This window comes from Equus quagga, chromosome 10 (genome assembly GCF_021613505.1).
Source record: "Equus quagga isolate Etosha38 chromosome 10, UCLA_HA_Equagga_1.0, whole genome shotgun sequence".
NCBI lineage: Eukaryota > Metazoa > Chordata > Mammalia > Perissodactyla > Equidae > Equus > Equus quagga.
In genome coordinates this window covers 40,427,835-40,495,271 of record NC_060276.1, presented here as the reverse complement: position 1 = coordinate 40,495,271, position 67,437 = coordinate 40,427,835, and the positions used below count along the sequence as shown (strand labels likewise).

At 43.1% G+C, this 67,437-nt stretch overlaps 1 protein-coding gene across 3 annotated transcripts; it reads left to right on the top strand.

Annotated features, from left to right (window-relative positions):
- The first annotated feature begins 7,941 nt into the window (after positions 1 to 7,941).
- On the top strand, positions 7,942 to 43,493 carry PLP1 (proteolipid protein 1). 3 transcript variants are annotated; one of them, XM_046672552.1, is made up of 8 exons: positions 7,942 to 7,982; positions 28,461 to 28,607; positions 36,375 to 36,561; positions 37,348 to 37,609; positions 38,681 to 38,849; positions 39,324 to 39,397; positions 40,201 to 40,266; positions 41,397 to 43,493. In XM_046672552.1, the coding sequence occupies exons 2-8, from the start codon at positions 28,604 to 28,606 to the stop codon at positions 41,466 to 41,468; spliced, it is 834 nt and encodes a 277-aa protein (XP_046528508.1). In that variant the 5' UTR covers positions 7,942 to 7,982; positions 28,461 to 28,603; the 3' UTR covers positions 41,469 to 43,493. The 3 variants fall into 3 exon arrangements, with proteins under 3 accessions (XP_046528508.1, XP_046528507.1, XP_046528509.1); XM_046672551.1 differs by lacking the exon at positions 7,942 to 7,982 and adding an exon at positions 24,496 to 24,692; XM_046672553.1 differs by lacking the exon at positions 7,942 to 7,982 and adding an exon at positions 24,504 to 24,692 and having other exon boundaries at positions 37,348 to 37,504.
- Positions 43,494 to 67,437: the final 23,944 nt, after the last annotated feature.

Sequence of the window (67,437 nt, the reverse complement as noted above, 5' to 3'; positions counted from 1 at the left end):
TTAAGGATATTAAGCCTTTGTCAGATATATGACTTGCAAATATTTTTTCCCAGTTAGTGGGTTGTTTTTTTGTTTCAATCCTGTTTTCATTGAAGGCAGAGGTTCTTTAGTGGGAATTAGCACATAATGCAAACCAAGGTTGCCAATGCTTTATATGCCAAGGACCCAGGGGCTTATGCTCTGGGGTTTTCAAACCAGAAAAGAGTGGATTCTAGCCCCAGCTCTACCTTTTCTTGGCTGTGTGACCTTAGGCAATTTGCATTATCTCCTTGAGCCTCAGTTTCCTTATCTGTAAAGTGAGTAACAGTAACAGAACTCCCTCTTATGATTGCTGGGAAGACCATGGGAGAGATAAAAGTGTTCTGTAAACTGTACAACATTGTACCTGTGTAAGGGATATTGCTAAATAGAAAGGCACACTTAGCAATTCACACTCTCTCACCTGGGCCTCTTCGAACAAACTGATTTGCCAGTGTTGGGAATAAAGTATGTAGCCAAGGAATTGCCTCTGTGAAAGGCTAGCTGGCATTTTGGGGAGCCAAGATAGTGACCTCCATCTCAATAGCTCTTCCTTAACACCAGATGTATAGGGAGGCAGGCTTTGGAGGCCACGGGACCTGAGTTTGGTATCAGGCTCTGCCATTTATTAACCATGTGAGTTTGGAAAAATTAACCAACGTCCCTGAGCCTTGTTATTTTCATCTCTGGAATGGAATTAAACAATAGTTTCTACCCCTCCATGTTCTCATAAGCATTATATTAGAGCATGCATATGAAGTACTTAACACAGGTGCTGGCACATAGTAATTGTTCAATAAAGGGTGGCTTTAGATGCCACTGTTATCTTAAGTGATCAACAAACTCAGATTATATACAAAGTAGGCTTCATTCAAAAAAAATCTTCGCAGAATATCTACTGCATAGTAAGCAGGCACTGGAGACACAATGGTGAGCAAAATCAGACACGGCACCTGCCCGCATGGACTTTATTTTAGAGACTGTCAATAAATGTTTGGTATGTGAGTGAGTGTGAAAGCAAGACTCCACCCTGGCTCAGAAACTAATTACTGTAAGTTATTAAGATCTTGGAGGTTGGGGCTGAAGGGGAGATGGTTATTTTTCCAGACTCGGGACTCAGCTGCTCACTAAGGGAATGGGAAGAGTGTGTGGATGGTATCAGACACAAGGGGACATACTGAGGAAGGAAGATAGTGTTTTTAAGGAGTAAGGAGTGTCTAGTTCCCTTTGCAATAGGTGAAACCAAACCCACGAAGAACAAATTGAGCAAGAAACTCTTCACTAGCTGTGGACGTGAGCCAAACTCCGAAGGGCCTTCCCTGAGTCCTTCTTCCCCAACTTACTGCCTGCCCTTTCCTTGTCAAAGCATGCATTTGGTAAGGGATCTAAGAATTTATTCACACTGCTATCGATCGTGCAGAGCCAGTGTGAGCTGCCTGGGGACTAGCCTTGGGACTGATTTTCGAGTCAAGACCCAGCTCATTATGTGGGTCAGTGAATCTGCTCCAGCCCCATACCCATCTCCAGCCTCAGTTTCTTAGGAAAGACAGTTGCCAAAGCAGTTGCCAGCGGGAGTTATAGAGCCTCTGATATGATGTGAAGGGCTGTCCACCTTGGCAGTTGACTGTCCATCCCTGATGGTCAGTGCCCTTTAGCAGACAGATCGAACCAAATGAGGGCTGTGGAAATGGTGCCTTTGGGAGGCCTGGCGAGGCAGAGCTGGAGGTCAGAGGAGCTGAGTTGCCAGGAACCTTTCCTGAGGAGTGCACCTCTTATTTCTTTGGAGAGTTATACTCTTACCAATGACCAGCTACCTCCCGGGCGAGGTGAAAGTGGGTACTCTGCTGACTTTTACTTTCTATCTCTTCTTTCTGCTTTTGGCCAAAGAAGGAACAAATCACTTCAGGCCACAAAGAGCTGACTGGCATCCACACACACTGAAGGATCCCTCAGACTGCAGAGGCTTGCCTGAGGGGAATGGGGAAGAGAGTGAGGAGGGCTGGCCTTCACCAGGACCTTTGAGGGTTAATCCAGGCCTGCATTGGAGGTCCTCTCCATCTTCCCAAGAGACTTCCTGAGAGATGCTACCTAATGGAAACCTGCCTTTCCCTACCTCAGTGTTCCCTTTCTTCTCTCAGCCGCTTCCTCCTCTTTCAACTTCCACATCTCCCCAGCACCAGTTTAATTTGCCCAGTATTGAAATCATCCCAGGCAAAACAGCCAGCCGCTGCTCTTCACTAACAACTGGATGAGGACTGAGGAGGCCTGGAGGCTTACTGGTTGCCATGGTGAGGAGTAGGCCCTGAGAGGATTAAGGAGCTGGAAGCTTGTGCTTTTTTGTTTGTTGGTTTTGATGAGTTCTGTTTGCTTTTCTTCCCCCACCCTACTTCCTCTCTGTTCCCCTCCCTCCTACCGCTCCAAAATCTCAAATCACTAAAGCAGAAGGAGATTACCAGGAGCAAAATCAGCTCCTGATGCAGGCTACACTAAATACAGGCTGACCTGCTGAGGATAATTGGTGTGTACTTTGCGATGCAGACTCCAGGGAGGGCCAAGTTTGGAATGCAAGATGTTACACCTTTGTGGCAGGTGCAGCTTCCTGAGGCAGAGGGGGACTGGTGGGGGAGGAGGGTTCCCTGAAGCTCTCTGAAGCCTCTATGGTTTTGTTCTTCCTAGCCACAGAACAGGAAAGGCATAGGCAAACTAAAAGCCAGGAGTTTGGGCTGAGGGAGGCCTCTGGGAAAAGGGAGGCAGCTCAGTTCTGGCAGTCATGGAACTCCTGTCTAGTGTCTTCCACATCCCAAGGTCCTTTTTGACTGGAGTTCAGGCACCCAGTCCACCAAATCTTCTTCCATCAGCTGCCTCCCTTCCCACTGGTGACGAAGGTAGAGCACATTTGTGAAGAAAATGTGGGCTCCAGAATGGCTGTGAGGGTATTATATTCTTCTTCTTCTTTTATAAATAGTTACCTTCAATTCACTCAATTGCTCTGAGATGGGAGACAGCTAATTCAGGGAAATTTTGTGGACTGGGTGCCTGGGATCTAGTCAAAAATGACCTTGCTTCCTTCTTAATTGGTACCCTGGGGCTGAGGAGCTACAGGAGGGGAGAAGGGCATGGCAAGGAAACCCTGAGGGCACCAGCAAGGCCAGATGATAGCAAATGGTGAAGTGTCAGTGGCTCCTATCTCCTCTTTCATTCTGTGGCAGCTACATAAACCTAGCTTGATTGGATGAGCATCTCAGAGCAAAGGTATCAAACGGTGTCCCTGCACCCCTCCCAAACATTTTATCCATCCTCGCTTGCGAATAGAGCCCCTGCTCCCTCTTTAACCCTTCACACTTGCATTCTCAGCTCCTAAGGTCTTTACTTATCCTTCCCTAGGTGTTGCTTTTTGTATACTCTCAAGTCCTTCTGTCCTTGTTTTATTCTCCCGGCTAGATGGCACGTTTCCTGAAGGTAGGCTCCGTAACATAAAGTCCACTAGACTCCATTTTCAGGGCTTTGAAACACAATAGAAGCTCAGTAAATAGATCTTGACTTACTGCTCAAGAACCGAGGGCCACAGGAAAGGTCCATGCTATGTAAAATCGGCATAGTGCAGCAATAGAGGGATAGTGGGGAAAGTTGGCTTATTATATAGAAAAATAAGATTAAGAGCTTATCTAGTGCCCTATACAAAATCAACTCTAAGGGTGCTGAAGGCTTAAACATAAAAGGCAAAACTATACAACCCTTAGTGGAAAATGTAGGAGAATATCTTTGCAGGATTATGGTAGAATGGCTTTCTTAAGGTGTGGAGAGCACAAATCATAAAGGCAAAAGTAGGCAGATTTGATTAAAGTCCATTAACAGTAAAGATTTCTTTTCTACAGAGAACACAATGGGCAAATTGAACAGAGAGGTGACAGACTTGGAGAAAATATTTGTAATGTACATGAGCAAAAAAGATTAATATCCAGAATATGTAGGGCAAGAAAGAGACAGGAAATCTGATAAAGTTAACAGCAAATATACCAATAGGCAACTTGCAGAAGGGGACGCTCAAATAAGTGGATTATAATCATCTGAGGAAATGTTCAACCTCATTATAATTAGGGAAAGTCAAATTAAAATAGCAGCAGGATACTCTTTTATACTCATTAGACTGGCAATACAGTTAAAAAGAATAAGCTAATAACAAGTGTTGGTTACAATGTAGAGAGACGGGGATCCTCATACATTGCTAAGAATTACGTAAATGGATATAGTCATTTTAGAGAGGGATTTGGAAATATTTAGAAAATTTAAGTTTTTATATACCCTGTGACAGAGCAATTCTACTTCTGGGTATATATCCTCCAAGAACTGCTTTCACTGGTACACTAAGTGGCTGGTAAAATGTTTATTGCAATATTGCAATAGAAGGGAATAGGAAACAACCTAAACGTCCATCAACGGGGGAATGGATGAATAAAATGCAAAACATGCAAACCATGGAATACTATGCAGTAGTCAAAATGAGCACACTAGATCCATAGATATCAACACAATTAGCTCTGTATAATTGTGATGTTGCATGAAACAAAGAAGCAGAAAAAGATGTACAGGATTATATCACTTATGTAAATCAAACATAAGAGTGAGTGTTCATCAGGAAAGGACATGAGATTGGGAAGGGAAATAAAGAGGGAAAGACATAAAGTAAGATGAATAAAAAATAGAAATATAATAAAACAAAGTGGGCCACGCATGAATTAATAATAGTTTGACTCTAACAGAATTTCGATCAATGCAATTTTTTACATCCGAGGCACAACATTCCCCCCACCAAAAAAAGAAAAGAAAATAGAAAGAAAGAAATGGGAGGATATATAGGAAAGTGCCCAAGACAGTGTCTGGCAACCAATACTTGCTCAGCAAATGTGAGTTTCCTTTTTCCTGATTCATCTTTTTCTTCTTTGAGAGGGAAGCAGTAGTGAGTAGGGAGTACTAAGAGCCCAGGAACCAAACACCTGGGCATTTGGATCTGTCCATGGATGCCAATTGGTTCACCTGGAGGAGGTGCTGGAGGACACCAAAGTGAAACGAGGGCACATGGTTAGAGACCAACAGGAGGCCTCCACATCCTGAATGTTTCTCACTGGGATGTGAGCTCCCTTTGCTCTTCCTGTCCCCAATCCCACCATCTTTGTACTGAGAACATGACCCAAGGAGCCCATCAGTAGGGCTGCCAGCCTGGCAGTCCTGGAGCCAGTGAGACTAGCCTTCCTGTTCGCTCAAGGGTGGAGAGAAGGTTTACCTCTTCTCTTGTCTGAGCCAACGCTATACCTGCCCAGAGATCCCTTTGGCTGCTCTGAGAAATGGGCTCTGTAGCGCAGGAATCCTGGGGGCCAAGATACCTGGCAGCTGGTTTAAGGAAATTGCCGTCCCTGTATAGGGACACAGGAAATGAACTCAAAGGACGTGATACTGTGGCAGAGACTTAGCCCACACGCTGAGCTGAAAGGGCCCTAACAGGGAGGTGCTTGAGAAGCCCGCTTTTCACTAGTCTCAGCCTTGATTTCTGCTGGGGGCCAATTAGTTTAGCCCAGCCTGGCTCAGCATGAACAGGGCCAGTTCTGGAGATAGTAGCCTTCAGGGACCTGCTACCAAAGATGAGAAGCCAGAAAAGCAATAGGAAAAGCCTTGCTCCCACGGGCATGGTTAAGGAAGAGCAGTCTATGAGACTTGAGTCGTGACAATGGAGGCAACTAGACAGCAATGCCTCAAGTCTCCAGTCTGGCTTTGACCTATTTTGTAGCTGAGGAATAGCAGTCCCTTGTAGAGGTCCCAAGACAAAACCAGGCCAGTGGCCTAAGAACCAGGCAAACGGTATAGATGGGAAAGGAAGAAACAAGTACACATCGGGGCATAAAGGGGAAGGGCTTCTGGAAAGAGCAAATGTTTATTGTTTACTTCCCTGCTCTTTTGAACCAAGCCCCCGCTTGCTGAGATTGTCATTGGGCCAGTGTCAGGACTTCAAATTGACCTTGGTTTGGGTGGTGCTAAGGGAGATGGGGGCCCGGTCCTTACTAGGCCACAAAGCTGTTTGGCTGTCTGTCCAGGGGGAAAAGAGACTCAGCCACATGGTGAACATTCATATTTATGCACGCTTTTCTCCTCGCCTTCGTTTTATCTTTACCTCCACCTCCTCCCCCACCCTCAAGCTGTGGAGCCCTCAGTCCTCTTGGCTCATTCCTCTGCATCTGTTGTCTGACTGTCTCTTTGCTTCCAAGGTCAGGCAATTGGGATTTGCTGATTTATTTATTTTTTTAATTTGTATTTAAAGAATTTGCAGGCTGCCTGCCCAGGAACACAAATGGCATGGGGAGTGCCAGTCTGCTCCGAATACTCTTTTGTCCAGCGTCCTTGGTGAGATGAGGGAGGGAGGAGGGGCAGGGGCCAGGTGATAGGGGAGCACTGCTGGTCATCTGTTCCAAAACTCACTTTCTCAGCTTTTGTTATCAACCGTCCCTCCCCTGAATCCCAATGGACTCCTTCTGAAGAGAGAGGTACTGCGGCTCGGGGGAGGGTGCAGAGAGAAAGGAAGAATTACTAAGAGTTATGGAGCACTTACTATATGCCTCTGACCTCAGCACTATTATCATTCCCTAGTTCATAGTTGAGAAAACTGAGGTCCAAAGAAGCTAGATAACTTCCCCCAAGGTTTCAGGGACAGCGATCTGTGGAGCTGAGATTCAAAGCCAGGCTTGTCTGACTCCAGTTGTGGTGCCCTTAACCACTCAGTTGACCTATCAGGAGCAGTAGGTTATGCTCCTGGCCATGTCCCCAATATTTGTGGCTATTAATGCAAAAAGGTCTCTGGGCCTCAGTTTTCTCTGATGTAAAATGGGTATGAGGAAGCTGGAATATATATGAGTTATAATCTCATATATAAATATGAGATTTATACAATGTTACAAACCAACATGACCTCAATAAAATAATTTTTAAAAATGGGAATGACCAGCCTTTGTCCTGTCCGATTCCTGGCATTGCCATGAAGATCAAATGGGATAGGGGATATGAAAGAATAAAGAACCGTTCCCCCTGGTGGGAGGATGGGGAATAGAATGAACACTAGTCTGAGTTGGGCTGCCTGGATTCCAGTCATGGCTGTGACCTTCTCTGGTTTTGTGACCTTGGGTAAATGAATTCAGGTTTCTGGGCCTTAACTGTAAAATGAAGGAGGTGGCCTTGAAGGTCTCATCCAGGTCTATGGGTCTGTGATCATTTTCTCTCCCCTGAGTCTTAGGCCATCTGCCTGCTGAGAGAGTCAAATGGCCCCACTGAGCTGCCTTCCTTCACTGCCCTCACATTGACTGGGTCTGAAACAGTTAGGAACGAACACAGAACCAAAGCCCAAACAGTCTCCATGTCTCCTACTGTCCCCCTTTCACTCTCTACCACCACACTTGGTTCCTGGTATTGCCCCCCCCCCCCCAATTCCTTGTCATTAATGGGAAGAGAGACACTGCCTTGACCCAATCTCTTTACAGCCCAGCACAGCCCTACTCCCACTGGACCCCTCTGAAGAAAAATGAGTGACATTGGCTTCACTTGGTGTCACCTGATCCTGCTGTTGAGGACACAGGAAGGGCTTGGTCCCAGGCTTAGGCTGTGAAGCAGCTCATGGTAACAGGGGCTTGACTGTTATTTGCAGTCCTAAAATGCTATGCTCCCAGTCATATCTTGAATTTATGAAGCACCATTTTATTAGGTATTTACTCTGTGCAAAACATTCAGCTGGGCACTAGGAAGGCAACAATCAGGTTGATGAGAAGCTCACAGGCTGGTGGTGAGACGAACGCACCTCCTATCACACGCAGCACTCTGTGTACTTTACGAGAGCACTCTGAACTTTGTCTCATCAGATTCTCAAAACTTCTGGGAGATCTGCAGGGCAGTGTCATCTCCATTTTACAGCTGAATAAACTAGTCGGGTAAGTACGTGTGAAACCGTGCCTGTAGAAGTGGAAGGGTAAGAAGAGAAGAGCAGGTGGCAACTGCAGAGATGTGTGATGACGTGAGGTGGACAGGTTCTAACGACACAGGATGGGGAGCCATTGGGAGAACACTGTGGGAAGGCTTTGCTTTCTGTTTAGCAAGCTTATTGTCGGGGAACCGAGGCCTCAGTCACCAGGACTGTACTTTTATGCTGAGGAGTCAGAGCCTAGGGAACTGGAAAGCCTAGGGAAAGCTAGGGCTCTGTCCTCAGGTAGCCCACTGGTTGGGAAGATGCAGAGGGTCCTGCAGGATAAGCAACCTCAAGAGGGAATGAGGCTTCCTCTGAATAGCCCTGTTATGTCTGCCTTAGGAAGATTCCAGAATGGAATCTTAGGACTTAATTGAGAGTCGAGGAGGCTATCCACAAAGCTTTGCTTACAGAGACTTGAATAAGCCAGTCCTGTAGGACAGCCAAGTGTCTTCTCAGCATCTGCCCTCGGTAGGAGTTGCCCTCACATCTCCTGAACCCCAGGAGTTGGACATGTCTCCCAGCCCCCAATGCTCTGGCCTCTTTCAAAAGCAGAGCCGGAGGGCATGTTTGCCAAGCTCCCTCACTAACGAGCAGTCTCTTCTCTGGCAGCCTTGCTCTGCCCTTCTGTTGGAATAATTGAGCACAGAAATATGTGTGTGTGAGCGTGTGCATGCGTGTTGGGAGGGAGGGTTGGGAGAGCAGTTGTATTGCCTGGGGAGGGGAGGGGATTCTCTCTCTGCTTCCAGTTACTTCACTGGCTGCCTCCTTCTGCAGACATGTGATTTAGCTACCCTTCCTCCTTTCCTTTCCTGGCCCTCCTCAGATTCTTAGGAGAGGCTTTCTGGTCTGTGCCTTAAGACCACACTGGCCCAGGGCCTTACTATGGCAAAACACTGGGATTTTCTCTGAGATTGGTGAAGACCCCAGGGATAGGGAACCAGGTCCTGAGTGGAGAGGAACTAAATCAGGAGGTAGAAGGCAGGGGAAGGGGCTTATCTCCACACAGGCGCGTTAGCCAGGCGCTGTGCATAGTGGTTAGGAGCCCGGGGTTTGGAGACAGACTGTCTAGGTCCAAACCTTGGTTCTTATCCCACCAGCTGTGTGACCTCTCTGTGCCCCAGTTTCTTTGCCTCTAAAATGGGGGTAATAATAATTTCTTCCTTATAGGGGTGTTTTATGGATTCAGTGCTTTATTATTGACAAATGGTTAGAACAGTGCTGAACATATGCTGAGCACTCAATAACTGTTAGCTATAATTATTATTTTCCCTCCCCCATCCTCCACCACAGTCAAGGCAGGATGATGTGGATCATGGACCATCCCTCTGCCAGTCATGCCCTTCCTAGGCTGGAGCTTGTCTGCCCTTTGGGAATGTGTTGTCCCCTCCCCCAATTGCTATTGATGTCATTTTAGTCTGCCTTTTAGGGGATAGGAGGATTTGTTCCCAACTCCCAAGCTGCTAGGAGTTCCTATTAGATGACTGGCCTGAAGAGGGGCCATGGCACTTTCTAAAGATTTCTCTCCAGGGATCCGTGGCTCAGCCTCAGCTCAGTATAATCAGCCCCAAGCTTGAAGACCTCCAGAAGTGCTGCCCGTGTTAGCTCCATCATTGTCATTCCTTGAGGGCTTAAAGCCCAGTTCTCTACTTCACGCAGAGGACAGAATGGTCTAGATTGAGGGTGGGGGTGGTGCCATGAGCTTTCTAGTCAAGAACAGCAGGGAATGCCAGAGGGAGCTGGTGAGAAGTTCACGGCCTGCAGGGGCTGAGGGAAGGCCCTCCATGTCCCCCGCAAGAGCATGCTCCCCACTGATACCCACCAATGCAACCCTCCAAAGAGGTTACCTCTGGAGGTGGATCAGCCTAAGGGAATAAGGGAGTCTCAAATCAATGAAGACTCCAGCATAGAGGCAAGAGGAACAACAGTTGAAAGATCCAGGCCAACTCTGAAGAAGCAGAGAATTAAAAATAGCTGAGCTTTTCATTTTTTTTCCTTTGGAGGGGGAGAGGGAATTAGGAGGGTGCTGGAGTTGGACAGGATACAAGAAAGATTTGTTCTGCTTGTTCCAGGAAAAGGCAAGTGGGTGTGAATTCAATTTTCTGGATCACTGCCTGGAGTGGTCACATATCACCACAGATCAAGGATTCTCTTGCCACCAGAATTCTCTTTGCAGTAGGCACTCCCCCTCCCAGCCCTCTGTCCGCAGCTGTTACAACTCTGGTCTTCCCAGGGCCTGGACATGCCCCTTTGCAGGATTCAGTGGCACCACGTTGGCTGACACTTGAGGAATTCACCTTTGGTCCCTACGTGCTGAAGGTAGCATTAGATTGGACACTGGGACTGGAGGGCAGCAGCATAACCCCGGCCCATCCCAGTCATCAGAGTCAGCTTGGAGGACTCCAGAGGAGGTTGGAGCTGAGCGCTTGAATCTGGAAGAGGGACACTATTCAGCCCACGAAACCCTTTAAAGAGGCAAGTCCTCAGTAGTTTCACTTGGGGCTTTGGCTTTTGTCTGGGACAGGATGAGGATGGAGCATGGAACAGCTCCTGAGGCTGAGGCAAAGGACGGTCTGCCAAGAAGACACTGGTCAGGAGGGAACAGGGAGGGTAGAAATCCAGACAAGGTGTTGGCCAAGTGAAGCCAGCTCTTAGGCTATGGGGTTGTGGGAAGGAATTACAGAGAAGGAACTACTATTTATGAGGTCATTATTATTATGTGGTAGGCAGAGTGCCAGGGCTTTCCTGTAATGATAATAGCTAACTTTTAATGAGCACCTACTGTGTGTCAGGCACTTTCAGTACTCAATCTCACTTAATCCTCACAACTACTCTCTGAGTTTGACATTATTATCTTCACTTTTACATTAGGCAACAGAAGCTCAGAAAAGTTAAGCGACTTGCCCAAAGTTGCACAGCTGGTGCAGAACTGAGATTTGAATCTAGTTCTTACTGGCTTATTATACTACACAACCATTCCTCAGTGCAAACTCCTCAGAATCTTTGTCTCAGGAAATACTCTAGGAAAAAAGAATTTCTTTATTGTATTAGTTAGGACAGGATAGGATAAATATTGTAACAAACAGCCCCCAAATCTCAGTGGTTTAATGCAACCAACAATTTCTCTTTTTATCCACGTCACAATCCAGTGCTGCTTGGAAAGAGTGAGGTTGGGCTGGGCTTGTGGGCTCTGATCTACACAGTCATCCAGGGACCCAAGCTTATTTCGTAGTGTAGCTTGGCTATCTTTCTGTCCCCGGAGTCTTTTACTGAATGTTCTGCATTCCACCAACAGGTGAGAGAAAAGAGAAAAGGTGGAGGAGGCATACCCATTCTTATCTGCCTCAGCCTGGAGGGGACACACAGCACTTCTGCTCACATTCCACAGCTAAGGGCTGATCACCTCATTGTAAGGGAGCCTGGGAGATCTAATTTGGTGGTGGGCCCTGTAAGAAGAGGAAATACCTTCAGTGAGCATCTGTACAGCCCCTGCCAGACTGATCCCATACTCTATCTTGCAATCCCCTGAAGTGTCAGCTCTGCTGATTATAGCGTGTGACCTTGGATGGGTTACTTAGCCTCTGTGCCTCTATTTTCTCATCACTAGAATGAACAGTTGCTTTTATCTTATGCGATAAGGATTACAAGAGGACTAATACATGTAAAGCACTTAACTCTGAGCCTAGCACACAGTCAGTGCTTGATAAATGGCATCTAGCCACAAACTCTATTCTCTCCATTTTTTGAAAGCCATAATGCATATTAGCATATTGGAGGTTCTGAGAAGTCTCAAAGTAAAAAGACTTCTTATTTTTAAGTTTTGGTTAACCCAGCCTTTCCCAAATATATTTGCCTGTAGAACCCTCTTTTTTCACATTACACCTCTCAACATCCAGTGGAAAGGACATTCTCTGAAACATGCTTTGGGAAACTCCACTTTTCTTCAGTGAAGGGCTCTAATCAACTGTTCAGTGCTTTGGAGATGTTTTCATTTGATATTATTGATACTTTCTTTCCTATTCATTATCTCCTATTTGGAGGGCGGATGGAGGGAGGTTCTTTTTTAAAAATGCCAGCCTGTGTCAGCTGGGCTGCTGAGGACAGGGAAAAGGCACTGTGTCTTTGTTGGGGCTGGGGCTTTCTAAGAGGAGGAGCAGAAACTGGGCTGGTGGCTCTCGTGGCTGTGGGATAAACAAGAAGATGGAAGTCCAGAGGGACCAAGTCAGCCCTCTACTCTAACCTTCCAGTTCAAAGCTTGGAGGATAAAATCTCAAGAATGCTATGGATCATTCCACTGATTCTATTCTCCTCTTAAATCTATGAGTGGAGATGGGAAAATGTTCTCTTATTATCTGAGAAAGGCCAGCAATGAACAAGGCACCATACTAGGCTGGGGCTACCTGGTCCTCATACTCCTTACACATGGGCTATATGTAGCACATCCTCTGCCAGCCACAGTGCCCTGAATGTAGACTCGGTCAGTTCATAAACAGCCACTGTCTCAGCTGATTCTCAGGAAGGAGCCATTGCTGTATCTGAATAGTTTGCTGCCTGCCGACCCTTTCTCAAGACTCCAGACCCATCTCTCTGACTTCCTCTGTTGCCTGCCTGGCCCAGGGAAAGAGCCCCTCTCACCTCACCAGAAAGCAGGGGTGGCTGAGAGCAGCTGTAGCTCTACTCTTACTGCTGCAGGCTGCCACCTGCTCACCAGGCCTCCCCAAATGAAAGTGTAATCCAAATAAGGTACCTTTAAGCAGAAGCAGGCTCCAGGCCAACTCCCCCGCTCCCTTAACACACATTCCAGATCGCTGTCCCAAAACCCCTGCTGCATAAAAATGGCTGGAACTTTGTTCCTTGTCTCCCTCCCTTTTTCCCTCCTCATCACCCTTTGAGACTTTCTTGACTGGTAATTATCCTAGAGCAGACAAACCTAGGTCAATGAATGCTCATGCTTCTTCATCTAAGGGCTCTCACCGGCTGTGCCTCATGCCCACATGGGCCAGCACATCTGCCCCTACCCCCAAGATTGCTTCCTTTAGCATCTCAGTGCAAGGCACCAGGTGGGAGGGAGAGAAGAGGAAGCAGGAGGCAGTCTCATTGCGGGAAGCTAAGGTAAGCTCCCCATGGCAAAAGCCATATCTTATACCCCTTCTCAACTCCCTCTTCCAGCCCTTGTGCCCAGCACAACGTGGGCAGGAGGCTGACAGCAGTAAGAATTCACTTCATGTTTGCTGGGTGACTGACAGCCAATTCTCTGCTGTCAGCACTAAATAGAAGCTCTGCAGTGGCAGCTCTGGCTCCTCCCTTCACACTGCCTCGCTACCCCTGCGCTGCGCAAGCAGCCTCGTCAGGCAGGCTCACCTGCCACCGGCCTGTGAGCTCCTCAGCAGCTCAGCTTGGAAGGAGTCTGAAGAAAGAGGTTTGCTTGGTTTTGTTCTGTGCGGATATGGTTGGGTGATTCTAGCAACCAGGTGCAGGCCCCAGGACAAATCTTCAGGACACATCAACATAGGTTACAACCCACTCACCCACAACACACACATATTCACACACACACACACACACACACACACACACACACACTTAATGAGCAACTACTGTGTGTAACGTTAATGAGAGCATTAAAAGTGGCCGAGAATAATCACGGAGGGGACGATACGCCAATATGTCAACTAAGAGTAAGATGCAGCCTACTGGAAAATGGAATTTTCTTTAGAGAAATTGCCAGAGACCCAATAGAATCTCTCTTTAAGTACTCTTCTAAAAGCAGCATGACATACTGTAAAGAACAAGTCCTGGGTTTTTGTGTGAGCTTCTCTGCTTACTAGCTGGGTAGTTTGGAGAAAGTTATTTAAATTTTCAGAGTCTCAGTTTCATTATCTGCAAAATGGTGATGATAATGACTTCCTTGTGGGATAAAAGTGAGGTAATGTATGTATTACTCACTGCAGGGAGCGAGAATGCATACAACGGAGAATCATGGGGTGCTTCAGGATTGGGACTTAAGTGATTTCGGGGAGGATTTAAGGAAGTGGGGCTTTGCTCTGGACTGGATGCTATCAGGAAGCAGGAGTAATTCTCTAATTGGGTATCTTAATAATTCTTATCTAAAAAGAGGGAATATTAGAGCAAAGATAAAGATATAATTAATGAAGCAGCAGTCACTCATATTAGCCAGAAAACGGGGAAGTTTGGTCATTTCTATGGTTTAGATATTGTTCATGTTTTCCATGTTCAAATCTGATTACACAGTGGTCTTTTCAGTCAAATGCTCTCCCAACTGAGTTATTTCAGCCTCCACAGTGGTCTTTTTTGATCTTGATCCATTAAGATCACAACTTGGCCTTATTTGATGACGATGTTCTGTGAAATTGTTTAGCGGGAAAACAGCAAGGCTCAACTGATAGTACGAGATCAGGTCCTAGCTGTCAGGGGCTGCTTAGTGCCTCTCTTTTAGCCAAGGGCAGATGAAGTCAGGCTACAAGACATTAATCAATGGTATCTAGACTTTCAGCATTGCCACGATTGTGCTGATCAGGAGGTTGCTTAGAGAAGGTAGTCTGTAGTAGGATTAGAGTTCGTCTGTTCTGCTTGTTATGCTGCAAGATGAGTTGTTGAATCCTCTGACGTGACAGTGGTTGTATAATATCATTTGAAACTCTAGACAGGATACATCAACCAACTGTAACGCTAACAACGATCAGAAACAAAAGGACGATGAGGCCAGGAAACAAGTGGCTTTTTTTCCAGCTATTTCACTTATCTTATAGTATATAGGCATAGCAAGAAGTATTTGCTATGACATAAAGTCCCCCTTGACTAGTTAAGAGAAAACCAAGGGTAACGTGATTGTCCATAACAGCCCTGGCTACTAAATTTAGGCTAGTTTGTTGGGCTTTTGGAGTAGATGTTATATCATTTAAGAATTTTTCTGGGGTCAGAAACAAGTTTTGGACCATCTTTACCAGTTGTATTATTGCTAATGTGGGAATCATCTTGAATAGTATCCATGAAGAGGCAATCAGTTATCCTTTCTGAGATACTGGCTTGTGTGTGCCTCATTTTGGAGGTAATTGGGTAATTTTGGGGTAATTTAAAAATTATTTCTAGAAAACATGATCCTCTGGAGGAGAGGTAATTTCAAATATCTGAAAGTCTCTAAAAATTGCCCTGAATACACAGGATAAGTTAGTGTGATGTCTCATGTCCACTTAGTACCCTAGTGGGGCACAGACTGTACTGGCAGCGAAAGTACCACTTATGACAATAGCAGTGAGCCCATTTTGTGTCTTTCTAAGTTAACATTTTTTTGAGTTAACAGTTCTTGCAAAGCAGTCTGGAGTATCTCTGAAGTCTTTGCCTACACAGATGTGGAGAATTCCCTGACAGAAGTAAGCAAGTGTGGGTTTTTCTTTCTTCAAGTAAATGAAAAAGCCTGCCTGGGTTTCGAGTGTCACAGTAACCGACAATGTGAAAAGGAAAGCAATATTTCCTAGGAGGTTAGGCAACTAGCTGGAAAGTGGTAAGCATTTTTTGTCAATGAAAGAGTTTGCACAGCATGGGGAACCATTACGTTTAGTGGAGATCTAGAACTAAGCTAATTGAAGTTTTTACATGTTTTGCTATTGCTGTTATAGCTCTTCGACAAGGTGCTATGTCTTAGCTACTGGATCTAATGAAAGACTGAAATAAGCAATATACCTCAGACAACTCCCATGTGATTAAGTTAGTGCCCCTACTGCCGATCCAGAAACTCTGTGAACAAACAGAGAAAAAGGGTTTGAGAATCTAGAATCCTAGAAAAATGCTTTGCTAGACAGGTATTGTATCAGTCTTTGTGCTTAACTATGAGTATGCTTCTTTTAACTTGAAAGTTATTGGAGATAGATATCTATATTTGCATATTTTACTTATGCCCAAAAGATAACCTCTGTCTTTTACTATGTCAGGTTCTTTTTTTTTTTTTTTTGAGGAAGATTAGCCCTGAACTAACTGCTGCCAATCCTCTTCTTTTTGCTGAGGAAGACTGGCCCTGAGCTAACATCCATGCCCATCTTCCTCTCCTTTATACATGGGATGCCTACCACAGCATGGCTTGCCAAGTGGTGCCATGTCCGCACCTGGGATCCGAACCGGCAAACCCCAGGCCAGTGAAGCGGAACATGCGAAATTAACTGCTGCACCACCGGGCTGGCCCCTGTCAGGTTCTTTTAATACTAAGTTTGGTAGACGAGATTCTCATAACAGTTTGACTTTATCAAAAGTTGGAGAAATTTAGACAAACCTAATTATTCTTATTATCTTTTCTTTTATGGGGTAAAAGGGCGAATCTTTGTGGTACCTAATGGCCATTTTAGGAAACCCAAAGTGAGGCATAAAAGACATCTTAATACTTTTATTAGCTTGCATTTGGGAAAGGCGAAATTAAGAATAGTTGTTAGAAAGGATAAAGTATAAGTTATAAATATCTAAGGCAAGAAATATTTATAGTTAACATTGTAAAATTACCCAACAATAAACAACGAAGTCTGTTAGGAAATTCACTTTTTTTAAAGTAAGGAATTTTTCAAAAAATCATTTCAGAATATCTCACAAAGCTCTGAGAGTTAACAGAATAATTTGGTGACAAAAAGGAGCCTCTACTAATCTGGGCATAGAATAACTTAGTCGTTCCACATAAAAAAGACTCAAATTCGAATTTTACTCCTTTGCTACATTATCATGTAGCAATTTATAGTAAAGGATTTATTAATATACCCTTATATATATGTACTTATGCATATACTGATATATAAATATGAAAATAGGTAATAATCTCAAGCTTTTAACTATAGGTTTAAATATAATTAGCTTATCAGTATATTAAATAAAATATATTAAATTTATCATATGAATAAACAATGATAACTTTTTTAATAAACAAAATTAAAATAATATCCATTATCTTATATACATATTTCTATTTCTTGGTAATTATTGTACTAAGTATAACTAACCATTTATATTAATTCTTATCTTTAATCAAAATAACCAACTTTTCTTTCTTCAAAGATAAGAGAAAACTAGAAAAAGAAAATAAAGAATTGTTTAGCTATTTTTTTCTCCACAAGCAATTATTTCATATCATTGTAACAGATTTAGGAGGAAAAAAAAAATATATCCAAAAGCTTTTGCATATTTTGTTAATTGATTGCCATTAAAAAAAAGAAGAAGAAAGCTATGTTTGTATCTGGTTTATTTTTTTATTTTTGGAACTGTCCAGACAGCCAAAGATTATCTGTAATTAATTTAGGTCTAAGGTCTTAAAGTTAGCTGAGAATCCGGAAATTACAATTTAGCTAACACATTGAATTCTTACGATTCATAGTATTTTAAGAATTTCATAAAGTTAAACTTTTGATAATATACCCATTCTTTTCATTCTTTTTAGTTGAATGCAATTTTAGACATATAATTTTAATTTTAAACAAGTGATAGAAACAGTGGTAACTATTTAATTCATGAAACCAATGAAGGAAATTTAGGAAGTATGAATTATTAGAAATTTAAACATGGTCTTGAACAAATCAAAATAATGTGCTAAAGACACTGAATCACACCAAATTCTTCTTTTATCTTGAAACTAAAGCCTCTTCTTATTTTCTTATAGCGATAGTAACAAGGCTATTAGGTAAATAGACTTTTCAGTGCACACAAAAATGTAACGTGGTTTAATAACTTTTAAAATTTTCTTTTAGACAAATTTGACTTTATCTGGACTAGATTTTCCTAGAGTATATGCAAAATAAATAATTTTTTGATAAGTTAATATTTAAAACATCACAAGAGAGGAAAAAGAGAGAAAATGGAACAGAAAAAAGATAAAAATGGAAGAGCCAGCTACAGTCAAATATGTAATTATCACTGTACAGAGCTAGTTATCTGGTTTTGACATAACATGGATCCTTGACAAGTTTATCAAGCTGTATAATTAAAAAGCCAGCATTTATTAATCCCCCAAATGTGGAAACCAGGGAGGTGATATCGCCTATGTTAAACAAAGTCATCTCTCTTTTAGACAAACAGGAAAATCCCCATGAGAGCTTCTTTTGCTTTTTGTTCTAAAGTACCTCTTTTGTTCATGTTCAAAGCTCCTCAAAGGGGCCACTGCAATTTTAAATTGACCCTACCGAAATTGTGCCAGTTAGAAGGGTAAGCATACAAGTTAGCACTATGGGGAGAAAATATGAAGGAAGCAGGTGTTTAGCCTGGAATAGGTCCAATTTTAGATGGAAAAAACCCCATGAGAACTCAAAGGTCTGTTTTGATGGTAGTGGTGAACTTTGTGTCTCCAGAGTTTGGTCAAAGGCCAATTTGCCACCAATCAGGGGCCGGACAAAATCTCCTGATTCTGGGTAGATGAAACTAACGAAAGCAGGTCTCAGGGACAAAAAGATAAGATTGAAAGTCTTCATAGGTTTTGAAATGATAACCTGACTCAAAGTTTGCTCGAAAAACACTGATCTGAGGAGACCTTCTGAACTCTTCAGTCCACAGGACCAGCTCAAGGACAAGTTTATTGAATCTATGTCATCCTCTCCCTATAGACTTTTCCTCTTGTAAACAAACATCAAAGACGCTAGCCAAGCAGATAGACTATAGGAGCACATGTTAGAAGGCTAGAAAACAGTTTTACCAATGGATAATACAAATCTGATCAGATAACCAAAAGTACCCCAACGGACCTCATTCCTGGAAAAGGAAAATAACTCTAAAGCTGAGGGAGTTCAATGAAATATCAGAGTGCAATTCAGCGTGAAATTACCTCCCAGCTATGGGCAGCCTTGCGTCTCAAACAGGTAGACACATGGAGTCTCAGATGTGGTCACCATTACTAGGTGGGAGATCTGGGTCCAAGGAAGTGAGGGCTTCAGCTGAATTTCAGTGAACCTCCATTGCTGTCAATGGCCTCTAGCCCAAGACCACCAGGAGCACACCCGGGGTTGAACAAGTTGGGCTTATTGCTCGTTGCCACAAGGGAGAAACTTGGGGGACAGTGGAGTGACAGGGTGTCTCCTTTTGCTGTAACAAGCAATAAACCCAACTTGATCAAACACAGGTATATTCCTGGGGGTCTTTTGCTGAAGGGCCCTGACAACACACGAAGCTGGAGAGCCCGTACTTTGGTTCCTGCCACTTACTAGCTATGTGACCTTGGGCAAGTCACTTGAGCTCTCTGATACTCAGCATGCTCATCTGTAAATTGGACAAAGTAGCAGTAGCCACTTCTTTGGGCTGCCGTAAGACCTAGAAGTAAAATTTGTTTAAAAAACAAAACGAAGGTGTGATAGCTAGGTTGTGCCTGAAGTGGCTCCTAGATTAAACAACTCAGGAATCCAGTGGCCTAGTGAATCTGGGTGCCTGTGATTTTCCTATAGACAGACAACGCTGCTCTGCTGGCTCTGGAGCTGGCTTGAAAGAGAGGCTTGTAGCCTGCAGTAGACCATTTTCCCCAGTCAGGGAACCCTCTACCTGAGAGCAATTTCTCCAACCCCGATCCCTGACATATTTCTAATTGTTTGTAGTACACCATTCAGCACTTTCAGATATATTCTCTCTGCAGCAATGCTCTTGGCGTAGTGGGAAGAACACTAGACTCAGACTTAGAAGAACTAAGTTTGACTCCTAGTTCTTCCAGTGGTAGCTGTGAGCTTCAGAAGCCTCAGTTTGCTCATGTGTAAAATGGGTATAACAACCATACCTCACGTGTTGTGAGATTAACAGGCATTACGTTTGTGCAAGAGGAATGAGGTGATAGAATGATTATTTTATTAGTTGACATCAGGGTTTCTCTTAAGAAAGGGACAGTTTTGTTTTTAAAGGAAAATACTCTGAAGGGCAATTTCAGGGAAGAAGAAGCTCCGACAGAAAGGATTGGAAGATAGCCCATATGCAGCTAAACTGCTCTTCGTAAGAAATAAACATGAATTTGGGGTGGGACAGAGAAGAAACAGGAGAAAATGGGAGAAAGGAGCAAGCGTGAGTTCACGGCAGGAGGTTGGATTTTGCAGAGAAATTCTAAGTAGCAACATAGCCAAGGACTTTTAAATACAGGAATGTCTAGAAATCAATTTTTAATTGTTTGCGTTGCTATAATATATGCCCCCCATATACCCAAACCTTGATAAATTCTGCTACTTGCATAAATCCTTCATGTGAGAGGTTTTGATACAAATCCAAAAAGAAAAGCAGTGTTCCCACTCTGGTGTGACAAAAAGTAGGAAGATGGGAGTGGCCATGGAAGATGAACGGGGTGTGAATGAGCAGTTCATTAGGAGCCCAAATTCAGAACCAGAATTGGTCATGGGATTCTGAGCTCCCTCAGAATTCTCAGAAATCTTGGGGAAGACACCAGACTTCCCCGACAAAGGGTCGGATGGGAGCTCGAGCCAATTTCATCTGACTTAGGAAGAAAAGGCTGACCCTCTGCTGACATCTGGTTTACATGGGCATTGAGGGCCGGCCAAACACAGGTAGGTGCTCAATGTCAGTTGTGTCTGAATCTCTATTTGGTTAAAGTCTCTAATATGCTGTCTAGACGAGGAGGCTTTAATCTCCCTTACGTGAGGGCTGTGTCCAGAAATCTTCCCATTTCTCTGTAGTCCCCTCAAAGCCTGGCAAAGTGCTGGATGCAGGATCAGAAGACACGAGAGAAGACAAGCAGGGGGAAGGTCAGACTCTAAGTATTAACAACAATCGCTACTAATTGTCCTATGTCCTAAGCTAGAGTGGGATATGAGCCCAATTTGGCTTGTTACAAAGCCCCAGTCCCTAACGACTGCGTTATGCAGCCTGCCTCAGGGCCCATGGCATCTTGCCTTGCCCCAAATGATCTTCCCTAGAGCTAGGTGTGGCTGGGGGGCCGGTAAGGCTCACAGGATGAAGGAACTGGGTACTGAAATGCAGAGTAGGTGTGTCCGTAGGGAATCATGATTTCTTATTTGAGGTTTCCCTTGCAACTCCCCTGGCTCCCTCCCCAGAAGCCAGCCTGGCTTGCCATGGCATACTGCCCTTGCTTGTCAGGTTGCCAGAATCAGCAAATAAAAATACAGGGCACCCAGTTAAAATTTGATTTTCAGAGAAACAATAAACAATTTTTTAATATAAGTATATCCCATACGCTATTGGGACATACTTACACATCCTAAACAATTGTTTGTTGTTTATCTGAAATTCAAGTTTAATCAGGCATCGTGTATTTTACCTGGCAAGCCTTCTTACCTGGGCGTATTTCAGATAGTGGAGGAACAGGGGGCTTTTGGGATTTCCTGTTCAGTGGCTTCAGCACAGGCAACCTACTGCCCGCTGTTCCTGGCAGCCCTTGAGGGAACTGCTTCAGGCACAGTGCTTATGGCCCTGCTTGAGTGCCAGTGCTGGTGTAGGCTGACCAACTTGTCCTGGTTTTCCTGGGACTTACCCAGTTTTAGCATGGAAATTCCCACATCTCAGGAAACCTCTTAGTTGTTGGCAAACCCAGACAGTTGGTCACCCTAGTGAGGGACATCCCTAGAGGAGCTAGAGATGTTGGAAGACAGTAAATACACGGCTAGACTGCTAGGTGAGTCTCAAAACTTCTTTTAAGCACATTTCCTGTGGTTCCTTTTAAAGATGGACAGGTTCTGGGGAAGTGTAGGAGTCCTAGATCTGAAAGGCATTGGTTCTAGAGATCACTAAAGTTCAGCCTCTGTTTGTCAAACATTTATTAAACATTTCCAGAGATACTGTTACCTCATCTGATTATCATTATTGTTATTATTATTACACCTTAGCATAGGCACAGTGCTAAATATTTGATGTTGTGTAATCTTCTCATAGTGACCTATGAGCCTATGAGGTCTCTACTATTGTTATACCTTTTTAGGAATAAAAAAAAAAAAAAAAAGGAAACTCACAGAGAGGCTGAATTGCCCAAAGACACAGAACTGCCATTTGCTAGAGCTGGTATCCAAGCTTGGGGGTGTCTGACTTCGGGGTCTATGTTCTTAATCACTATACTCCACTGCTCATGGAGAGCCCTGATTGTCTGGAAGGCCCACTTGATATGTAGCTAAAATCCTTCATGCTGTTATTCTACTAACTTCCCTCTTGGTTGTTTATCAGCAGAGAGAAGATGTCTACTCCCAGGAAATTGATGACTAGTTACTCTCCAAACTCAGCTTTAACTGGGATAGCCAGCCCTACCTCTGCATCCACCAGCCACCTCCAAGTCCCTCCTTTTGAGGAAATTTGAGGACAGCTGGGCAGCTCTTGCCCCAGAATAGACAGCCATATTGGCTCTTTAGGCTTGTAGTTTAGGCTCAGCTGCTCCCTCTAAGGCCAGCCCCTTGGAGTGGGACTCATGGGCCGACGACTGAAGAGGCCTTCTGCAGCTGGGCAGCAGCGGTCCAGCCAGGGTAGAGAGGACAGCCCAGTGAGGATTTGCTTCTCTTTTCGAAGGTCTCTGCTATGGGGAGTGAGCAGAGGCTAAGGGGAGATGCTGCCACTCTACCCTTTGAAATCCTTCCCAGAACTGCTGGATTCAGCCTGTGGAAATAATTGCAGTGCTTTAGAAATTTTGAAGGATTTTCAAGGATAACCCAAGGAACATGTAAAACCCTCTTTGGAGGGTCCTCCGGGGGAATCACTTCTTAGACTTTATGGTTTTGAACTAATTGTGCTTCAAAAAAGAACCCATCTTCCTCCGGGGCTAGAGTGTGTATGCCTAGGAAGAGACAGGCCAGGATGGAGGAGTGCATTAACCTCTCCCTGCTTCAGGGGCTGGGGGAGGTAGCAGCTCAACAAAGCCTGTCCACAGCCTCAGCTGCAGGGCCCAGTGGCCTTTGTGTCCTCCGGGCTATCACAGAGAAAATCCCACAGCAATGGAGTGCCTAGGGGAGGAATGATTAAAGAGTGGGGGCTCCTCGTGGCCCTGCGCCTGCCCCATCCTACTGGATGGCAGGAGGAACTCATGCTGGCGAGGGGAGCAGCTGCCCAGACCTTCCCCTAGGTTTGGCCAGGGTGGTGGAAAAGGTAGGGGGAAAGCAAGCTTTAGCCAAAAGGCTGGGGCAGGCTGGTCTCCCTGTGTGGGGCACTCGCTCTAAGCTCTGGCATCATGATCTCAGCAGGGAGAACTGAGGCTCTCCTTCTTCTCTATCATGGCTGCTGACACGGTTTCCCAAGGAAGGTACCCCAGCCTCGAGGGTAGACAGTCTGCTTCATAAGATCCTGGCTTTTGGTTGAGTATTGTCCACAGCCCACAGTGACTCATTTTACCCAGCTGAGCAACCAGAGCTGAAGGGCTTGGCCTGGCTTCTCTGAAAGAGACAGCAAACTTTGACGATGATGATGCTGGAGGGGGAGGAACCATATCTCTGAAAAGGCAGTCTTGGGCAGTGGCTTTGAATAGAGGAGGCCTGAGTAAGTCCCTTCAGTGGCAGATGTAGCCTCACTGTTTGTGGGGTCACCAGAGGGGCAAGGAGGGGCCTTGTTCCCCTGGAAGGCAGAGGGAGCAGCCTCTTGGGCTGAGGACTTTTCTTGCTTTCAAGGGCTCATGTCTTTTCCTCCCATGGGGAGAAAGTCAAGAGCACCTCCTCTTTCCTAGCCAGCTGTGCCTCAGGAGGGGTTCCCGGGAGTCCTCTCCTGTGGCCAGGGACGGCCCATGTTTTGGAATAGGTCAATATTTTGGAGACACAGGCAAAGAAGGTCATGGGCAGCGTGGGTGGTGTGAGGGGAGTGGGGGTTGGCCAACCTGCCATGGCCGAGGCTTCTCTCTCCTGAGCCACCTGCTGCAGTGGAGCAAACCCGAGGAGCCTGCAGGCTGTCCTTCAATCTGCTTGAAGGACTTTTCAAATGAGATTTTTCAATAGAAAAAGTATGAAATGCATATAATTACAAACTTACACCATACTAAAGGGTGTAGACTGAAAAGTTTCTCCCCCTCTCTAAGCCCCCAACCGCTTCCCCAGAAGCAACCACTTTTACTGTAGTATACGCATCCTCCCAGAAAGATCAAAGCCTTCTCTTGGAGATGTACTCTCTTTTCTTCTTCAGGGCTAGTTTGAATCTTAACTGTAATGACTTCTCTGTTCTGACCTCAAGTTTAGCCATACACGAAGTAGTGAAAATAGTATAATGAACCTCTATGTCCCCATCAGCCAGCTTCAATAATTTTCAACATTTGACCGATGTTGTTTAATCTAACCTTGTTACTGTAATTTTCTGGGGGAGGAAAAATCTTGGACATCATGACGTTTCATTTATAAATATTTCCCTATGCATTTCTAACTGATAAAGACCCTTTTTAAAAACATAAGCACCATTATCACACTTTAAATTTAATTTAATTTTAATTTAATTTAATGTTAAGTGTAATAATCACCCTATTATCACACTTAACAAATATAACAAAGTCCTTAGTATCATCTAATTTCCACTGACTGATTTTGAATCCTACAGATCTACACACTGCATGCACCTTGCCCTGCCTGGATTTCTAACGTGAGCTTCCTGTTTAGCCTGAGATGTTGAGAGGGTTGGAGACCGGGCCATGGCAACCTGAAGCCTTTCCATCCTTCCCCTGGCTGTTCTCGCTCAGGCCAGAGGCTCTCTGTTCAAACATTCTTTTGGAGCAGAACAATCTTCCAAGCAACTTCCAAGCAATGTGAGTCTGGGAAGAGGCATTCTCTAGAGGTGGCTCTGTCCTTTACCTGCTGGGTGGCATTGGGAAAGCTACCTCTGTATCCCATCAGTGAAATGGAACACATAACGTTGGCCCTCAGGAGTTAGGTGGGTATTTGATAACCAAGGAGAGTAGTATTATTTCTGCTGTGCTCAGAGATCATATCAAACATGCAGCCTCTTTGCAGGGACCACGGTGCCAAATCTGGCTAAATTTTCATGTTGATGGGGTGGGTTATGTGGACAACTGATTTCTCCACATTGTTAGTAGCTGTTTGGTGCTCCCCAGGCACTCCTTTCCTGAGCTTATTCATCTGATTATTTTGGCTTCCAGGCTATTCTTCACTCTATCCCCCAGCCATGGGCATCTCCTCTCATCCTCTCATCCTCTGTCCCCACCCATCACTGCACTGCTCCTGAATCTTCAGGAGAGGAAGAAGTGCACCCTCCACTCCCCCCACCCCATGCCAGCTCAAAATATGTGACGTCTCTGGCTCTCAGCCTTTAGTTCTCTTGGCCAGAAAGACAAGGCCAAGCCAATAGGCATGAAGTTGGGTGTGGAAAGTTCTAGTTGCAAGTACATAGGACATAATATATTGCCTGCCAGCCAGCCAGCCTTCTGTGCCAGGAAGCCACTTGCTTTCCTAAAATGTCTTGGAGGAGGTTATCTTGGGGAGAAAAAGCAAAACATCAGCTCCAGAAGCCACAATGCTAGCAGGTGATGCCAGGCTTTCACTGGTACTGTGCCTTCTCTTTTCCCCTTTATGATCTTCTACGTGGACGTGAAGAAGTGGATCGCCAGATTGGGCACTTGAGCCCTTATTTGCTTTCCTTGGAGAAGTGCACTGGACTTCCTTGAGTTTCAGAGTTCAGTCTATACAATGGAGCAGAAAGAACCCACTTACTTGTCCAGTGGCCTTCAAGGATCTGGTACTATGGGCTCACACAGCAGAGAGTGGAGGTAATATCCAAGTGTTTTGGAGTTACTTGCAAGAAAGCTGCACAAGCAAAGCAAGCTACGATCAAGGGGGCCCAGATCCTCTGAGGTACCATCAGAATTGCATGAAGCAAACTGTTTACTTGTTTCATACAATCCTGCATTGTTCCCACAGGCACCCAGTGCAGGCAGCACCAAGAAGGCTGACAGTGCCCTCTTGAGGAATCCCTAAGCACTGCCAGGGACCCAGCTAGACCTGAACATTTTGCCAAGGGCACCCAGCAGAACCATTGGAAGCAGAATCACAGAAATAAGTGGGAGTGGGTAGATAAAAAAAGGCCCCTTGGGGACCTGGAAAGAGACCCTGTGAGGACTGTGGGGAGGGCACAGGAGAAGGGTGATGAGTGGGCGCTGAGGCAGAGTGTCGGGATGTACAGAGCGACTACAGTACACTAGATCCCGGGGAACTTGGAACCTTGAGGCACTTGGGACAGTGAGCATGACACAATCACCTGGCTGAGGTGGCTCTCTCTTTCCTGGGCATAAGAACAGGTAGAGACAGGAAGACATGCTCCATCAAGGAGTGTGGAGAGAGAAAAAGAAAGAAAGAGAGACAGAGAGACAGATCCACAGAGAGAAACAGAGACACCGAGAGAATGAGACTTCGGGAGAAGAAAAAATGAAGAGTAAGGCAATAGAGATGGAGGAAAGGAGAAGAGAAATGTGTGTTAGGGAAATGTGGTTGAAAAATTGGTATTTGTGAGTTTATTGGGAACACATCTTTTCTTCCAAGTAGCCTGGCAGTCCCCAGAGCTACTTCTGAGAATCCAAGGGCAGATTTATGAGAGGGCTCAGTCTGAGTGATTTCTCCTGCACGCAGAGCTGTGAAAAACCATCTCTCTCATCCCCTAAATCAGAACTCCCAGAGTTTGGACTCAGTTCCTTCTGCCATCTGAGGGGCTGAGGGCACAACACATTTGGTGACTTCTTGCTTTTGGTCCTCTCTCTCCTGAGAGTGACAACAACCATCCAGAAGTTATTTGTTGGCACAATCCCACAACTCAGCTTCCTCAGCAGGCAGAATCACAGAATCTATGGCTGGAGAGCAGGACTGGCAAGGTCAGGAGTCCTGGGACCCTCTAACATCAGTCATATAGCCTTAGTCTGGTCTGCTCTGGAAAGCTATTACTATACGGTTCTGTAAAAGGGGCAGCATTTACAGGGATCCTTTGTCCTTTGGGCTGGTGTAAGAGCAAAGGATCTAGAGTTCTAGGACTCTGGATAAACCTCAAATACTGCAGGACACAAGACACGAGTGGACTCACAGGGGCATTTTCAGAGGACTCACTGATTTTCTAACAGCTAGAATGTGTCTAAGGTCACAGCCCAAAGAGAAAATTGTAAGACATAATCTTGCCCCTCTCTCCCAACAGGAAGGTTCTAGGCTCTGCTCAGTACCTCCTTTCTCTCTTCACTGATCTCAATGCAAAGCCATAAGAAAAATTCTAGGGGGGCCATACCTTCCTTCCCTGTAGTCTTCCAACAGGTACTCCTCCAGTTTATATGCCAACCAGCTTCCTCACAGGCGATCCATGGGAGGATGTGGGCCTCAAGGTCACGAGAGTTACGTCTCTCCGAGGCTCCTGAAGGCACAGAGAACACTGACAAAGAGTCTAGATAGACATTGGTTAAGATTCACCTCTCCTAGAAAAGCTTCCCGGGCTAATACCACCTGGTACTGGGCGCTCAAATACCTTCACAGTCTTTAGAAATAACTATTATTGGTAATGCAAGTTTCATATATTATTCCCCTGATTTTGCTGCTTGGCCATTATTTTCTCAGTGTTTTTTTCTCTGAGACAAAGACTGTATTTCCTTTCCCCTTCTCTCCACCCTCACTGGCACCTGCTGCTTCGCCCCAACCCACTCCTTGCCTCTCACCAGCCTGTCCTCAGCTCTCTAATGACACTACATTCTCGGGACGGGATATCGACTACCTGATTGCAAGATCATATTCTCGACTTGTCTCAAAATCAATTACCCTTCTTGGAAATCCCCCACATCCCTAACTCTGACCTTTTCCTTAGGCTCTTCTGTGAAACTGCATAGGTCTTGCCCCCTTTCTGGGTCTCTGTTATCCTATTTATAAAATTGTCACAGTGGTAGCCTCCTCCAGTTTGGTCACAATCTGTTCGTGGAATCAACAGCTTGTGTTTTGTCCTCATTCAGTTGAAACCAAAAAGGGTTTGGAGGTAATTATTTCAAAAGGCATTTTTTTCTTCTATAGTGTGTTTCTAGAGCTGGGTCGAGGGAGGGGTGCTTATTTGCCAAGGAGTGGGGAGAGGGGAAAGGTGGATAAGGCCAAAGACAGCTAGGAGTGAGGGGTAGGCTTGAGGCAGAGTTGAAAGGCCTCTGGGAGATAGCATCAAGGTTTGTGACCCTGAACCTCTCACCAGGGCTACCACTTCCACGGCTCCTGACACTTGTGATGCCACATCCCGCACCAAATAGATCCAAGGATCAGTTGGAGGCTTCCGGGACCGCTTCTTTTTGTTTCCATCCCGAAAACACATTTCCAGATGTCTCTGCAGCAAAGTGAAATTCCATACAGGCAAGCCTTAGGGAAAAAAAGAAAAAAGAAAATGAAGCAATTGGCAGTGAAAGACAGAAAGAGAAGATAGAGTCCTTAGAGAAGGGAGTATCCCTGAGGAGGTGGGAACAAGGGGAGGAGAAGGGGAGGAGGAGAGGAGGAGGAAAGCAGGCCTGTCCCTTTAAGGGGGTTGGCTGTCAATCAGAAAGCCCTTTTCATTGCAGGAGAAGAGGACAAAGATACTCAGAGAGAAAAAGTAAAGGATCGAAGAAGGAGACTGGAGAGACCAGGATCCTTCCAGCTGAACAAAGTCAGCCGCAAAGCAGACTAGCCAGCCGGCTACAATTGGAGTCAGAGTCCCAAAGACATGGGTGAGTTTCAAAAACTTTAGCATGAAAGATTTAAGCAGGCACAGGAATTTGCAAGAGGATTTCAAACTTTGGGATTCGGGGTTTCCAATGGTTTAAATGAGTTGTGTTTCAGCACTTGTTTTCTTTTTAATTCCTTAACATGCTATTAGATTAACTCCTTCTCTGCTGTACTGAGAACAACGCTTTATTACCAAAGAACTCCAGCAGCACGTGGAGAGTCCCACAGGTCCTTGGAGAGAGTGTCCCGTGGGCTAGATGTGGTCATGTGTCCTCCTACCCCCTCATTTCCCTTTACTTTGTCTTTTCCCCTGGTTCCCAGGCCCTGGTAATGGCCAGGTCAGCTGATGTCCCTGGTTCTGCTGGAGGCAACTGAGTGTTGGCTAACCCTCAGATGTACAAAGTAACTGCCTGCTTGATACAAAATTTGGACCCTGTTTGGCATCGGAAGGAAATTGGGGAATTGGGCAAGATGGACTCAGGCTTGGCCATGGCTGAGGAGGCCAGGCTCAGGTTCAGGGAATGAAAATAAAGACCTCAATGGCTTTACCATGGGGAATGATTATGGGTAGGGGTGTGCGTGTGTGTATGTGTGTGCGCACATGTATAGGTGATCATATCTCGCAAATATCATAGACTTAGCCTCCCCAAGGACATGGCTCCGACTCTAAATCCCTACTATGACAAGGAGGCTGCTGGAACCTTAGGGCTCTTGCTGACCTGGTTGAATACTGAGAGCTTCTCCCGGTTTCATGAACAAAGAGAGAAGCTACAGGGTCTGGTCTCCGGTAGTGTCTGCTCAGAGCAGGTGTGCAGAGTACAAGGGTCTTTGTCCACACAGGATGCCAGAGATGTGGAGACATTGCTCACATTTGGCAAAACAAGAGTAGCAGTTTGAATGCATCCTAAATGAAATGAGAATCAATTGCCCTGCCTATTCACCATCAAGTGTAGTACCTAGAAATTCCGACAACATCCATGGAGATAGGTTCTCAGTTATATTAAGCTGATGTCAGCCTTTAGGTTGTTTCATTCTGAAACATATACATGTGCTTTGAAGCATGTATTCAGATAGAATAATTAAGAGGGCAGAGCATGGACTAGAAATCAACAACCAGGTTCGAATCCCAGATCTGCCACTTATGAACTTCCTGACCTTGGGTAGGTCGCTGTGAATTGTCACTTCATCATCTGGAAAATGAGGATAACCATAACTGCTTTGTCTACTTTCAGGGTTGTGAAAATCAAGTAATAACTATGTGGAAGTCCTTTGAAAATGACAAGCTCTATAACAATTGTAAATCATGATAATACTGATTATTATACAATAATGTGTACATGCTGAATCGTATGCTTTCCAAAATAGTTGGGCTTTCTTTGTGTGCACTTGGGTAAGAATCATTTGACCAATTGAGTGTGGTCAGGTGAGAGGTGAATGTTGGAGGAACTCAATTCCTGCTCTAGGTAACGTCAGGAACCCTACCTAATGTCACGGCAGCTAACTGGGTAGGTTGTGAATTAGAAATGGAGAGGAAGTAAAGAAGAACACTGAATATTACTCTCTCAGGGGATGAAAGCCCTGAGGAAAAGGCAGGAACAAATAAGGTGACCACAGGATAGTTCCCTGTTATGGAGGCTGGATGATTGCCTCCAGGGGAGATTGCCACAGATAAAGGCACAGTCGAGGTCTTGCACTGGATCCCAGATCCTGGGGGTGGGTGATACTTGGGACAGGTGCACATGATGGAGTGGCTGTTGAGTTTTCAGTTATTCAATAGCCATCTCAAATACTTTGTAAATAATAGGCCATTTCTAACAAGATGTTGAACTGCTACTACTTCTGATTTGGAGTGTGCTGCTGTTTAACAATTGTAGCAGACAAATTAGATCATGGAATCTGGGATTGGAAGGAACTCTAGAAGCTGTCTGAGCCAACTTTCAATGCAGAAATCCCTTCTGCAACAACCAATTAACCATTCCTACAGTCTCTGCTTAATCACCTCCAGGAATAGGGAGCTCACTACCTCAACCATGTTGAATCTCATAGGATTGGATGCAAAGAGGAACACTGAATTCAGTACTGTCTATGCAAAAGGTTTATGGGGGAAATGATAGTTCGTTAAACCTTCTCCAGACTTGGGAGGAGGATGTTCCAAATGAGTCTTTGGGATAACAATGGAACCGGAAAAGAGCCAAAGAGCAGTAGCTGATTATTCTCTGCTCAGTAACACAATGCCATTACTGAACAGCCAAACATTGGCTCCTGCAAGCCTGTTGTCTGAGAACAGCGGCTGTTACCCTGGTAACCAGACTATGATGCTTCCCTCCAAAGGTGGCTGTTTGCTGAGCAGTGTAGTTTTGGCTGGCTCAGAGTAAGTGGGTGTAGCCCAGGCCAAAAGTGTGGAGGCACAGCAGGGGTCCAGTTTTAGAAAATGCCTGAAAACTAACTGAATCCCACCATGATAGCAAGAATCCTGCAAGAATGCCAGGAGCTGAAGAGAAACCAGGTCTAAACCAGCATGGTCACTTACTCTCTTCCTAGAGACACTGACTGAAATGATCACGGACAGCCCACCGCACTCCCCACCTTGGCCTTGCAGAGCCAGAGGAGCTCTTGGAGAGCCAGGCCGATTGGAAGGTCTGTTCTACTTCAGGGGGCTTTTGCCCTGGCTAGAAGAGCCAGAAGTTTACTGGCTCAGTAACAGCCTGACAACTAGAACTACTCTCTCAAAGCTAACTGAGTAGTAACAAAGCCCAAAAAACCCTTGGGAGATGGGTGGGAGGGGAAATATAGACTCCAAACCCATCAAGGCAGAACCCCAGCCAGTGGTATCTCTTTCCTTTGTTCGTTTTTATTGTATTATCTTGAAGCCCTGAAAACCATCCACAGGCTGTAGTTCTTGGTCTTGAAAGAAAGCAACAGTAGAAATGCATTCCCTGCCCACAGAACCTCAGGTCCAGAGAAGATCAAGTCAGGGCACTGACTTGATCAGGAAGGGCCACACCAGCCATGGCAGATGAACAGAGCAGCTTTCCCTTCCTTTCCCACTGTCAGAGCCTGCCCAGTGCCAAAATGACATCAAAAGCTCAGCAAGGACTGACTAATTCCTCCTCGGCTATTTTAAAAGAGTCCTAAGGGTGATCTCTCAACTCTGAACTGGCCTCTGAGCTCTCCGCCAAGAAGGGCTCTGGAAAAGAGTCAGTGACTTCCTAAGGAAGAGAACAAGGCTCCCTAGATCACGTTCACAGTGCAACCAAGGAGAGAAGACCAATTGGTGGGAGACTGACCTAAGGAATAAGGTGCGGAAACTGTGGTCTGTTAGCTTAGTGCCAATTGCTTCTCTTCCACCTTCCCATAAGTGGGCAAGGTGAAGACAATTGTGCCAGGGATAGATTTTAACAATCATACTTCTACCCTAGCCAATCAATGTTTGGGCATAAATTAGCACACATGTACGTGTGTGTGTGTGTGTGTGTGTGTGTGTTTGGGGAGGAATGGAACATTTTGGAAACAAAGTGGTCCAGATGCTGTTGCCATGGTAATAATAATACCTGTCCAAAGAAGAGGCTGAGATTCCTTTTTCTTCAATGCTGTCCACATGACTTGACTATCCAGCAGGCTTGGAATCATATATCCTAGCAACCGCAGGGCCCCTTTCCAGCACTTGAATGTGGTATAAGTGCTGATATCATGTAAGAAAGGCAAGATTATAGGCAGGGCTTTGTCTGACCAGGATGAGGCCAGAAGCAAAAGTCTTTGTCTCTGGTACCTCCTGATTATTGTTGTTTTACTCCTAGAACCCACCCACTGATCCCCATCCATCCCTAGTACCAGTCACGGCTGCTCTAGCATCTTGGCCCTGTCAACTGCTATAGGCCCTGATCAAGGAGGCCTCTGTTCATGGGGTGAGGTTAAGGGGTGGGTTCTGTGAGGAGGGTAAGACCGTGGTGTAGATTAGAGACTTAGGGAGATGGGGCCAGTTTTTCAATCAATGAGCCTGCCTGTTGTTTAGCTCTATTGTATAGGGTTCTTCTGTCTCTCCCTTTGTCAGCTGGATTCAAGGGACAGGCTGGGAATTGTGCAAGGCACAATTGGTCTCTTTCTACCATCCCTTTCGATGAAAGCCCTTCCTCTCCTCCCTTTGATGAGTTCCCAGATTCACACTGAATTTCCATCATGGAGCTGGTCCTTGAGGCATGCCTGGGGCATGGGAAAGGAGGGAGGGCTTGGGAGCTCTTGGCTCCTGCTTAAAGAGACAGCATCAGGATCAACACAGTCCCTTGGATGGCTGTGAATCTGGATGAGTCACAATGGTCCTGTTGATCTCTGTCAGACTCCTCTGAAGAGCATTGCCAAGAAGAGCCTGAAGTTCTATCACAGATTGATTAAACTAGTATTGGGAGTTTGTAGATAAATCTAGCCAACACTGAATATTTCCCTTTTCCCTACATTTTGCCCACAGGACTTGGTTACACACATTTTAACACTAGATTACAGGTAGCTTTGGTCTTTGATTCACAGACATAAGTTTGTTCTCCCCAACAAGACTGAAAGGTCTTTGAAGAAAGGGACTGGGCCTTATAATTCCCTTTTGGTTCTCATAGTGTATGGATTACTGCTAATGTGCTTAGTAATTTTACTGGATCCACATAAGCAGAAATGAAAGGAAAACACTTGAGAGTGTCATTACTTTTCTCTATGACCTCTCATCAAAGTCGGGCGGTTTAATCCAATTGAATTGCACAGGGTAATATTACTATACAGTTCTTTTATGTCAACTCTACCATGTTGCAGTCTGTACTTAGCCTGGAAATGTGAGAATGTCTCTTAAGAGAGCCAAGGAACTTCTCCAGAACCCCTCACAGCTTTCCTGAATCAAACCTATACCTTTTCAACTGTGAAGTGTTCTGAAATGGAGAGCCTGTGGCTTTAGTCTATTGTTCACACATTCCCAAGGACATTTTTTGGGCTGTGAAAAATCAAAGTGAACCCAATGGACCTTTCTCAGGATGTTTTGATTGTCAGCTACTTTGATGAAGACACAATTTCTTGCATGTTTCCCAATTGGAATCCAAAATTTGATTTTTTTTTGCTTGGACAAACTAACAGAGATTCTTCACTTCTGCTGAACTTAAATGCCTCCAGAACAAACACTTCATTTGGATTGTGAAGAGATGCATATCTGATGCTTATGCTGATATTGTTGAACTGTTTATAGCTCAAGAGTGATAGATCTATCCAGGGCCATTTATTTCTGACTCCACGTTAGAGACTCATTAAAACCTATGTCCTTCTTGTCCCTTGCTTTGAGAGACAGTGGAGCAGATAAGGGAAAGCTCAGTTATATGAGCTCAAAGAAAATAGAGGAAAAATGCATGTAAAAAAGAAGAGCATCAGTTGGTGATTCAGAGTTGCTCCCAAGGCTTAGCCCTTCACCCCCCAGTAAGAACACTACATATGACTCTCTGGTTATTTGGATGATGATTGAGGGGTCAGGCACACTAAAGAGGACTTTTCCTCATCTTTACAACCCTGGAGGCGGCATCAGCTAAAACTTAGAGTGGAATTCTCTGTGTAGTCAGCAAGAGTTCAAGTTCTTCCATCCCTGATCACACCTGCACCACCATTTAACCCTTCCCAGGGCGAAAAAGCTGGGGTGAGTGGGCACAGGATGGTCACTTGCTAGGGTGGATGGCACTCTTTACTCCAGGCTAAACAAACAGTTCTGCCATTGTTCCCTGGATCTGACCCCCTCCCCACCCCCAGGCCTGTGGGCCCCTGCAGAATACCAATGAGGCTCCTGAGATCTCAGGGAAAAACAAGGCTTCTTTGTCCGAGGGAGCTATGGAGGGCTCTGTCCAAGCCCTGACCCTGTGCTGGGGAGAGAGGGAACAGTGGGGTCACTGACCTTCCCCTCCCCCCACCCCCAGGCTTCTGAGACTTTCTTTACTAGACAAGTCTAAGAGTTTGGGGGTGGGGAAGAGTTGGATAGACAGAGAAGGAAAATGGCAGCACTGTTTATTTCCAAGCTCCTTTTCTTGACTTACCAGATGCATTTAGTATCTTAACCTGTTGAGAAAGAAGATCAATTTTTGAGAACAATGATTAATTTCAACATCTGTGTTTTTCTCTCTGGTATACACATGTGTGCATGTGCCCATTTGTGTGCATGGCTGAGGTGCTGTTACCAAGCACTACTGTTAAGTTCATACTAAGTAAACTCTGCCTCCACTTACAACAGCACAGCTACAAATTGATTGCCTCCCATAGAGGCCAAGTTTTCTGACAGCAGTGCTTTGGTTCTTGGAAGAGGAAGGAAATTCAGTTCTGCTGCAAATGTTAGCTGCTTTCTTTGCTTGCTTGGACTTCTGGGCCTCACCTCTGATGTGGCATGCAAGAGTCTTTGAGGAAGAGGCTCTTTGAGGACTGAGGAAGGGCTATCATTTTAGGGGACAGTGGGTAATAGGACTCAGTCATTCTGTGGCTCTGAGAATGCAGACAAATGCCTTTACCCCAACTTTCCCATGTTAGAGATAATTTGGTCCTCCAAAATCTGTTCATATTGATGAAATTCAGCCATGCAAATCACCAGATGTTCAAGCACTCGGGGTAAAAAGAACCTGTGCTAGTATTAACAGGGTCAGACAAAGGACTCCCCTAGTCCCTTGTACCCTAGTATAAACAAGTGAGCTTTGGATAAAAATTCAAACCTAAAATTAATACAATTTATTTTCTTTTTATAAGGAGCCCCAATATACTTTTCCAAAATAGCAACTACTCAGCACATTTGCTGATTATTTGTGTGTGTATGTGTGTATACACAAATAATTCATATATACATATATCTAAATACAAAAAATAATTCATATATATCTTTATATATTGTGTGATATATGAACAGATGTATAAAATCAGTCAGCATATATATATATATATATATATATATATATATAGTGTATGTGTGTGTGTGTATTCTTTTCTGAAGAGCTCAACATTTTCATTTCTTCCACCTTTTGGGGATCTGGCCAAGAGGCCAGAGGGAGTAATCCTCTTTCCATCTAGTCGGTCATCTACTTGACATTGGTTAGGTTTTACTCCATGTGGCACTTTAGAGTGTGGGGCTGGTACTTGGGGCACAGCTGCTCTCCTGTGACTTCTTGTGTGCCTTTCCTGTTTCTCAGCAGCATTGGTGTGGGGCCTGCAAGACCAATATCTCTGGCCGGCGCTCATTCCTTCCTGGAACTCTAAGTTCGTTTGCCCTTTGTAACTACGTACTTGGCTGCCTGGAATTGTTAGTTGAAAATACTAGGTCTGCCTTGCTCATTCTTCCTCAGTAAACAAGAGACTCCCATATGGCAGAGTCTATGTCTTTTACGTCTTCACATCCCACGTAACACCTAGCACAATGCTGGGCACATCTCCATGAGAGTTGATGAATGACTAACGCAGACAAATCGGAATGATAAGAAAGGAGAGAATGATTGCATAATTTCTCTGGCTCACTATTTGAATTCCTGATACTTTAAAAAAAGAACAAATTCTGGGAATTTAAAGTAGAGATATATTTTCAGGAATGGAACAAAGTATGGTTTTGGGGTCAATCTCACATTCCAGAAGCCTAAAGCACTAGACTCTCCTGCTTTTGGATTCTCTGGTGACCACTCTATCTGTGGATGCGAGCACAGGGTCTGACTGGTCTGGCAGAGAGGTATGAGTGGCACGAGCTGCCTATTGTACATCCTTAACTGTTTCCCCTCCATCTTCCTCAGGCTTGTTAGAGTGCTGTGCAAGATGTCTCGTAGGGGCCCCCTTTGCTTCCCTGGTGGCCACTGGATTGTGTTTCTTTGGGGTGGCACTGTTCTGTGGCTGTGGACATGAAGCACTCACTGGCACAGAAAAGCTAATTGAGACCTATTTCTCCAAAAACTACCAGGACTATGAGTATCTCATCAATGTGTAAGTACCTATTGTCTCATACAAACCCCTCTTTCCCTCTCTCCATCCTGAAGATACAGAACTCATCAGTACCTTAGTGACTAGTGGGGGATCAGTGTGGAGCAGACAGGATCCCTGAGTCTTATCTCTGTGTGCAGATTCCACCTGTGCCACATCTCAAGCCCTAAAAGAGGGGAAACTGTCAAATTCATAAAGGGGAGATTTGCCTGCCTGCCAACCCACTTCTCACCTCCCCCCACCACTGCCCTTGCTTTGTCCCACATGCTCTAACTTCTGCTTGGTAAGGTTAACAATGACTGAGTTGAAGCTTCTGTGGTCGTAGAACCCAGGGGAGGCACAATGATGAGGCAGAGTGGAGCTGCTGCTGTTGGTTTGACACATTGCTTGAGTGTGCTCAGGCCCAGCACTAAGCCCATCCTCGTAGAGCAAGTTAAGCTCCTGTTCCTTCATCCTTCTCCATTCTTGCCTAGCTACCCTCTCCTCTCTTCTCTGAGGGAGTCTCTCTGAAGGGTCAGGCCAAGGAGAGTAGCATCCCAGTTCTTAGGTCACACAGTAAGCAAGGCATAGGTGGAGGAGGATGTGCTGCTGGCCACTGGAAGATGCTCCTTGTCTTCCTTTGCTTCAATAAAGATAAGGTGGAAGCATGGAGGAAGAAACTAGTGATTCCTCTAAAGAATCCCTAGGCTTGTGTAGGTGCCCACTCAAGTGTCTACCTCACTTATGCAGGAAGGGAACTGGGTCCTCATTAATAAGAATCTCTGGTCTCTTTTGTCTATGTTAATGCAGGATCCATGCCTTCCAGTATGTCATCTATGGAACTGCCTCTTTCTTCTTCCTTTATGGGGCCCTCCTGCTGGCTGAGGGCTTCTACACCACCGGCGCAGTCAGGCAGATCTTTGGCGACTACAAGACCACCATCTGCGGCAAGGGCCTGAGCGCAACGGTAACAGGGGGCCAGAAGGGGAGGGGTTCCAGAGGCCAACATCAAGCTCATTCTTTGGAGCGGGTGTGTCATTGTTTGGGAAAATGGCTAGGACATCCCGACAAGGTGATCATCCTCAGGATTTTGTGGCAATAACAAGGGGTGGGGGACAATTGGGCGTGAGTCTGTGGCCTCACCTCCACTCAAGGCTGGGTCCTCTCTAGGGGCCTGGCTTTTGAGTGGGAAAGTGATGGCTACAGCCGAACGAGAAGGTCAGGAAGAACGTGGTGCCCAGCCGGCTTAGCCTCAACTTTCAAAAGTTCCCTAGAAAATTTCATCTCAAAATGAAAAGCATGAGTTTTATGGGATGCTTTGTATAATGAGACCATTTCTAAGTCATCTGTTGGTATCCCTTTACTCCCCTCCTAACAGGGACCACAAGAGTAGACCTGACTGCCCAAGAGTCTAAAATGCTACTCGTGGGATTGAGATGTAGGTAGCTGATCTGAGAGGGAGGGTGGATCATGGAAATTAAATAATTGATTCCAAGGTGAAATTCACAGTATTCTGGGATTCTACACTGTTAGAGGTCCCAGAGGGAACTAGTGTAGATCTGCATATTCAGTGCTTCATCTTTGTCTGAGGGCTATCCATGCTTCTAGTGAGGCATACACTGGTTTTCAGTCTCTAGAGTTAAAGATCCTTTGGGGGCTGAATACTTGTGGGTTGTAGTGATGTCTTTTGTGGCCAGCAGTTGGCTTAGAAAGGTTTTTGGATCTGAAATTTAAATATCTTATTGGCTTTGTTGAATGACTAGGGATCAAAAGTCCTGTGACAGGGAACATTTTCTAAGCTCAGCCTAAGGCAAGAAATGGCACGACTTTCTTTCAAGATCTGTTTTGATTTCTTCACATCTTATCTGCCCAAAAAATCTCCTGAAGCCTCTCTAACCCAGGGATCCTCCTCACTCCAACCCCCACCCATTCCCCCCACCCTCCGTCACACTTGGGGCCCGTTCTTTAGTAGATACTGCCAATGGCATTTGGCAGAGGTGCCCTGCTTACTAATTTGATTTGGTGGAAATTCCTGGAATCTGGTTTCATGTCTGGCACATGTCATTCCAGGGTCTCCCAGTTTGTGTTTCAACGTCTGCAAGGCTGATGCTGATTTCTAACCACCCCATGTCAATTGTTTTAGTTTGTGGGCATCACCTATGCCCTGACCATTGTGTGGCTCCTGGTGTTTGCCTGCTCTGCTGTGCCTGTGTACATTTACTTCAACACCTGGACCACCTGCCAGTCTATTGCCTTCCCCAGCAAGACCTCTGCCAGTATAGGCAGTCTCTGTGCTGATGCCAGAATGTATGGTGAGTTAGGACATGGGTGCCTTGGCTCCCCTACCCCCTATGGAAGCACTACATATTTGGTTCTTTACTCAGGGTAAGGAGGGTGGTAATTATGGGGAAAAAAATAAGATTATGGATGCCTGGATCTTAGTCTGTTAATCCCTCTTCACTGAAACTGGAGACATGTCTTCCCTTGGAAGGGAACTTCTTGGAAGTGGTGGGAATTTTATTGGCTGTTCACACTGCTCTACCCTAGTTGACTGCTGTTCCCAACCCAGAAGCAAGACATTTCAATAACAAACACAAGATTTCACAACTGTTCAATATCACCTTCTATTTTTGGCAAACCTTCAGAAAAGAGGATCCTGATTGTTAGTAGGATCCAACTTTTCAACCAGAATGATTAAAGATGGAAGAAAGGCACTGGAGGAAAGTCTCCGTGTAGCCCCACAACTCTGTGAATCACACCCTGGTTGACTTCTGTGTCTTACTTAGGTGTTCTCCCATGGAATGCTTTCCCTGGCAAGGTGTGTGGCTCCAACCTTCTGTCCATCTGCAAAACAGCTGAGGTGAGTGGGTTATTTTGGTTGCTTTGCAATGGAATGGCTAATACTATACAAATTCCTACCCACGGCCTTCAATTTTAAGGACCACAGTCTCTCTTTGCTGGATTTTGAGTTTGCAGATTGCCTTCTATAAAATATTGGCTGATTATGCCTGAGCCAATAAGCATAGATGGTAAAATATCTATTTTCCCTAGAGCTGGAAGGAAGCCTTCCATTCCAAGACTTCCTCCCTTAAAAGAGAAATGTGTAGCTTTAGGTAAAGATAGAGCTTAATGGAGAAATCCCCCAAATGAAAATTTTGATTCTTTTAGTTAAAAACCAGATCAAGAAAATGGGTTGTGCATAGAGACACAGATTTTACAAAATACTTTCATTTTGAAGCTTCTCAATCTCTAATGAGAAGTAAAAGAAAAGTACATGTGAAAAAGGAAAATACTGTATTGAGAATGGATATTATACACAAATGAGGCAGAAGAATAAAAGTAAATCCTAGGCAGTAAATTATTTTTTGAAAGCAAAATGTTGACTTTATATTTGGAAGTCCTAGGCACAAGTGTAGGCAACCAATTGATTAAAATACTTTATGAGTATTTTATGAGTATTCTTTGTTGTGGGTGCTATAGGCCAAGGGACTGTGGTGTACATTGAAGAATGGGAGGCTTACACTCAGGGAAGTGACAACTTAGAGATGCAGAATTAACACAGAGAAAGATATTAACGCATTCAGAAAGCTGCATTCATGATCTACAGCAGAACGTCTTTTTGCTGTTGCAAGAAACACTTCTCCCTTTTGCATTTTCTTGCAGTTCCAAATGACCTTCCACCTGTTTATTGCTGCGTTTGTGGGGGCTGCAGCCACACTGGTTTCCCTGGTGAGTTGTCTTTGAATGATCTTGGCAAATAAATGGTCCGAGGATAGCTTGGGTACAGTTCTGCTCACAGGGAAAAAGATAGACTCCTTCTAACGTTGAAATGCTAGAGAGAAGCTACTGGGAAGAGACAGCAAAGTGTAGAGACTATGCACTTCTACTTGAGGTTGGCAAGGTAGAAAAACTTCAGAAATTAGACAGGAACAAGAAAAGTGGTGTGAGGACAGAGGAAGTAAGATGTTCATAGTCAAGAATAATAATATTTGGCATTTACAGAGCATATAATATTGCCAAGAACTTTGCAATCATAAATTATGGTTAATTCTCAATACGTCCTAGTCAGATGATGATAAGAACACTGAAACATTACTAAACATGATCTTCCAAAGCCTGGAATTCTGTATATTGTAAATATGAATCCATCTTGGGCACTCTCCAAGAGATTTAGTTACTTTCCCCAAAATCCCAGAAAGACCTCCTGACATTTAGAATTGTTATTACTATAATGCGCGTCTATGTCCCAGGTCCTGCTGATGGTGTTACAGTGCAGTGTCAATGTAGTGCATTCATTGTTCAGATTAAAAACCTAGGGCACTGAAGGGTGAAGCCATTTGTCTGCAATCATTTGAATAAATGGTGAATGTTCAAGGATAAACTCACAGAAATCCTGGCCCCTACTGCTGAGGCTTTTGTACAGAGTCGAGTTGTTTCTTATTTTGTAAAATAAATTGATGCATTAAGCAGGGGAGGGCTGTAGTGCACAGTGTGGCTGTGTGTCTACACCAACTACCCTATGACTTCAGGTCTCTCAAATCTGTGGATATGCTGATGGCAGAGCCCATGTATTGTTCACTTCCCTGAGGAAAACTCAATACTAGGCTGAGCATAGGTGTGGAATAAATCTTCGCTGAGTTCATTCTCTTGGCCTGGGCCATTGGAAGGAAATGTCTCAGAGAGGACTTCTTGTCAAGTATATGGAGCAACAGCCTGGGACGTGCTGATTTTGCAGAGCAGGGGTTTTCTGTTTATTTAGCTATGATTTTATTTCTTCCCTTCCTCATTCGCAAAAGGATTGGAGGAGGGAGAGCTTTCTTTTCTACTGTCACTCATATTCTCTCTTCTGTTCCCTACAGCTCACTTTCATGATCGCTGCCACTTACAACTTTGCCGTCCTCAAACTCATGGGCCGAGGCACCAAGTTCTGATCTCCTGTAGAAACTTCCCTTTCTCTAATAGCGAGGCTCTAACCACACAGCCTACGATGCTGCGTCTCCCATGTTAACTCTTTGCCTTTGCCACTGACTGGCCCTCTTCTTACTTGATGAGTGTAACAAGAAAGGAGAGTCTTGTGGTGATTAATGTCTCTCTGTGGACTCTCCCCTCTTACATACCTCTTTTAGTCATTTTGCTTCACAGCTGGTTCCTGCTAGAAATGGGAAATGCTTAAGATGGTGACTCCTCAACTGCAAGTCACAAAGAAATGGAGGCTCAAATTCAATTGTCAAGCATCTCCTGAGGACCAGGAAGTGTTTTCTTCTCAAAAGGCACTTCCGCTGATGGAAACAAAGTGGAAAGAAAAATGCTCAGGTAGAGAGAAGGGATGTACCTGGTCCCCTCACCATCTATAGGGTAGGGGCCAAATATATTCTCCTTGGTGTACAAAACAGAGAACTTACTCCTGTCTCCCTATTACCACTGAAGATAGAAGAAAAAAAAAGAATGCCAGCAATACAATAAGAGCATTTGCCCAAATCTACCTATTGCAGCTGGGAGAAGGGGGTCAAAGCAAGGATCTTTCACCCATAGAAAGAGAGCACTGACCCCAATGGCAATGGACTATTTAAGCCCTAACTCAGCCAACCTTACTTACAGCATAAGGGAGCGTAGTATCTGTGTAGACAAAGGGGGCACCTGGCCTTACACCTCGTTAGAGAAGAGAAACAGGGTGTTGTCAGCATCTTCTCACTCCCTTCTCCTGATAACAGCTACCATGACAACCCTGTGGTTTCCTAGGAGCTGAGACTAGAGAGAAACTAGCTCATACAAAAAAAGACTGGCCTAAAGAACAGCAGTCGCTAGTGGCTAATGGTGTAAACTGAGCCAGCCCTCTGGTAAACACAGGATAGATAACTCTTTGGATAGCATGTCTTTTTTCTGTTAATTAGTTGTATACTCTGGCCTCTGTCATATCTTCACAATGGTGCTCTTTTCATGGGGTGTTATCCATTCAGTCATAGTAGGTGTTATGAAGATCTTGATTTGTTTCAGAATGATGCGCATTTCACATTTTCCAGTTTATCACTTGTTTGGGGTTGTGCCAGAAAGGTCTGGAGAATGATTTTTTGATTATGATTCTTTAGCAAATGAAAATTGGACATTTCACATCACAAATGATATTTAAAATTGGCTAGTTCCATGCATCTATTGGGATTTTCTACAAATTATTCTGCCCTTTGCAGAAACAGATCTGGTGAATTTGAACCTCAATTTGAATAAACTATTTGACCGTTTTTTCTAGCTGGTGGGAGATGATTTGATTCAGCAATATTGCTTTGGCGAGTTAAAGAGTCAGGTTTAATGTACAGTTTATTCTCTGCTTTTATAGACCACATAACCAATGCACCAGCCGTCAGCTATTCAGTTGGTAAGCTTCCACGGAAAAGGAAAGGTGGAAAGAGTTTGATACCTGAGTAGCTCCCAGGTTTTAGTCTTCTCTTTCTGAGTTTGTTAACTTTGGGTTAAAAAAATAAAAGGCTGGTTGGTCTTTATTGAAGAAAGGATTCTACGGGTATGGCTGTAGGTGGCTCTTGTGTTGTAAAGAGGTGTTTTGTATTGTCCCCCAAAGAGGTTTCAGCAATGTTTAAGAAGACGTAAGAGCTTTAACAAAGACATGATATTTGTTTTCAGACCAGTATACAAGATAAGCTTCCAGGCTGCATAGAGGGAGCAGATGGAAAAGGTTCTATAAGAAACCAATCAAGATCACGGAAAGTGAAGTAATCCATACTTCGTGTTTTGTTTTGATTTAATAACATAACAAATAACCAATCCTTCCCTGAACCGCCCTCGCATACACACACATGTACACACAGAGTTAATCAACTGCAAGTGTTTCCTTCATTTCTGATGTAGAATTTCAATTTTAACACACATAAAGGACAAACTTTTAGAAGCTTATCTTACAAAATGTATTTTATAAAATTAAAGAAAATAAAATTAAGAATGTTCTCAATCAAACATTGTGTCCTTTGAGTGAATCGTTCTGACTCTACAAGAGAAACTCGAATAATTGTACCTTTATTGTGCGTTGTTCAAGGAGCTCATTTATTTTTCAGATTATCCAAGTCGCTCTCACAACAATTCTCTGAAATAAAGACTAGATAAATCGCTTCTATTTTAACTGGAGACTCTAAGAAATACAGGCAAAGTAAATTACCCAAAGAAACCCAATAAGTACACATGTGAGCTTGGACTAGAACTCAAGTATTGGTACCAAATCATTGCCTGTTTTGAGATTTCTTTTCTCTTACAAGTTGCGTTTCAGAGTCTTCTGCTAATTCAGAGTCATATATGATTACTTCTTCAATACAATGATGGTGTCCCAGTCCTGGTGTGTTTAGGATTAAGTTACTGTTACCTGTTGTTTGAATTGTTTGGATATTCCAGTAATGAGCTCTTAAGTGCCTCATACATGAATAGTACTTAGATTTATTTGGAAAGTACTGGATGAAAGGTTTAATGTAAGGGCAGAACAGGTATGGGAAGGGCAATGTAGGTTTAAATAGGCTGTGGCATCTACTACCCTGGATGGTCAGCCCCCTAGCCCGCCTGCGACACAGCATTAAATGCCTATCACTACCCTAGGCTAGAATTTGGCACTCTTGGACAGCACACTAATGACCAGCCTAAAGAAAGCTGACTTAAATTAGCGGTAGATTCATTGTCCCATAGTTGCAGCTGGCAAGGAACATGACTGGAAAGAAAGGAGACTTTGGCCAGGGGCAACAAGTCAGTCATCAGTTAAGGAGCTCCATTCAAAAGAAGCTTAAATTTAATCTTCTTTTTTTGGTTTTTAATTTTTTTTTTCGAGGAAGATTAGCCCTGAGCTAACATCTGCGGCCAATCCTCTTCTTTTTGCTGAGGATGACTGGCCCTGAGCTCACATCTGTGCCCATCTTCCTCTACTTTATATGTGGAACGCCTGCCACAGCATGGTTTTTGCCAAGTGGTGCCATGTCTGTGCCTGGGATCTGAACTGGTGAACCCTGGGCCACTGAAGAAGAATGTGCGCACTTAACCACTGTGCCACCGGGCCAGCCCCTAATCTTCCGATTTATGCTTCAGCACAATTAATATTCTGCAAGCAAGTCTGGTTGGATGACTTTAAGACAGAAAAAAAAAATATGACAAGGCGTTATTTTTATACACTGGCAAACAAGGGCATAGCACCATATTTTGGAGAATTGATTCAGGGTGCTATAGAGTGAATGTATTTTTGCCTCAGAGGAGCGGAAAGCCAGTTCCCAAGAAAGCTGTGTTCTCCATCTGCCCTTATTTGGCTCTGCCCTCTGGGACCCATCTATAGATGGAGGTTCCAGGCTCTCAGAAGCTGAGAGCATCTCCAGTCTATCAATTGACTCCATTGTTCTTAGCTCTCCCACACACCATAAACCCCTTTCTCTGAACTGAAAGAGCTCTCTTTGTGCTTAGATCAGCCAAAGATCAGGATGCAGCAGTATAAACAAGAAACATTTTCTTACAGCATCAGTTGTATTGCTTTTCCCATCTTCAGGGTCAGTACTGAGTGCCGTTATGCAGGGTGTGGAAGCTGCAGCTTTGTCCAGAGCCACATTCATCCTTTCATTAATTCAGTCTACAAATATTTATTGAGTATCTACTAAGCTTTGTGCTAAACCCTGGAAGTTTCAAGTTTGGGGGTGGTGTGGGTAGAAAGGTGATAAAGATATGATCTTACACTTGAGGATTTCACTCAGCCTCAGCCATAGCAGAGAGGTCTCCTAGAGTGGACCAGAATGGAGGCAGGGAGCATGCAAGAAGCAATCTGACTAGCTGACTGCAACGGGCATCTGAATTCTCCCTTCAGTACGTGGGAGAGGTGGTGGTTAAAGGCAGTGAACTCACGTGGCTCTGGTTTTCTAGGGCCCTGATAAAAACAAAACTTCAATTTAGATTCCTGACAACTTGTGACTTGCTCTGTGTCATCCTGCTTCTAGCATTACATGTGACAATATTTATGCACACACTGTCACAATGCATGTGCATGCTTCCACCCACTCAGTCATCTAGGGGGTTAGAGGGCACATGGATTACGATTTATATAAACACAGGCTATTCCGCATGGCCTTTTCTTTCCATCCAGGCTAAATCTGAGAAGCCATAGGAGGGTAATATAAGATACAAGGAACTTCTCTCTTTGAATTTCCTTACTATGAGCACAGATAGCGTGTCTATTTTGATATTAACGGTTATCTTGATGAATATTAAGTAAAAATGGAAGAAATACTTGTTCTTACATAAATAAAATCAATACTTGGCCTTTTCTTACATCAATAAGCAAGTAAGGGATTCAAGTCAATATCTGTAAATTGGAAAAGATTTTCCCGGTTCACTCACTTGCTTTGAAACAAGGAACTATGCTCTTCAAAATTTTTGTTATCCTGCAAAGTTTGGTGTCTACGTGTTCCCACTCTGGTGTGCCTTGAATTCATCTACTTTATTCCAAAGGAAAGAAAAATCAGAGAAGGTAATTAGTATTTTCCAGATTATGAAATAATCAAAGGAAATCCAACCTCAACATTTTATTCAAACCTTCAACAAATATTTATTTAACAAATTCTCGGTGCCAAGTTTTATGCTAAGTACTAGTCATACAGCAGTGAATACAACAGACACAATCTCCACCCTCCTGGAACTCAACTAAAGACCAACAAGGTTAGGGAGGGAGATAGGAAGCATGTTGAAGACTGAGACTGTATCTTTTACAGAAAAGGTAGAAAAGACGGAATCAGGGAGAACCTTGTCCAGACCCATGAGAAACAAAGAGTGAAATAAAAGAAGATGAGGCATGCAAGTCTGTGTCTAGAGAAAGAGGCCTGACATGCTTTGATTTACTATTGAAACATGCTGTATGGCCCTATACTGTTTTGCTTACCAATGTGGACAGTAAGCCAGCTCTGGTCTCTGAGGGAACTAGCTCCATTAGTATTCCACATACTATGTGAAACTCTACCTTTTTTACGTGAAAAGGGAAACCACACAGCTGGATTCTGAGAGTTACAATATGAAAACCAAACAGGCTAGCTGATATTTGAAAATTTATAGATGGCTCTAATTCTATTTGATGATGTGAGCTCACGTGTAGCGCCACTCAGAAAAAGAAGGGAAATGTGACCCTTACAATCAAAGCGCTCCTCCATGCCCCGAGATGTACCGGATATGAATTTGGTGAAATCTCATTTGATCTGAAGTCTGATATCAACCCACATTAACAAAAAAATGAGAACAGAAACATAAGCATTCTCCCATATGCAGATGATGTTATTATCACAAGCTAAGAGTGGTCTTAGGAAACAAATGGCCCAGCTAATTATTGCTAGAAAGAAAGCCTACATATCGATTTTCCTAAAAACAAATATGTCATTTTCAGTAGATGTTCCCAACTTCTTGTTGGTGAACAGTGTAAACAATTCCATAGAGCAAGTGCCACAGGATAGATTCTGCAGCTAGTTTGTCTGGGAGGACACACAATAAACCACATCTCTCAAAGTCAGGTGCTTTATGTGTGCTAACTGAGTTGTGTTGTTGTTTATTTGTTTGTTTTCATTAACTGAGGTGATTACAGCTACTTAAAAATATTCCCAGGTTAAAAAATTTTTAAATGTCATGCTTTGTGACATGCGGCTTTGGTGACCTATTTGTCTCAGTGTTAAAGAAGACTCAAAATAACTGTCTGAAAAGAATCTTGGCCCAGTCCACAGGCAACCATACTTCCCACAATAGTAGCTGCACTTTACTAAGCCCTCTACAAAATAGTTTAGACATCTTATCTCGTTTAACATTTGCGCCAGTCCTATGAGGCAGAAGCAACTATTAGCCCTCAGCTCCAGGCTGGAACACGAGCCATTATTGATCACATCAATTTGAATTTGAGGATGTCAATGCTATCCCAGTTCAACTGACTGCTACAGCTGCAGAGATGAGCTGCATCCAGGTGTTTGTCAGGGAGTAGAACTGCAGTCATTGTAGCTCAGTCCCCACTAGAAACTCCACCGAGAGAAGCATTAGTTTTGGAAGATAACCTGAAGGCAGTGTGGTCCATCCATTCCCTAGTCATCTTCAAACGTTTTTGATTGCGCAGCCCTATAGTAAAACATGTTAGGGCCCACCTCCTGCCCCCTCCCCCCATGACCTTGCTGCTCAAAGTGTGGTCTGAGGACAAGCAGCATCAGGATCACCTGGGAGCTAGTAGAAACGCAGAATCTCAGCCCCTGCCCTAGGACTACTGAATCAGACACTGCACTTCAACAAGATCTCAGGGTGATGTGCGTACCTGTTCAAATTTGAGAATATTTTTTGTATGTAATTATATAGAAATGTATTAAAATATATAATACACATGTTTAAAATATTGACGTTATATTCATGTACTACTGTACTGATATATGATTATAAAGCATGCAAAACAGAACGTTAAAAAGTATGGGATAAATGTGAAATAATATTTTAAAATAAATTTTCTTTGATTATAAATTTATCTCATTTGAACATATTATTATAACTATTTTAGTGAGAACAATGTGATTGAATATGCCTCATTAATTCTGACATGACAATTTAAGATTTTGGAATACTCAGTTCGGTTTAAACTAATGCTTGGCTCCAATGGATGTCATAGCTGAAAATGGGATCTCAAGAAGATTCCGGGGATCTCAGTGGCTGCAGTATGACAGTAGCTGTGCTCACTAAATCATGTTACTGACTTAACTGCTCAGCCCCACTCTGCAGTTATGCAAAGGTTTTTGATGAAATTTGGCTAGTAAATTTCCACTCTCCTCTGGGCCGGCCCTGTGGCAGAGTGGTTAAGTTTGCGTGCTCTGCTTCAGGAGCCCTGGGTTTTGCTAGTTCGAATCCTGGGCACGGACGTGGCACCGCTCACGAAGCCATGCGGAGGCAGCATCCCACATGCCACAACTAGAAGGACCCACAACCAGAAATATGCAACTTTGTACTGGGGGGCTTTGTGAGAAAAAGGAAAAAAAAAATCTTCTAAAAAAAACTTCCAATCTCCTCAACATCAATCAGTGGTTCTTGCACACTGAAATATTTTTACAAACGAGTTTTAGCTATTGGAGTAGAACAGTTTACGCAAGTTTAAAATGTCCCGTTACATTTATTTTTTTTACAACTGGGAAAACAGGCGACACGCATTGTTTTCAGCAACAAAATCGCAAGATGATGAAAACTTTTTCAAGTATCTGCTTTCAAAATGCTCTATGACATGTTTTTTTTGAAAAGCACTTACTTTCTCATTCATTTTTCAAAAGGCATCTTTCCTTGACAAATAGAGTGAGTAAGGACACCAGAGTCAACCTCTATAATAGATATTAGTGAAACAATTTCTTTCTTATTTTTAAGATTAAAAATTAATATAAATACGAGTTCTAATGGATCTTGTTGCAATCTCATAGAGTACACACATCCCACATTAGAGACCATACTGTGTAGCAGTTTTTCCAAACCATTTTGAGTATGAAAATCTCTTTCTAAGGTAAATACTTTTTTCAGGGCTCCATAATGAGAGTGGCTGTACTTTTAGTATCCATTGGTTGAGAAAACATTTTAAATCTACATCAATTCAGTAACACTCTTTTTAAAATTTTTCTTATAGAAAATTTAAAATATACACAAAAGTAGAGCATGGTACAATCAACTCCATGTATTCATCACTCAACTTCAACAAGGATCAAATATTCAATAACACTTTAAAATGAGTTTGTATTTTATTGATGTCCACACACATTAAGATATGTCATTCATTCATTCTACTGACAATCCTTGGTGTTCGGACGAATATGGGGACTCCTTGTAGAAATGCCTCCGTTTTCTAATCCACCCACAGGTAGACAGAGGAGTAAAGCTTTGAGAATTGCTCCACTTTAGAGTCTAAAATCTCTGTGATTTAAACCAGAACAATAAGTGGCAACATATCTGAATGCTTCATATTGACCCCCATGGAATTGCTCTGCTTTTTGATATCAGTGACCTATATTAAGCGGCATTTTTAAAAGACAGTCTTATGCAACAGTGACTGTGTTTACTATGAGCATGTTTTTGTGGGTGTCATTCATTACACCATATTTATCCAGATGGCTACGGTGGAGATATTTCTCTGAAGTCTCAGTATCAAAAATAGTTGTGCTTTATTTGAGTGGTGGAGTAAGGCAGACTGTCATTATGATTACTGATGTTGTTGTCTTTTGGATTTTTTTCTGGAACACATTCATCACTTTGGTAATTTAATCCATTTCTGAGTTGTTGAAACCGTTCCAAAGCAACCTCTTTCTTTGTTAGATTCTTCTTCTTTTCCTCTTTCCCCTCTCATCTCTGTGGTGGTGCGCAGTGTGGTCAGGATTGAAAGACAAAGAAAGAAAACAGTTCTAGGTCAGGTTTACCTCAGCCCTCACTTCAACTCCAGAATTCAGAAACCTTTAAAACACTGGGTTTAGATGTGGTTTTGTCAGTGAGTTAATATATGGATTCAAGTATGGTGAATTAACATCTCTCAACCAGACCCGTGCATATTTGATATCCGGTCCTAATAAGAACTCCAGGCTCTTTGTGATGCTAATACATAAGCCTGGAAGATACCCTGTCTGGCAGACACTTCTAGCAATAGACATAACTTTGAATTAAAATGGCTCCTTGCCCAAAGCTTTTACTTTCACAGGTAAGGGAGGCTTTTATACTGCTCCTTATCTCCTTCCCATAACAGAAGCCTAAGGGAGCTAATTCCCAGGGCTGTCTTCCACATCCCAGGGTTCTCCAATTGTTTCAAGGAGTGTCAGGAAAATGATACAAATAAGATCTTAATGCAATTCAGTTTTGAAAGGCATATGGCATACGTTTTTAGGAAAAGAGAATGAGATAAACAAAAATAAAAGATGCAATAGTTTTCAGTTCTAGAATATCAGGAGATTATTGCTTTAAAACAGGCTTACCAAAAGAGTGGATCTTTTGTATGCTCTGCCTCATTCCCTCTGCCTCTGCCTTACCCGGCTTACAGTTGGGTACAGTGATGTCCCCAGGGCTGGGTTTTACTGTGACACTTATGTTGAGTACTCACTTCATACCACTTATAGTAGGATTTTCCCCATTTCAGATCACTACAGCAGTCACATATTACTCCAGTCCCCTCCAAGAAGTGTGTCTCAGACTTGCCCTCACCAGTTGGTCCCACCACCTTATCAGGTATCCTGCTCCTGTTAAATGGTGACAGGCCTTCTAATGGCCACTGCCAAACCTGCCTGAACTTCTCTAGAAGATTTGCTTATTGTTGGACCCAGCTTCTGCACTCTGCTTACCCTACTGGAATATCAATAAATTACTTGTTTCACCAGAGAATTCTGAAATATGATTAACAACCTGGAAATATAACATACAACTTCTATTATGTGCAGGCATCGTTCTTAGTGCTTTGCAGATATTAACTCATGCAAGCCTCACAACAACCCAGAGGTGAGTACTATTACTATCACCACTCTGATTTTAAAGATGAAGAAACTGAGGCACAGATAGGTTAAATACGTTGCCCAAAGTTACAAGCTAATGAGTGGTACAACTAAGACTTTTTAAACCACTTTATTGAGGTATGATTGACATATAAAAAGCAGTAGCTATTCAATATATTACAACTTGATGTGTTTGGAAATGTTACACTGTGAAACAATCGTCACTATCAATGCCATAAACTTAGCCATCACCTCCAAAAGTTTCCTCCTGCCCCTTTTGTTTTGTTTTTCCTTTTGTAGTAAGAACATTTAACATAAGATCTACCTTCTTAGCAAAACTTTAAATATACAATACAGCATTGTTAATCATAGGCCCTACGTTGTAAAGTAGATCTTCAGAATTTATTTACTTTGCATAATTGAAACTCTGTACCCTTTGTCCAACACCTTCCCATTTCCCCTCTGCCCTAGCCTCTGGTAAGATTTGAACCTAGGTAGTCAGAGTCCAGAGTCTCTGCACTTAACTGCTGCCTGATGGTTCTTCCAGCAGAGGGACACATTGTATCACAGGGGAGCAGGGCTTTAAAATTAAGCAAAGCATTTTATATAACAAAACAGTCCTGTTTGTCCTGGGAGCGGGATATGTTCAGGACAAAATGAGATTAGTGAGAACAGGATGCTGCAGGCCAGAACAGGCTAATCAGAATTTAGAACACTCAGTCCCCACTATGAGGAAGAATCCCACAGCATAAATGCCACTGTGCAAACTATGTAGCCACGAAGTGCAGAGCAGGTTTTATCAAAAAAGAAACAGCTAAAAAATACATACTACAATAAACACTAGTACATAATTTACAGTGAGACAAGCACGTTTGAAGACTATATTAAATACGCTAGAGTGGGTACCTGGGGTGGGAGGGGGAAATGGGAGTAAGGATCATGGAAGAAGGGAAAACAGAGTGACAGGGAGAGAGAGAGAGGTCTTGCCTGGAATGATGAGGAAAATTTACCATGAACTGAGGAGTATGATCAACTCAATTCTCAGCCCCCTGAGGTCCAAATTAAACAAATGGTTGCTCTCCAGTGGAATCCTTTGCTCTTGAGGATGCTCATAATTTTTCCGATAGGATGTATAGAGTTGCTGATACTCCTGAAGGGTAAGCAGGACTAAAATCTAGGAGATGGCTGTGCAGAAATAAATCTCGATGTAGCCTTTGCTTTACTGGGAAATAACTAGCCTATTCTTTGCAGTAAGACATGGAAATAAGCTCACATCCCAGGCTATTAGTGTGTGATAGAGAACTTTCTAAGAATTTTATGGAGATATAATTCACACACAAACAACTGACCCATTTAAAGTGTACAATTCATTGGGTTTTAGTATGTCCACAGAGTTGTGCAACCACAATCAATTTTAGAATATTTTCATCACCCCAAAAAGAAACCCCATACCTATTAGCAGTCACTCCTCATCTCACCCCCTTCCCCTCTCAGCATAGGCAACCACTAATCTACTTTCTGTCTCTAAGAATCTGTTTATTCTGGACAATTCATATAAATAGCACCATTCAATATGTGGTTTTTTGTGACTGACTTCTTCTCCTTAGCATAATATTTTTAAGGTTCATCCATGTTGTACCATATATCAGTACTTTGTTCCTTTTTATTGCCAATAGTATATCTTCCAATTGCTGAATAATTTATCCAATTAACAAATAATATATATTCCATTGTATGGATATACCACATTTTATCTATTCCTCAGTTAATAGACATTTGGGGTTTTTTTTCCCACTTTTTGGCTATTACGAATAATGCTGCAATAAACATTCCTGTGCAAGTTTTTGTGAGAATGTATATTTTCAATTATCTTGGGTATATACTTAGGAGGGGAATTGCTGAGTCATATGCTAATTCTCTGTTTAACTTTTTGAAGAACTACCAGCTTGTTTTCCACAGTTGCTTCAACAGTCCACATTCCCAAAGCAATATACAAAGGGTCTGATTTCTCCACATCCTTGTCAACACTTGTTATTATCTGACTTTTTGATTATAGCCATCTTAGTGGGTATGGAGTGATATCTCATTATGGTTTTGATTTTCATTTCCCTGATGACTAATGATGTTGAGCATCTTCTCATGTGCTTAGTGACCATTTGAATATCTTTGGAGAAATATCTATTCAGATCCTTTCCCAATTTTTTAATTGAGTTACAGTCATGTGCTGCATAACGACGTTTTGGTCAATGACAGACTGCATATACAACGGTGGTCCCATAAGATTAGTACCATATAGCCTAGGTGTGTGGTAGGCTATACCATCTAGGTTTGTGTAACTGTATGCTGTTTGCACAATGGCAAAATCACCTGATGATAGATTTCTCAGAACATACCCCCATTGGTAAGTGATGCATGACTGTATGTCTTTTTATATTGCAATGTAAGATCATTTTATATATTCTAGCTCCAAATTCCTTATTAGATACATGATTTTCAAATATTTTCTCCCATTCTGTGCGTTGTCTTTTCACTTTTTTGATGGTGGCTTTGAAGCAAAAAGTCGTTAATTTTGAAGAAGTTTAACTTATCTATTTTTTGTTACTCTTGCTTTTATCATACCTAAGAAATTACTGCATAATCAAGGTCACATATTTTTACCTATGTTTTCTCCTAAGATCTTCTTTTTTATTTGATAAGTATGGATATGTAAACCAATCACCTCTCTTACCTTGTAAGTTTTTTGTGTTTTTTTTTGCTGGGAAAGATTCGCCCTAAGCTAACATCTATTGAAAATCTTCCTCTCAATCTCTTTTTTTCCTCCCCAAAGCCTCAGTACATAGTTGTGTATTCTAGTTGGAAGTCATTCTAGTCCTTCTACATGAGCCGCTGCCACAGCATGGCTACTGACAGATGAGTGGTGTGGTTCCATGCCTGGGAACGTAACCTGGGCTGCTGAAGCAGAGAGTGCTGAACTTTAACCACTAGGCAATCAGGGCTGCCTCTTTCCTAAGAGTTTTATAGCTTTAACTCTTACATTTATATCTGTGATCCATTTTAAGTTAAATTTTGTATATTGTATGAGGCAGGGGTGCAATTTCATTCTTTTCCAAGTGGATATCCAGTTGTCCCAGCACCATTTGTTGAAAAATAACATTCTTTACCCATTAAATTATCCTGGCACCTTTATTGAAAATCAATTGACCATAAATGTGAGGATTAACTTCTGGGTTCTCAATTCTGTTCCGTTGATCTATGTATCTATTTTTATATCATTACCACACTGTCTTGATTACTGTACCTTTGTAGTAAGTTTTGAAATTGGGAAGTGTGAGTCATCCAGCTTTGTTCTTCTTTTTCAAGATTGTTTTAGCTATTCTGGGTCCTTTGTACTTCCATATCAATTGTAGCATCAGCTTGTCAATTTTTGCAAAGAAGCCAGCTGGGATTTCACTAGGGACTGTGTTGATTCTGTAGCTCAGTTTGGAGAGTACTGCCATCCTAACAATATTAAGTTTTCCAATTCAGGAACACAGGATATTTTTTCATTTATCTAGGTTTTTAATTTCCTTTTTTTTTTTTTGAGGAAGGTTAACCCTGAGCTAACTGCTGCCAATCCTCCTCTTTTTGCTGAGGAAGACTGGCCCTGAGCTAACATCCATGCCCATCTTCCCCTCCTCTATACATAGGACACCTACCACAGCATGGCTTTTGCCAAGCAATGCCATGTCCACACCCAGGATCCAAACCGGCAAACCCCAGGCCACTGAGAAGCGGAACGTGTGCACTTAACCGCTGAGCTACCGGGCCGGCCCCTAGGTTTCTAATTTCTTTTAATGAACTTTTGTAGCTTTCAGTGTACAAATCTTGCCCTTTTTTGTTAAGTTTATTTGTAAGTATTTTATTCTTTTTTACCCTATTATAAATGGAATTGTCTGCTTAAAGATTTCCTTTTTGGATTGTTCATTGCTAGTGTATAGAAATACAACTGATTTTTGTGTGTTGACCTTGTATCCTGCTACTTCATTGAACTTTTTTTTTTAACTCTAATAGTTTTTTTGGTGATTTCTTTAAATTTCTAAATATATAATATTATGTCATCTGTGACTAGAGATAATCTTACTTCTTCCTTTCCAATTTGGATACCTTAGGTATCTTGTTCTTACCTAATTGCCCTGGTTAGAACTTCCAGTATAGTACTGAACAGAAGTAGAGGGGGGACTTCTTGGTCCTGATCACTGGGGGAAAGATTTCAGTCTCTCTCTATTATGTATGGTTAGCTGTAGATTTTTTGTACATGCCTTTTATCAGGTTGAGGATGTTCCCCTGTATTCCTAGTTTCTTGAGTGTTTTTTGTCTTGAAAAGGTGTTCAGTTTTGTCATATATCAAGATGATCATGTGTTTTTTACTTCATTCTATGAATATAGTGTATTATACTGATTGATTTTTGTACGTTGAGCCAGCCTGACATTCCTGGGATAAATTCCACTTGGTCATGGCATATAATCATTTTTATATGTTGCCTGTCTCAGTTTGCTAGTATTTTGTTGAGGATGCTTATACCTATATTTATAATGATTAGTGGCCTGCATTTTTCTTTTCTTATGATGTCTTTATCTGACTTTAATTTCAGGTTAATAATACTGGCCTCATAGAATGAGTTAGGAAGCCTTCCCTCCTCTTTTTTTTTTTTTTTGGTGAGGAAGATTGTCCCTTAGCTAACATCTGTGCCAGTCTTCCTCTATTTTGTATGTGGGATGCCACCACAGCACAGCTTGATGAGTGGTGTGTAGGGCTGCGCCCGGGATCTGAACCCATGAACTCTGGGTCACTGAAGCGGAGCACACAAACTTAACCACAACATCACCAGGCTGGCCTCTTCCTCCTATTTTTGAGAGAATTTGTGAAAGATTGGTATTAATCCTTATTTAAAAGTTTGGTGGAATTCATTAGTGCAGCCATCCGGTCCTAGGCTTTCCTTTGTGGAAAGTTTTTCCAGTACTAATTCAATCTCGTTATCTGTTATAGATCTATTCAGATTTTATATTTGTTCATCTATAAGACTATCTTTCAATCCTGATATTAATAAATTGAGTCTTCTCTCTTTTTTTCTTGGTCAGTCTGCCTAAAGTTTGGTCAGCTTTACTGATCTTTTCAAGAACCAATTTTTAGTTTCCTTGATTTTCTACTCTATTTAATTTATTTACACTCTAATATTTGTTATTTCCTTCTTTCTGCTTGTTTTGTTTTTAGTCTACTCTTCTTTGTCTAGTTTCTTAGAATGAAAGCTAAGTTATCGATTTGAGATCTTTCTTCTTTTTTAATATAGATGCTTGCAGCCATAGAGTCCCCCCAAGGACTGCTTTTACTTCGTTTCTTAAGTTTAGGCATGTTGTACTTTCATTTTCTTTCATCTAAAAGTATTTTCTAATTTTCCTGTGATTTTTCCTTTTATCTAATGTTTATTTAGGTGGGTGTTGTTTAATTTTAACATATTTGTGAATCTCCCAAATTTCCTTATTTTATTTTCTAATTTCATTTTGCTGTGGTCAGAGAATATTCTTCGTAAACTTTCAGTTCTTTTAAATTTGAGACATGTTATGGCATAACATATGATCTATCCTGGAGAATGTTCCTTCCGCACTGAAGAAGAGTATGTATTCTGCTGTTTTGGATGGAGTTCTCTGTAGATGCCTGTTAGGTCTAGTGATCTACAGTGTTGTTCAAGTTTTCTACTTCCTCATCGATCATCTGTCTAGTTGTTTGTATATTATTGAAAGCCAGGTCTTTGAGTCTCCAGTGATTATTGTCAAATTTTTTATTTCTTCCTTCAATTCTGTCAGTTTTTTGCATCGTATTTTTGGGGGCTCTGTCGTTAGAGGCACATATGGGATAGATTCTCAAAGTTTGCTTAGCTCCGATCTATGCGAAAGTGATAAGAAAATGTATCCAGATTGCAGGAAGAAACTTAACCAGGCTTCTTCATGATAGTCTTGGGGATAAGATGGAAAAAATACTGATTATTGGATGATATAGTTAGGTAGGTTTGTAATAAGTTGAACGATTGTACCTTAAAAGTGCTAATTAGCAAGTTTGTGTCAGTCTGAGGGGTTCTGTCCTTGAGTCCTTCCTGTTCAAATTTTTAACCAATAACTTAGGTAAAGAAATAAAAGCATTGCATATTAAATCTGTGGATGACAAGAGTTGAGAGTGATGGCAAATATAGTGGCTGCCAGAATTATGATAAGAAACCATCCTAAAAAGTTGTGACCATGAGTTGGCTCTACAAGATGCAATTTAGCAGGGTTAAATGTTTCCACACAGCATTAAGTGCCATAGTGAATGTAGTAATAGTCTCCTACCCTTAACTGCTCCAGTGAATCTCACTAGTACAAGATAGGCATACAAGGTTGAGCAGCAGCACACGAGAACACCACCCAGAAGCTGTAGTTAATAATGAGCTCATTGTGTATAGCTCAGTGCTTGGCAATAACAATTTGAGAAAGAGAAAAAGAAAGGGAAGAAGGAAGGAGGGGAAGAAAGCTTGGTGTGGCTGCAAAGGAAGCTAATGTAATTTAAGTTTGAATTAGTGGGAGTTGATTATCTCAAGAAAATCTCACATCAATGAAGTTCCTGCAGGAGAAATAGTTGGAAGCCGGGGTGCACCTGGCAGCCCAAAGCTTGCCCCACCTTCCCTCTATGTGCCAGAACATAGGCTGTCACTAGGTCCCATGCTGCTGGGAGAGCCTCTGATAGTCGAAATTCACTCTGTGGTGTTCCAAACACAACTAAAATGACATATTTTAAGAGAGAAATTAACAAATTCGAGTTTACTCAGAGGTCAGTGCTCAGAAACCAAATAATCACCCTAGACTTTTTCTTTTAAGATCCACATCTAGTCCAGTCAATACCACCTTACCCCTCTCATTACAATTGAAACCTGAATGATTACAATAGCCTCCTCTCTGCTCTTCCTGCCTCTATTCCAGCTCCAAATTCAATCCACCCTCCTTGCTAGATCAGGAGACTGTTTAAAAGGGAAATTCTATCTCCAATAACTTTTCTGTTTAAAACACTTTACTGAAAGCCTACACTGTTAGTGACACCTGTGTAGCCTTCCTTCTCCTCATCCTCTCCTGCACCACTATCACCCCAGCCCCCATTCCTCCCATAACAAGATGCAGTCTTTCTCTGCCTCGCCCAATGTCCAGGGACTCTTCTCAGAAGGAATAACATTTCTTGGGCTTCCTTCACTGAATTATTCATCTTCGCTGCCTGGGCATGACAAAACTTCTCGTTAAAAGCCCTGGGTGGGGGCTGGCCCAGTGGCACAGTGGTTAAGTTCCTACATTCCACTTCAGTGGCCCGGGGTGCACCGGTTTGGATCCCGGGTGCAGACATGGCACTGCTTGGCAAGCCATGCTGTGGCAGTTGTCCCACATATAAAGTAGAGGAAGATGGGCATGGATGTTAGCTCAGGGTCAGTCTTTTGCAGCAAAAAGAGGAGGATTGGCCACAGATATTAGCTCAGGGCTAATCTTCCCCCTCACACACACACAAAAATGCCCTGGGTGAGAGACACCTACCTGTTCCCAGACCCCAGAGCTAGCTGGGGACAAAGCCACAGGGAAGGAGAGATGCAGAAGTAGGGCTGGGAGGTTTCCCCAAAGGGCCTGTGGAAGGGAGTCCCTGGGGCCCAGGGACACAGGAGGGTGGGGGACACATGGAGGCTCTTCACTGCAGGGTGACCACAGTGCTGGTCTGGGGCGTCATCCTTCTCAAAAGCTTTGGACAAACACAGAGGGCCTGATCCCGCCATTTTTCCAAGACTTAGAACCTTCCAGTGCTAGGCAGTCAAAGGAGATCCAGTCATGGGATTGAAGAGAACTCAGCCTCTGTCTAGGCCATCAGGACTCTGCTTGGCTGGGGCAAGTAGGGTAAGCTAACCGAATTGTACTAGCCGGGGTGGGGGAGAGGAGACCTAACTTCTGGTTGCAGCTCTGGCATTAACTGGCTGTGTGACCCTGGGCACCCGGCTTGCCTTCTGTTTGTCTGAGTCTTCACACAAGTGCACAAGGGAGGCAGCATGCACCGTGCAGCAGCAATTCAAGGTGTGGGCCCTGGAGCCAGGCTGCCCGGGTTCCCATCCCAGCTCTGCCTCTTCCCAGGGACGTGATGGTGAAAACCCTTTTAACCTGACAAAGCCTCAGTCTCCTCATCTGTGAAACGGGGACAACAGTGGTGCCCACCTCGAAAGTTGCTGCAAACGAGTGCACAGCAGTCAGCACGCAGCCTGAAAGAGCACTCAATAAACGTTAGCTATTTGCCTCTCGTCAGAGATCCTCATTCTCTGGAGTTTTGTCACCGGTGTATGTCCTAGCAGCTCAAAGGAAGTCTTAAAAGTACTTAACACTTCCTCAAGGTTGTTTTTCAGACCTATGTTAGGAAGAGATACCATCGCCAACTGGCCTGAACCAGGCAGAGCCCTACAGCGAGAGCAGCGCCTGCATGGACGGCCCAGAGTTGACCTAGTCTCCCTCTGTCTCATTTTAATACTAAAGTCTCCACCCCAGGAAGAACCTAAGCCTTATTAGCCTCACACATGATGTACGTGAGAGCATGTGTTCCCACTGAGCCTGCACCCACGGCTTTCCCCACTGAATATGCATTCCCCGTCCGAAAGAAATGGCCCCTGCTGTCCCGTGCTAGGGGAGAGCCACGACTTGGGAAATGATTTCACGTGATCTCCTCCTTGCTACAAATAAATTTTACTTCGTGTGACAACTACTTCTGGTGAAGGCTCTGATTTCAACTCACCAAGAAGCTGATCCACTTTGGTTCAGTAACAGTTTGATCTGTTGAACAGTGAACTTTCAGGTCTGTCATTTGTTCCAGGGTTCAAGTCACTGGGACCTGGCTTTTCATTCTGGACGGAGCATGACATTTTGGCAATGAGAGGAGGTGGTCTGCAGGTTGCCTGAGCCACCCCTTCAGGATCCATGCAGATCATGTCCCATGTGATTTCATGCAAAAGCACGTGTGTCCTCCTCATTTTTGAGGCCCCAGTGGAAACACTGCTGTGGAGACCAATGCTCCCGGGCTCCCGAGGCCACCTGCCCACAGCTCTGCATACAGCTGGGTAAGGGCTATGGGGCAAGAAAAGTAATTTTCCCTCTTCCCTTCCAGGCTCCTGGCTGAGACATCCCTGTAATAAAACACAGACTGACAGGAAAAAAACAAACAAGTTTAATACCATCTATACCTCCTGGATACACAGGAGAGACCCAGGAAACTTGAGTAACTGCCTGAAATGGCCCAAGCTACCACCTTAAATCTCCAGCTAAAGACAAAAGACGTTGTGGTGGGACAGTTTTGGGAGGTTTTCAGGGAAAGCAAGGTCACCAAGGGTAAGGTTGTCATGCAGATTTAAGTCCTTGCCTCCCCATCGAGAGGAGTTTCAAGAGATTTAGAGTCAACCTTCTCTTCCTGGTACAGTACAGAGAGGGAGACACCCTTACAAACAGAGATTTCCCGTATAAACATAATTGTCTCCTAGAAAGGGTAACTTCTACTCAGTTCTCAGAGCTTTCCTATGTCTGCTGTTTCTTGAAAATAATCAGCCTAAAATAACCCTGATGCCAGTGAGACACATTTAGGGGTGGCAAACTCTGCTCCTTTTCAGTGTCCACCTTCAGGGAGCCAGAGACAGGGTCCAGGGCGAGGGCAAGGGTGCAGCCCGCCCCAGGGCCTCTCCTGCCCCGGCCTCTGGGTGCCCAGACAACCAGCCTGAAATGGGGCGCCTGCTTCCCCTGCCTCCTACCCAGACCTGGCTGCTGTGGCTTCTCTGTTTGCTTTATGTTTGGGGAGTGACTGGGACTCTGCCCAGAGACGGGAGCCTACGAAGAAGGGGCCCAGGCCCTGCTTTGTCACCTTTCATGCCCATTAATGGGGTGGCAAGCGACCTTCCCAAGAGAGCAGCGAGGACTGACACTCAGCATTGTCGTCCAGGCCGGGGCTGCCACCAGTGCCTCCCCAACCGTTCTTTCCCTCATGCCTTCATCCATTCATTCATTCCGAAATATTTAGCTGCCCCTTCTCCTTGCCTGGCCCTGCATGAGGTGTGTAGGGGGCTCAGCCATGAGAAAAACGGGCATAGGCCTCGACCTCGTGCATCTGACAGTCTCATGGGGGAGGGGGCATTTATGAGGACCCACACTTGGATGCGAGATTACAAATTGAGAGAAACAGAAGAAAACAAAAAGCAGAATGTTGTGAGGACCTGTCAGATCGAGTGGGAGGCCAGGAAAGAACTCGGAGGAGGTGATGTTCAGGCCCGACCCTGGAGAAGAGAAGGAACCAGTCAGGCAGAGTGCAGGGGAGACGGGTGCAGGAGGGCCCAGGTGTGTCCCTGACCCTGGGCCAGGGCATTTCTGAACTTTTTGCCCTGGTGGAGGCAGGCTCCCTTTGGTCTGGACGCTTGATGGCTTTCACTTGTCAAACAAACTCTCTGGCTACTGCTGCCGAGGCTTTTCAACGCCTAGCCCTCAGACCACATGCATCAGAGTGCGCCAGGAAACTTGACCAAGTGTTGGTGTCTGGGCCACACCACCTGCCAGAGACTTGGATTAAGAAGGTCGATGTGGGGCATGAGAATTTGCATTCTTGTGCGTGTGTGTGTGAAGAAGATTGGCCCTGAGCTAACATCTGTTGCCACTCTTCCTCTTTTTTGCTTGAGGAAGATTGTCACTGAGCTGACATCTGTGCCAATCTTCCTCCACTTTATGTGGGATGCTGCCACAGCATGCCTTGATGAGCAGTGGCAGGTCCATGCCCAGGATCCAAACCTGCGAACACTGGGTGGCTGGAGCAGAGCACATGAACTTAAACACTATGCCACTGGGCCAGCCCCTGAGTTTGCATTTTTGACAAAGTCCCCAGGTGGTTCTCCCACAGGTGGTCTGTTGCTCTGTGGACCATTCTTGGAAAGCACTGACAGGATAACATCTAAAGGCCTTAGCATAACTGGCATGTCTATTGCTATAGAAACTGGTCACATGCATCTACGCTGCTTACCCCCACCCCACCACAATCTCATCCTCCACATCACTGAAGTAATCACTCTATGACACAAACCTAGGCTTCCCACCTCTTTGCTTAAAACTCCCTCTTTATTGCCTATTACTTTCAAAATACTTCTACATTTCTTAATGGGGATTAAATGATTCTTTGTGATTTTGCTTCTGACTCAACTTCTACTCCTGTTGCTTCCCATTTACCCTCGTCATCTGCATAAATCAAATAGTGCCTTATGCAACATGGACACTGGACAAATACTTATTACTGTGAATACTAAGAGGGGCTTAAACATGTCATATTTCACTGAAATACCTGGAAGATTGTAATTCATGAAAGTAATATCTATGAAGGGTAGAGCTGTCTTCAAATATTGGAAGGCCTGTGTCACGTGAAACACTTGTTTTGAATGGCCTAGGACCAATCAGTGGAAGCCACAAGAAGTCAGGATTTGACTCCACATAAGGAAGCATGAGCCATCTTTGCAAAGATTTAATCATCTGCCTCGTAAAATGGTAAGTTCCCTGTCACTAGCAGTATTTCAGCATTGGTTGTATGACACTTGGCAGGCATTTGGTGAAAGCACTCAAGTATGCAGTGGAATTTTGGAGAAATAACCTACTGTTCTTGAAATGGGATTCTGTGGGGGAAATAAAGGTGAAAGGCGGAAGGAATGAAAATGAGCTCTCCATTCCAGGGAAGTATTGTGGTTTATGTTACCATATGCACCATACCCACATACATCATACATTGAATATCTGTTTTCCACATTAGAGAATAGACCAAACTGTAATATCCCTTATTTTTTTCTTTGATGATCCAGTAAGTAATTTAGCCTCTTACAGTGTCTATGGGTCATCATTACAAGCATTAATTCTCATTATAATATTGAAGTGTGGAAATGCCAGTTAAGAAAAATCTCTGCCAGAATGTTAGATAAATCAGCTTTTACTCCTGTAACTAAAGAAGTATTCTAGAAAAAAAAAACAATAAAAAATTGCATCATTCAGAGAGACAATAACTTTCCAGTTCAAATTAGCAATGTTACAAAAGAAATTTTCATTAGGACAAAGCCATGACAGTCTAAAGAATAACACTACAGATCAGAAAGCTCATTTGGCTGAGATATAGTTAATCACACAAGCTAACAACTGCTACATAATTAAAGAGCAATTTTCACAATTGGTTGCCAATAACTATTTTTCTTATTGTAGCTCTACATAAAAGAAACCAGGAGAATGTGGGCCTGAAGAACAGGATGTTTTTGAACCTTTCTGTCAGGTATCTTTTTCCTTGTTCTGTTTATTAGGAGCACTTAGAGTTTAGTCATTGGGGATTTTTTTTCCTGAGGAAGATTTGCCCTGAACTAACATCTATTGCCAATCTACCTCTTTAGATTTGCCCTGAACTAACTTCTATTGCCAATCTACCTCTTTTTTTTTCCTGAGGAAGATTAGCCATGAGCTAACATCCATGCCAGTCTTCCTCCAATTCATATGTGGGTCACCACCACAGCGTGGCTGATGAGTGGTGTAGGTCTGCACCCAGGATCTTAACCCACCAACTGGGGCTGCCAAAGTGGAGTGTGCCAAACTTAACCACTACGCCACGGTGGAGGGGGACTAATTTTTAATCAGGCTTCTAAAGACTTGGGATGCTAACAAACCCCAACAGCTCTGATTTCAACAACACTTTTCAGTAGCTTTTGTTTGTTCAATAAAGCAAAGGCTATCAGGGAGGCATACCTTCACCATAGTTCCTAGGGTTTCTTCCTTGGGAAGACTATTAAGGACATGACTGACTCTAAGGAAATCTCTCCCAAGCAAGATCTGCTTGCTACTGTTTGCTTCTTCCCATTCCACTGTCTGAAGCCTAAATCCTGCTCTGCTTAGGACCTTGCCTTCCCTTTCTTTGCCCCTCTGGTTTTATTTCCTCCCCACTCCCATCTCTTCTGCATCTTTCAAACTATACAACATGAGTAAGTTCCAGGGATGTAATGTACAACATGATGAATATAGTTAACCATACTGTATTGTAAACTTGGAAGTTACTAAGAGGGTAGAGCTTTAATGTTTTCACCATCACCACAACAACAAAATGGTAATTATGTGAAGTGAAGGATGTGTTAACGAACCTTACTGTGGTAATCATTTTGCAGTATCTACGTGTATCTGATCATCACATTGTATACCTTAAACTTACATAATGTTATATGTCAATTATATCTCAATAAAGCTGGGGAAAAAAATCCTGGCTCCAGACAGTGAGGTGTCCTGAAAACACCACTGGCCTGAGAAGTAGGAGATGAGCATTCTAGAGCCTGATCTGTCACTGGTTAGTGATATGGCCTTCAGGAATTTGTTTAACTTCTCTGTTTCTTGGTTTTATTATCTATAAAAAGAGGGGATTGGATCGTATTACATTAGAATCAGTTCCAAAATTTGACCTAAAGTAGCAAACATATCCCCATGCTTTCTGCACCTTGCTGGAATCATCTTCCACTTTTCCTAATTCCTCAAAGAAGCTTTTTTGTTTTAAAGAGGGTCTTTGCACCTATTAAATACTGCAATTTTTGGCTAACTGTGTCACAAGAACCTGTCTTGTGAATTTCTTTTTAGTAATTTTTACCTTTGTGCACATTTAAAATTCAATATAAATAATGCAGTAAAAGTCATGTGAAGATAAAAAATCTACTCTGGAATCTATTTTTATTCTTAATGTGAAATAAATATACTAATACTAGATGGAGGGCAGCTGATGAAAATCTTGAAGGAAAGAAAGAATTTATTTCTCATCTACTCTGTGCCAAGTACATTGCTAGGCACTTGTGAATATTATTTCTGGTAATCTTCACAACAACCTGTTAAGGAAGACATTTTCTCCCTACCCAAGCTGAAGAAACTGAAGCTCAGCAAGGTTACATAACCAGCCTCAGGTAATGCACCTAATTACTGGCAGGACTAGGATTTGAATGCGGAGATTAAAATGCATGTGTTTACAAAATTGTGAATGTGCTAAATGCCACTGAGTTAAAATGGTTAATGTTGCTACGTGAATCTTACCTCAAAAAGCGAAAATAAAAAAATTAAAAATCAGAAAAAATATGTGTTTACCATTTGTGTCAATTTAACTAAATCACAGTATGGTAAATCACAGGATGGTAAACTGGAAAGTCCCTAGGACTTACCTCTCTGGCCAGCCAGCTCTGTGACCTTAAACAAGTCATTTGACCCCTCCAGATTTCAGTGTTCTTGTGGTATACAAAATAAGGGAGAGGTGGACTAGATGGATGATTTCTAACCCTTAGTAGTCTGTTTAGTCTATGGCAGAACACTAACCGGGTTTCACTGCCCTCTTGTGGCTGAAAGCTGAACTGTTATTATCACTGTATTCATATTAAGATTTCAAAAGCATTTGTTCATTAAAATAACAACAAATCCAAATCAAACCAGCCATTTGACATCATGCAGATGAAGAGGCTGTATGAATAAATATTTTGCTTTCTACCAAGTTTTTCATCATGTTGACACGAGCTTAGACTCATAACCTTTTTAAACAAAACTAACTGCATGGTCTCAAACATAGTTAGGAACAAAGGGTAGATCAAATAGGCATTTTTCTCTCCTCCACCCACCTTAGTTTTCTATTTTATTAGAACATGATCCTTTCAATAATATGTTAGCATTTTTTAAAAATGTCAAACATAATTAAAAGGGAAGAGATGTGGGAGAGGATTGCAGAAAACCAGCAATATGGATAAGATGAAAGGTGAATACTCATAATATTAAAAACAGAGTTTCTAGAAATCAATAAGAAATAAAAATGAAAGTTCCCCACCCCAAATGGGCTAAGGATTGGAACGGGCTATTCAAGAAAAAATAAAAATTGTCAATATATCTATGAACAACTATTTACTCTCAAAGAATGAAAGAAATGCAAATCAAAACATGAGATATATGATTTTTCATCCATCAAATTGGGCAAATGTGGTTAAAAAGGAAGATAATATTCCATGAGTGATTGAGTGTTTAGAAAAATAGACCTCCTCTTATTCTACTGCTGTTGATTTAAGGACAACTTTCTAGAGGGCAATTTGCCAATATATATTAAAAGCCATAAAAATATTCACACTCTCTGACCTAGAAATTTTACTTATAGGAAATAAACAGAGATGTCAATTAAGATTAATATTAGGGACGTTCACCGCTGCTATATTTTATATAAAGGAGACAGTTGGAAACAACCTGAATGTCTAGCAATAAGTGTATATATCCTTCAATAGAATGTTATGCAAGCACTAAATACAATCCCTAGAAGAATCTATAAGCACTTAGAGAAAAGTTCCGTATATATTAAGTGAAAAAGATTACAGTGTGTGCAGTATGACATCAATTTTCTTTATTATTTAAGTACATTAAATAATAAATATATTAAAATATGCACTCAAAAGTAATATTAAGAAAAATCTGGTTACCTCAGGGTAACAGGACTACAGATGACTTATTTTCTTTATCTTGCTTTTCTGTTTCTTTTGTTCCTTAGAGTTTTGTTTGTTTGTTTGTTTGTTCGTTTTTACCATGAATGTGTGTAACTTTTGTAATCAGAAAAAAAAAAAGTCTTAAAGTATTTACTGATGACACTGTTTTCCCTTTGGGAACAAATGGGAAAAGAGACGATTCACAGGTTATACCAACACTTGTTCATCTATCAGTGACTCCACAGTGAGCACTATATTACAGGACACACCCTCAGATGTGCTGTTTCTAAGGCAGTCAGGAATAATGAAAGAGAAATGAGAAGAGATAAGCCTGTTTCTTGCTTCCTCACGAAAGCACCACAAGAAGGCATGATTTGTATTTTTAATCAATACAGCTAGTGTTGAATTAAGAGTTATTTTCTTTCATTAAGGTAGTGTTTCTCAATTCCTTTTTATCAATCAATTAAGGACAAGAAGCACAGGGTGGCATGTCTGGTTAAAATTCAGGACTGCTATAGTGAGACTCATTCCGCATTTACCCATAATTCATAGAGCATGAACGGAATTGACAGATTACTCAAAAATACACATACTTGCACTCACAACACCTACCATTTAAAAAGACACTGAAATATGGCAGAACCAAAATTCTCTTTGTTGCCTTGGAGAAGATAAAGCAATTTGTGAAGACTCACAGAAAACTGCAGCAGTTCCTATATGACTAAACAGGACAATTCTTTTACATCTTGAGCTGTGAAGATGCTTATTCTCACTGGGAAAGCACTAAGCAACCCCTCACTCCCTCAAAAAAAATACTCACACAAGCATCACCACCTTCACCAGCAAAATAAAAGGCAGATCCTTGCTTAGTAGTTCTT

What these genes read in the sequence shown, in the direction of transcription:
- PLP1 (XM_046672552.1), top strand. An exon ending in TATGAGTATCTCATCAATGT is followed by an intron (nt 36,562 to 37,347) that starts GTAAGTACCTAT and finishes ATGTTAATGCAG; the next exon opens with GATCCATGCCTTCCAGTATG. An exon ending in TGCTGATGCCAGAATGTATG is followed by an intron (nt 38,850 to 39,323) that starts GTGAGTTAGGAC and finishes TGTCTTACTTAG; the next exon opens with GTGTTCTCCCATGGAATGCT.